The sequence below is a fragment of the Drosophila obscura genome, unplaced genomic scaffold (assembly GCF_018151105.1).
Source record: "Drosophila obscura isolate BZ-5 IFL unplaced genomic scaffold, ASM1815110v1 contig_30, whole genome shotgun sequence".
NCBI lineage: Eukaryota > Metazoa > Arthropoda > Insecta > Diptera > Drosophilidae > Drosophila > Drosophila obscura.
The window spans coordinates 197,878-253,559 of record NW_024542818.1 but is presented as its reverse complement, the minus strand read 5'-3'; the positions used below and the strand labels follow the sequence as shown (position 1 = coordinate 253,559).

At 43.1% G+C, this 55,682-nt stretch overlaps 2 protein-coding genes and 1 long non-coding RNA gene across 6 annotated transcripts; all 3 read left to right on the top strand.

Moving 5' to 3' along the window:
* The first annotated feature begins 301 nt into the window (after nucleotides 1-301).
* LOC121404661 lies at nucleotides 302-24,268 on the top strand. Its single transcript, XR_005968131.1, has 3 exons — nucleotides 302-456; nucleotides 5,559-5,682; nucleotides 24,066-24,268. It is a non-coding gene; the product is annotated as an uncharacterized LOC121404661 (long non-coding RNA).
* A 1,852-nt stretch (nucleotides 24,269-26,120) lies between these two features.
* Nucleotides 26,121-45,795, top strand: LOC111080947. 4 transcript variants are annotated; one of them, XM_022376825.2, is made up of 6 exons: nucleotides 26,121-26,311; nucleotides 40,915-41,474; nucleotides 41,565-41,681; nucleotides 42,066-42,104; nucleotides 42,424-45,202; nucleotides 45,280-45,795. In XM_022376825.2, exons 2-6 carry the CDS (start codon nucleotides 41,037-41,039, stop codon nucleotides 45,780-45,782), a joined length of 3,876 nt encoding a protein of 1,291 aa, XP_022232517.2. In that variant the 5' UTR covers nucleotides 26,121-26,311; nucleotides 40,915-41,036; the 3' UTR covers nucleotides 45,783-45,795. The 4 variants fall into 4 exon arrangements, with proteins under 4 accessions (XP_022232517.2, XP_022232515.2, XP_022232519.2 ...); XM_022376823.2 differs by lacking the exon at nucleotides 26,121-26,311 and adding an exon at nucleotides 31,193-31,947; XM_022376824.2 differs by lacking the exon at nucleotides 26,121-26,311 and adding an exon at nucleotides 40,319-40,417.
* Nucleotides 45,796-52,862: 7,067 nt separating this feature from the next.
* On the top strand, nucleotides 52,863-55,212 carry LOC111080950 (protein lin-28 homolog). The gene is made up of 4 exons (XM_022376835.2): nucleotides 52,863-52,977; nucleotides 54,469-54,587; nucleotides 54,675-54,823; nucleotides 54,912-55,212. The coding sequence occupies exons 1-4, from the start codon at nucleotides 52,863-52,865 to the stop codon at nucleotides 55,210-55,212; spliced, it is 684 nt and encodes a 227-aa protein (XP_022232527.2).
* The last annotated feature ends 470 nt before the right edge of the window (nucleotides 55,213-55,682 follow it).

Here is a 55,682-nt window from a genome sequence, read left to right as displayed (position 1 = left end):
TTGATTATTTTCTATGCACTCCCGCTCTGTGCTGTGTGTGTGTTGTATGTGTGAGAGAGCGAGCGAGCGCGAGCGAGTGCGCAAAAAGTTCAAGTTGAATGTCGCGGCCATCATGGGGGGGCTGGCTGCTGGCTGCTGTCTCTCTTTCTCTCTCTCTCTGTCTCTCTATATCGCAGCACATGTGAGTGGGGCGTCACAATTTGCATTTGCTGTTGTTGCCTTTGTAGCTTTTCTGTGTGGGCTTGCTCGCATGCAGTTTGTTTTTTTTTTTCGTTTCGATTTTGTTCTAGGCAATTTGAAAGCTTTTTGCCATCATCATTGTAGTTGTTCGTGTGCATCGCTCTCGCGTGCATTTTAATATGTGATAAGAAGGGAAGCGGGTGCGGACTGGAGAGACAGGCTATAGGAACTACATATGTACATATTTGTGTGTGGGCTTTAACTAAAATTGTAATTGTAAGTATAATGAAAACATACTACTCATATGCATTGGAATTACATTTCCCCCAGATTTTCTATGGAGTTGAATGCCTTTTGTTCGGTAATCTATTTTAATTTTTTTAACCCATTTGGAGGGCGTGATAGCCTGACAGCGTGTATTGGCTGGTTGTGGGTTAAGGTTTGCACTTGGATTGATATATTGAGGGTAATTATAAATAATTGTTAGCTAGTTGGACTCTATAGTTTTTCAAAGCTTTTGGTTTGCTCTTAATTGATTTGTGTAATAAGAAATAGAGGCAAAATATACGAAATTTGATTCCAAGGCTAATTCTGTTTATATTTTTGAGAGTGCACCAAAACCACTTATGTATGTATTTCTACATACATACATATGTATTACCTCAGTTTCTTCTATGTGCTGAACAATTTCCTTACAACTGCTTCTAATGGCCACTTGAGAATTTCCGTGTACCTTTAGCACCTTTTGAATATTATTACCTTGGTTAACTATTAATTTTTCACGGACCGAACCCTTTTAACTGTTTGCCCAAACAAAAACAAAACAAAAACGCTATTGACCAACATCAACACACAAAAAACTCCCCCAGAAAACCAACAAAAAATAACAAGAGAGGGAGGGAGGGAGATAGAAAGACAGAAATGCAATCAAAGTTAGGTAAGAGAACTGACCTTTAACAATGCTGCACACAGATCGACGATGACGACGATGGCGACGACATCTCTCCAGCCTCTCCATCGAAACTCCTCTTTCACTGCCTCTCTTTTGCTCTGCCTCACTCGCTCTTTCTCACCCAAAAGCAACATTCACCCAAAAACGTCACAAACATTCCTTTTTCAAGAGACAAGACAACAATACAACAAGAAACACACACAGAAAACTTTTTTCCTAAAGCAAACGAAAGCCCAGCTCTGTAAAAAAGAGAAAAGCAAACTGAAAGACAGCAAAAGAATAAAAATAAAACCAAGAGAAGGAGAGCCACAGTCAGAGCCAGACTGATGCGAGAGAGCGAGAAGGAGAGCGGTGGTGGAGGAGGAGGAGAGTGCTGGTGCTGGCAATGGTAGAGGCAGAGTCCAAAGAGGAGGAGGATTGGTAGTGGAAGACCAAATGGAATGGAGTGCACGAGGCGAATGAACTTTTGTGGCGCTTCGTTCATGCTGGCTGCTCGATGGCATGAAAGTTATGCAACTCCATACATACACACACACACACAAACCGACAGACACACAGACGGGGAGAGCTTGCTTGAGCTGGGCTTTCGGCTATCCATACGAAGCTCCACGAGCGACGAAGTCAGTTAACTGTTTTTCTGCCACTTCGTGCTGCGATGTGGATAGAGGGGAAAAACCCCAAGAGGCAACGAGAGACAGGCGGAGACAGATAAAGAGAGAGAGAGAGAGAGAGGAAAGCAGGCGGCGGCGACGAGTCGTTGACTTTGCATAAGTGTGCCAATTTATAAAACAGTTCAAGATTACCGTGGCCTTCAACAGCAGATGGAACGCACGGCAATAACAGCAGTAGCAACAGAAACAACAAAAGCAAAAAGCAACACCCGCTAAAATGGGGCTAAAGAAATATTATATAAAATAAATTCATACAGGAAAAATACTACATGTATGATTATATTACATATGTATATGTAAATCAAAATAAAGGGGCTTATCCTATTATATTAAAATTAAGTTAAAATTCGCTTACAATTTGTTACGTTATTCGTAGTAAAAAACAAGCTTAATTTAATTTATTCTCTGAATTATATTTCATCCAACTAAATCCAACTATCGCTTGCTGAAATGAGACTTCTTAATGTGGGTCAGCTTAACTAAAGCTCAAAGATATGGAAATAATTTCATTGATTGCTGATTTTGCATGCACTGAATTGTACAAGAAATTTGTTTGTTCCCTCTAAGAATTTAATATTTGTAGTATATTCGACTCAATTTAATCTTCAGGAAATTTCCTTCCTTGCTTTTTATAATTTGCTTATAATTTTTAGAGATTCTTTAAAACCGAATATTCTTCATCTATTTTCTATAAAAGCCAGCAAGTGAGTTTCCTGACCCTCCGTAACGAAGAATACTTAATTGATATTTTAATAGCTTAATTCAAGTTATAGTTCTAGTCTTCAGCTGCAAATATGTGGAATTCAAATTTCCCAATGATATTTGACTGCATTTCCTTCAATTACAATAATGCACGTATTTTATTGATTTACTTGCACAAACAGTAAAAAATGCAATTACCTTTTTTGGGTGCCGAGAAATGCCATCAGCTAGAACCCTAAATCATTTCCCCTTGTGCGCCTGGTCTCCCTTTGCATTTTCTTTTGCCCATTTTGGCCCTGACAGAACGTCACGAATTTGCCACGTTTTGTTGTTGTTGTTGTTGTTGTTGCTGCTTTTGTGGCTTGCAGCATTGCATTTGAGCATGCAGCAAACATTACTGTACATTCACCCACTTTTCAAAGTTCAAACACAGATACACACACGCAGACATACCGACAGACACAGACAGACATAGAGAGAAAGAGAAGCGAAACAGAAAATTGCATTCTAACAGAGTTGCGCATGCGCAGCGCACTCTCCGGTCTCTTGGTCTGGTCTCCCGGTCTTGGTATTGGTGTGGCAGTTGCAGTTGCAACTAGAAAAAGAAAGAAGCGAAAAAAAAAACTGCTTTCTCTTGCAGTCCAAAATCAAATTCGCTAAACTTTATGGCAAACTTCTAGCCAAGAGAGCCACGCAAACAAAAATTGCTGCAAGATTTGAGGAAAAGTACGTCAGGGAATTTAAAGAAAATTACACGTAAAATATTATGTATGAAATGTAAGTTTTTTTTTTATGTCTTTGCAGGATTTGTTTCTTTGTTCTGTATTGGCATTTTTCTGCTGCGCAAAAAAAGGTTATCTTAGCCGAAAAGTCCTTTCATTTCATCATCTACCATTGGGTCGAAAGATCTTTATGCCTACTCCCCAAATAACGTAAAATTTCTTTCTTTCTACGATCGTTGCTCTATTTAAATAAGAGGTTTTTCTTCTTCTTCTATTAATATTATTGCTCCCAAATATTACCTTATATCTATTCGGGTATTTAAAGTTACCCAAAAGACTGCCAAAGAACTGCCCCACAAGCCATGTAAATCTCAGCTTCTCAGCTTGGCCCCTTCTCAAGGCAGCAGAATCCGTATTCAAGCCACGTTAAAAGCAAAAAGTGGAAAATTGCATAGCTCTGCAACGAGCAACATGCATCTATGCCTCTGTGTCTGTGTGTGTGTGCTCAAATGTTTGCTAGTGTGTGTGAGTGAGCAAATGTACGGTTATAATGCACTTCAGTGCAGCATTTCACTTAGCGGAGCGAACAGCGAACAATTCTCTGGCTTTTCCAGTCATTCGTTCTGGCCTGTGCTCGTTGTTTTTGCTGCTGCATTTCCCGCTGCTGTGGCTGTGTTGTGGCAGTTGCACACACTCACTGGTTGCAAAAAAAAAATATATATGTATACATATATATCTATAGAGAAAAGCACCGTTAGGCGAGTGTTTATTACGCTCCTGTTACAGCATACAAAGTGGGCACGACACAATGAGAGAGAGAGAGAGGGAGAGAGACACTGAGAAATTTAGAGAGAAAGAGTCTCTCGAAGGGAGTGTGGCAGCCATAGAGGGGATCTAGAAAAGGGAGAGAGAGGAACCTGGGCAATTTTCCATATTTGGCTCTGGGGCAAAGGAAATTCGTCTCAATGGGAAACTCGAACAAAGTTTTCCTTGCCCGAAATCGCCCATGGGCAAAACGTTCTATGAAAATTCAGAGTAATACCCACCACCCCCTCAAAACAGAATCGATACAATCGCTCCGGTTGTACTCTATAATTTGAATGATCTTTTCTGTAGAAGATGAAAAACTAGTGAAAGAGGTGGCCGAAGTGGCAGAAGGTGATGGGGTAGTGGGGTGGCAAGAAGTGCTAGAAGAAGAAGTAGAAGGCTGAGGCATAATTTCAGTTATTTGCAAGCTGCACAGTTCCTCGATCTATCGGTCGCATGAGGCAAAGAACTTCCGGGACAGAGAACCGCACCAGCACCGGGCATCAGCAGCACCAATAACACCAACAATAATGGGAAGCTAACGCTTACAGCAACAACAATTGCCACAAACAACAACAACAACAACTGCATCCAAGTACAAAAATTAGGTCACTGGGAATTCTTTTTTGTGCAACATTTTTTTGCTGCTGCTGCTGCCGCGCCGTGCCGCCGCTGTTGCTGTTGCTGCTGCCATTTCTTTGTGGTTAGAACTCTTTTTCTTTCTTTCTTGGTTTCTGTTTGCTGTTTGGGAAGCAGCGTTCCCAGCTGCATTTTCTATTGAGTATGATTATGGCCAAGAAAGATATTTCTTGGCCTAGCAATTTTCAATTAGTTGCAATTTTTGTACGTTTTTCTTTGTTGTGGTTAACAAAATGCATTTTTGACATCAATTACGCTCGCTGGATGGTTCTACCACGGCGATGAAGATGGCAGATTGCTGGCAAGATAGGAATGATATGTGGCTTGGGATGCAGATAGATTATATCTAGTAGGTGTCTATCTAAATCTGGGTGGGGGTTTGCCATACGATTGGAATGTGTGTAGGGTGAAGGAATTGAGAGGTTCGTGGACTAGACAACTTTTCGGTTCATAAAAGATTTGGTAGTGCGTTTTTCTTTGGTTAAATTTCTAGCTTAAATTTTCAAATTGAAAGCAAACCTTTTTAATGAAAAAATATTCTACAGAACTGTAAAAACTCGTATTGTTTGTAGAATATATTTTCCAACTCAATATTAATGGCATTTAAAAGAAATGAAAACCATTTTATAACCAGAAAATCCAGTCAATCCATAGCAAGAAAAATATAATCCCAGAAACATTAAATATTCGATTTGTTCGGCTATAGAACTTTGAGGGAATGCTTCCTGCTAGAGTAACCCTCCAAGATGCTGCAACTCAGTAACCAAAAAAAAAAAAAGCTTCCTTTCCATTCGAATGCCTTTCCCCACCACACACACACACACACACACACACACACACATTCTGCACACACCTCTAATACGCGTTCACCTCTCTTCTTTTCAGTTGACAAGACTTGACCAGAATGACCCAAACACAGCGCAATAGGCCACCCGTTCGGTGGCCGTTCGAGTACGTTCTTATATTCCCTCCCACATTCACTCAATGGGCCATCAGAAGTGAGCGACGGGTAAGTTAGAAACAGCGTCTTTCGTCTCATAAATAGCCAATTAAATGGAATGTATTTCACAATTGCATTTCCCCAAATTGCCTCCATCAAGATGTGGAGGTGAATGTTTCCCAAAAGCCAAAGAACTTTGGCTCGGGAAAAACTATTTATCTGGTGGTTTTTTTTGTGTGTGTGTGTGTTTTTTTTGCGCCTTTCCCTCGATAATTTTCTTGGAAAATGCTTCTTTGGGGGGACCGGTTTGCATCTTTGGGCAGCAAAAGAATCGCGAAGCTGCCACCGAGTACTGTTATATTCTGCTGCATCTGCACCGCTCTTTTTTCCCGCTCATTCTGTCTTTCTCTTTCGCTGTCTTGTCTTGTCTTTCTCTCTCTCTCTCTCTCTGTCACTCTGTGTGTGTGTGTGCAGCTGTATGCAAGTCTCCTTTCGCTGTGCTTTTTGCACACATTTTTCAAATGTAAGTTACTTGCGGTCATTGGCTTTAACTGCTTCTGGCTCTGGCTCTGCCTCAGCCTCAGCTTCGACTTCAGCTGCTGCTGCTGGTGTCTCTTCCCCTTATTCCTCCTGTTCGACTGCAACTGCATTTGTGCCCCGACTGCAACAACATATTTTTTTGCTCTTCTCTTCTACTGCATTTTCTTCTTCTACTTTTTTTTTGTTGCAGAACTCTTTCTCTTATCTGCTGACTTTTGCCACTGAATTTCTATTGCTTGCAACCAACGAAAATTTTAGCTTACATTTTGTAACAATATTTGGTACAAATATCAAGTATTCTTCGAGATTAAAATATTCAATTCGGAATTAACTGATTAAAATAAAATATTATTCTCTATATTTATATTCTTTTTAGTTTTTGCTGAAATTTTTTCTTCTTGGCTCTTTGTATCTTCAAAATAGAATTCACATTTCTCCTTACGCTATTATTTGTCTGCAGACTTACAAAAAAATTCTATGTTTTAATTCTGTGTATTTTTATATTCCATTTTTTATATTCTTACTTTGTTATGCTTCTGCTGGAACTTTTATTTGTATGTGTTTTGAGTGTTAGATGTTACATTCCCATGAAAATTAGATTAACATTTGTTTTACCATAATCAAAGCTCATTTAATGTGATTTAACCAGCAGAACCAGGAACCCAAAAAAAATGAACCCCAAAAGAAAAGACTTAGGCAACGAACTTGCGAGAAGAACCAGGCGCGGTGGCAGTGGCAGCAACAGAAGAAGAAGAAGAAGCAGCAGCAGAGAGCAGCAGCATAGGAATGAGTGGAAGAACAAGAGGAAGGCACTGAAGACAAACGAAGGCGCGCACGAAGTCGAAGTCCAAGTCGGAGCCGAAGTCGTCGTTCAGTTCAACGAACCTGCGCTCGAATCTAGGCTAAACATTCTCAGCTCTGCTGCGGCTGCCGCTCTTCGGCTGCTGTCGCTGCTCTGCTCACTGTTGCTGCTGCTGCTGCTGCTGACGTGCAATGAAAACGAAAAGTACCGTAAGCTAACCGCTACGCATGAGCCAAGACGAAGACGAAGAGAGAAAGAGAAGACAGAGACGACGACGACGACGAGGAGATTCTTCCAGAACATTGAACGAGGCATTTGATTAGCAAAGGGGGGCAAGTTTTCAGTGTGTGTTTGTGTGTGTGTGGGGGGGGAGACGACCCAAAGAGAGAAAGGGCACGGGATGGTGGGAGGGTGTGACTCTGCAGAGGGGTCTGTCTTGACCAGAACGTGACGTTCTATTTGTCTGCTAATCAAATGAAGCCAGAACCCCGCGCTCTGGCCGGAAGTGGCCTGCGCCTTTATTAGCTTTTAATGGGAAAGTTATTAAAGCCATAACCAAAAATAATATTAGAAAGAAATGAAAAATAAAAAAAAATAAATCTATGTGCATATAGTAATCCATATAGAACTCTTCAGATGGTGCCACAAATACACAGATTGAATGTGGGAGTGGGAGTGGAAGACGCGTTGGCTCATTGACTTTGGGCCCATGTCTGTCAATTGTTTGTCGTCGAAGTCTTTCGTTTTGCCTGTCAGCGTCGTCGTGTCGTTGTCGTCGTCGTCGTCGTATCCAGAACTGCGAAAGCAAAACAAATTGGTGAAAGTTGTTGGCCATCGTCGCTCGCTTTGTTTTGCCTGATATTCGCGTTCTTATTCGCAACAGCAGCAACAGCAGCAGCAGCACTGAAAGCGGCTAAAAGAAGGTTCTCTCTCGCCCCAAGCCCCCAAACCATTCTTTCGTTTCGTTCGTGTTACAAAAACGGTCGTTGAACCTGCCCAAGATTTTTAACTTCAACTCCGTCTTGGAGTCCGGAGTTGGATCCAGAGCTGTAGCTTCGTTTGGTTTGGTTCTGTTCATTTTTGTTCATCTGTAATAATTTGGCGTGTAAACATGCGGCAGAGGGAGGCCTTATGAAGTCAATGACTTCTGTGCGGAACATCATCATCATCATCATCATTATGATGGTGCTGCTTCTGTCTTGTCTGCTCATCATGAACATCATCATCTGGCTTTCTGCGATAACACTGCACTGTTGGACTGACTCATTTAAAGAGTTTCTTTTCATTGGAATTGGCGGGGGAATATTGCGCATAAGGAACTGGGCTAACGGGCTTGACTCAGTCGCAGTCTCAGTCGCCAGCCACTAACCGAAAGTGTAATCGCAAACAACAATGAATGCCCCTTCTTCTTCTTTGCTGGGCATGGAAATTTTTGACCATGAATATGTGGCATCAACATCAATGGCAACAGCAACAGGCAACAAACATGCTAACCAGATCTGTGACTCATTTGTTTTGTTCTGTTTTGATTAGGGCCAAATGTGAGTGAACTGCAGGCGGAGACCAGGTCTACCAACTGGAAGAATAACATGATAAATTTCGTCAACATTCTGGGGAATTCGACTGACCGTCCTCATGGGGGAAGTCTGTCCCGCTGGTAAAGTGGGCCACTAATGCGTTTAGTGGAAGTTTTTTATGTGTTTTATGTATTTGTTTTGTAGTAGGAGCTAAGAATGATAGTTGCTGCTGTAGTAGGTCCCAGAAAGGATTTTAATCCGTTTATCCAAAGAACACATAGACACTATGCTCGGGGGAATAACAAATCCTGAGTCCTAAGCAGCTGATACATTTTCTTTGATACCTAAGCTGTGAACTACACAAGTTGACAAGCTTATGGGGCATTTTTGATACCTCTCCAAGCTCTCCCCTGACCCCTTGATTTCATTGCCCTGTGCCAGCATTCCCTTTACAAATAGATTCAAACTTTTCGCTGGCATTTCTTAGATTATCTCACCATAATTTTCGCTCAGTTTTGTTCTACTTCAAAAACAGACATTCAGAGAATGTGTGCAATTTAAGAATTTTCCAGCTCTTATCCACGGAAAACATCGGGTTCAACCGCAGCCCAAGGAGTGACACAGGGAGATGGTGGGATGGTGGTATGCATTAGAATTCCCAGCGCGTTGCAGCCACCACCATTATATGCAATTGTAATAGCATTTTGATGATCTTCTGGCTCTGGTTCTGGTTCTGGTCTTATCGCTTAACCGAAATCTGTAACGAAACCTGCCGCTGGCGTTGCTGCTTCTTTTCTGCCATTTAATTATTTGTCATCTCTTTTGCTACTCCACTTCTGTCTCTGTCTCGGTCTCGGTCTCTCCCTCTCTATGTACACAGAGAGACCAAGTTCAACGTACTCACTTGAACTGCACAGTAGACAGAGACAGGTAGATGCAAAAAGAAAGAGACAGCAACAGCAACAGCAACACGAACATTTCCGCAAAAATCTAAGTAGAAGAATTCTTTCTTGTGCGGCGCGCACGAGAAGCTGTTGGCCGGGCCAAGAGAGTGTGGCCAAACAGCGCCAGATACTTTCATTGCCAATCTCTCACTCTGTGTATGTGTGTGTGTGTGTGTGTGTCTCTCCTTCTCCATCTCCAGCTACACTACCCACCCCACCCCTACCCCGTCTACTGCAGCATTTGCAACCAGTTTTTTTCCCCAATGCAAAAAGAAAGGCTTTCTTTCTGCGCTTCTTTCTTGCGTTTCGTTTCGTTTCTTCCGACTGCAGTCCGCCGATTGCAGTTTTTTCTTTCGTACCCCTACTCTTCTTTAATGCAATTTGAAAGTATGACCGACTGAGTCTTTACCTCTATACATCTCTCTCTATCTCTCGCTCTTACTATTTCTTCCTCTCTCTCTTCTAGTTGGGTAATTTTTAGGTTCTAGCCAAAGAACTGCCTAGCTTTTGTGTTAAAGTTCATTTACTTAGATTGCCATTTCGGGTCTCTTCTGGCCGGGCTTTGTCTTTGCTCTGGTACGTTCTGCTTTTTTTCTGCTGCCTGCTGGCTGGTCAATGAACTGCCCAAAAAGAACCACAGAACAGAACTTTATATACATAGAGAACCGCAACGCCCCCCCCCCACACCCACCAAAAGAAACCCAAAAGTTCAGACCCACCAAAAGTTTGTTACATTCTCGCTGCTTACATAAAAAGCAAATGGAAAAGACAGCGAAAGAAAAATACAAAAACAACAACAACATTTTGGACGCACTTTTTGATGGGTTCTTCTTTTTTTTGGGGTTTTTTTTTTTTTTTTGGTTTTTCGTTGTGTGTCGGTGGGGGAAAGGCATCTCTCGGGAATGGATGGTAGGGAGAGTGAGCTGAGCAGAGGTTCTTCGGGGGTCTTTGAAAAGTCAGCGGCGTATTAATTTTTCTAATTTGTCTACTCGTGAGGCGAATGAACTTTTGTGTCGGTGTCGGTAAAGTTTTTAGTTAGTTTTTTGTTTTTTTTTTTTTTGGTAGTTTTGCTTTTATGTCATGATGATGTTATTTCGTTTTCGTTTCTTGAGCCCGTGGTTCAGCTCCAGAGCTAAGCTTTCTGAACCAACTATGAAGACATAATCGTTATAGTCGCAACCAAAAGTTCAAAGAACTCTCTGCGCCCGCGCCGAGTGTGCTCTTGGTCTCCGTTCTATGAGAATTCGTGCATAAATTTGAATAACACGCGTTCTCCACACTTGGGTTGAGAGGTCTCCCAGAATGGGGCGGGAGAATCCGGCGGAGATATGGAAATTAATGATTTATGGCTCATTTCAAAAGCATAAAACATACTAGCATAAAAATCAATGGAAATTACCAAGGCTGCAAATCATTAATCACAAATATTTTTTTTACTTGCGCTGAATTTAATTTGCATTTATTTAACATTTATTTCCAGCATTTGCGCTCAAAGTAATTTCAATTTTCGTTTTACTTTTGTAAGTCTTAAATATTTGTCGCATTAAATTGAGTTATCACCAGATCGTATTTTATTACATGGAATTTGTTGACCTATTTTGCATAGATTTATTTCCACTTTTGTTAACATTTAAGTTTTAGATATGTTTTATTCATTAACAGGGTCCATAAGTTGTGGAAGATTTTGTGTGAGAATCGTTAACAATTTTGTTAGATTTAGGTTAAGGATAGTTTCAGCTATTAAAAGTGTCTGTGGGGGGTGACTATACCAGTATTTTAATTCAGATTTGATGAGTATGGATGGGGAGCTGAGTGCCTGATTGATTAGTTTTTGCAGATTAAAAGAGTTCTATCTGTTGACAGCTAAAATAGAATGAAGAATGATTAAATCTGTGCAAAAGTTGTCTGAAGTTCTACAATTTTAAGAACTTAACAGGTAAATAAAAAGGAGCAGGCACAGCAATAAAAAATTCCGCATAAATAAGTTTATTTATTGCTTTACGGTATTAAAAAAATATAAATTTAATTTAAATAATTGAATTGCATTAATTAATTAATCCAATTTAAATAATTAAATTACATTAATTACTTAATTTAATTTAAATAATTAAATTACATTAATTAATTAATTTGCATTTGTTTAACATTTATTAACAGCATCAACATTAATTAATTAATTTAATATAAATAATTAAATTACATTAATTAATTAATTTCATTTAAATAATTAAATTATATTAACTAATTAATTTAATTTAAATATTAAATACAAAATTCTTAAGGAACTCCCTTTGCGCTTTCATGTACTTAGAAATCTAGTAGAATTAAAGATTCTATAAAAAATCTTGCAACTTTTGTAGCTTTTAAAATTTAAATCAATTTCTATGTATGTCCCAATGCAGATATACATATGTATTTAACAAGTAAAACTCCTATATTTTCATATATTTCTTGCCCTTCCAAAGGGTTTCCCATGAAACAGATGTCCTTTACATTAACATAGGCCCCAAAGAAAATAACAAATTGTGCTTCCTATTCTGACATGCCATTACCATCACTTCCCGTGAGTACCCCAACAAAATAAAATGAATCTAAGCCAGGACCTGACCTAACGGTGCTGCTCCGATGGAATCCTTTGCAGCGTCAGCTGCTCTGTGCAGGCCCCAGCCCCTACGCCGAATTTCCATTCAACATGTTGTCATAATTGATATCCGTTCGGATCATTCCCTGCCGTTGCTCAACTTGATATCCTCTGGAGCTGTTGCTGCTGTTACTGCCTCTCATCTGCTGCTGGCCTCATGCCTGCTGCTTCATAGACAACTGCTAACCCACTCACAGACACAGACACAGTCACAGATACAGACACACATTTGCATGAACAGTTATGCTTTGCATTTACTGTTATGCAATGCCACCGACAATGCATCCTTTTTTTTTTCTTTTGACATAATGCTGAGGCACACAGAGAGGCAGCGGCAGCGGCAGAGACACGCGAAACGAATCGAAACGAGTTTCCTGTTTGCCAAGAAATAAAATTTAAATAATGAAAGAGGTACAACAACAACAAATGTACGACCAAGAAATAAAGTTTAGCTAAGCGAGTCGACTGTTGGAATACCCTAGAATCTGGATGGTTCCTTTTATGAAGGATATTGCCATCACCAGCGATGTGTCATTGTCGTTTGGGTTTGATACATTTTTGGATATTAATATATTTATTTAACAGTATTAGAAAGTTCAATATATATTTTTTAATTTAACATTTTTTTTTTATATTAAGTTACTTTCAACATAATACCAAAGAAATAATTTTTTTTTAATTGTATTTCGAATGCATTATATCTATGGGAAACATATGATTTTTTTGTTTATCAATTTTAAAACTATTAAAATTTAAAGCTTGTTTGAATTATCTGAAGAGTCAAAAGAGTTGCTTAGCGACCAATCAGTTCATACATATGAACATACATATATTATTATATATGTACATATGTATTATTTATATTATCGGTATATGTACATTAATATGAAATATGAACTTGTCTTGCTATCGCGATGGTTCCTTCAACACTGAATATCAAGCTGACATAGAAAAGGATTTTTAATGTTGATTTAAAATATAGTCGAGCAGCCCACGTATTACGTATGTTTGCATACACTTTATATTATCGTTAAAACATTTTATCATAGTCATAACACCCACATTCTGCAGGGTAGTACAACAACCGCTATGTGGCCTCTGCCTCTTGCCTTGCCTCTTCCTGTGGCTGCTTCTGCCGCTGCTGCTGCTGCTGCTGCTCCTTTCCATTTCTCGCAATTCTCACTTGGCTGGAAAGCAAATGAAATGAAGCAATATCCAACGTTCCGACGTTCAGTTCCGCCTCTGACGCCTACAAACTACACGTACTCTTCGGTGTTTGCATCCCGCTCCTGCTCCTGCTCCTACACCCACTTCCACTGACGCTGACGCTGATGCTACTCTGCGCTCGGCAGACAGCAGGCAAACAAACAGTGGGAACAATAGAACAATAAACACGGGCAAGAGAATGGTTAGAAAACAACATTTTTACCGTAATCCTTTCGTTTTGATCAGCTTGAGAAACACTCACAGGAGTAGAAGCAGCCATCAGTAGACAGACATACACATACATATATTTTCATTCGGCTGAAAATGAGATTGAGGGTAGGGAAGGATTAAGGAATGTTGCGCGCTACCTGAACTGATGAAGGTCCTCTGTTATCTGCAGCCAGGACATGAGATTGCTTTATTTGAATATCATCATCAAGTAGCAGGTACCGCTAGAACATTGCCAGCGAAAAACAAGAAAGGGTCTGTCGGCGTCAGGTGCTGCTGCTGTAAGGGTTGGGGGGATGGGGAAATGCGTGTGGATCCTCAATCAATTTGATTGCGTGAAATGGAGAAAAATGATATTCCAACCCTACGAAGAAACACGCAGAGTGGTTTGGAATTGGAATGTTTACACAATGCCCGAACAATCGATTTTAACGCATATGTTGCTCACAGGATGTGAAAGGATCACCACACTCAACTCTCCCTAACTCTCTCTCTTTGTCTCTCTCTAATTTTCCCATAGCGGAAATGGCAGCAGTCGTCCTCTAGCTACCGTCTAAACAATTCGTTAATTATGGCCAAGGACACGGTCATAAAGCCATAAAATCAACCGTCAAAGGGTTCGCTCTACGCACTCCTACTCCTTTTCTGGCCCATTAGTTGTCGCCTTTCTCTTTTCAATGGAATCCTTTGGAACCCCTTCTTATGCCGCTTGTCCTTGCACGGTAGGCAAATCTTGGCCAGCTACAGACACACAGATTCAGCGGAAAAATTGAGGCCAGGCGCGCCCACTTTTTGGGCCAGGTTTGTTGCTTAAGTCTTTCGCTTGTGTGGAACATGATGAGACGAGCCACACAAAGGAAAACCAACACACACAAAGAAAGGAAGGAATGAAAAGAAAAACGAAACAAAATAAAATAAAATTAAATTAAAACGATTGCTCAACTGCCGAAAAAAAAAAAAAAAAAAAAAAAACAAAACGTCGGAGTTCAACGAACGCACAAAAAATATAATGGAAAAAAAAACACCAGCAACAATGCGTGCGCTCTGTTACCAGCAGCAGTCACTCAGTCAGTGGTCAGAACCCTACCCCTAACCCCCCTCTCTCCATCGCCTCTCCCCAGTAACGTGGCTCTCTGGGTTTGTTGACCTTCTCATTTTTTTGATTCGTTCGTTAATACATTTTCGGGCCAGAAAGAACCCAAAATGAAATGGAAAAGAGCGCGCACGGACAGAGCGGTCGGTCGGTCGGTCGGTTGGTTGGTTGGTTGGTCGGACCGAAACACTCTCGCCGGCCCATGCACGCGCTTTTTTATGAGTATTTCCCCCCTACCCATTCATTGTCAAGATTTTTTAGCCGCTTCTCTCGGTCACTCTCTCCCTCTCGCTCTCTGTTTCTGTTACTGCTTCTACTTAGCTCTCATCTCTCTCTGTCTCTGTCTCTGTCTCTTCTTGACTTGGTTTTTTGTGTTACTGTTGAAAAGTGAAGTGATTCACTTTGAGTCCCCACCCCCCACAGTTTCCTTCTGTTCACACCAGCTCATACGCATACAGTAGCATTTGATGGAAGGAGGAACGATCCTCCTTTGGGCTCATTTTTGGGTAAGCTGCAACTTTGGGAACAGCCAAAAAGACAGGGAAAAGCTGGGGAAACAGAATGGTCAAGGATCAATGAAGGAGGCAAGTAAAACGATACGAGGCAAGATCAAACAGATCTGGCATAAAGGTAGCGAAAAGGTGGAAGTGATGTTCAGTGATCTGCATAACAGCGATTCAATTATCAAACTTGAGCATACATACGCTGAAAGAGTGGGGAGAATGCAGGGTATTTTTCAGGAAGCAAGGAGTGAGACATTTAAATAAAAGAATCATGTTCAATTAAAAATCAGGGATAACAAATAAGACTTATGAGTTAAGAAGTTGAAAAAAAATGCCAAGTTTTATGAACAAAAAACAGCTTCGTTATCCCTTAACGAGATAATCTTTTAATAGAAATGTTTATATTCAAAACTAAAAACAAGACTTAGTGATTTTATTTAAAAAAAATCAAAAATAAAAATAATTTTTTAATTTTATAATAAAAATATAGCTACGTTATAACTTTTAATAGTTATTTTTATATTAAAAATCAAAAACAAGACTTATTTGTGATTTTATTTAAAAAAAATCAAAAATAAAAAAATTTTTTTTGATTTTTATTATACAAATCATAATTAAGTCTAGAAATTGATTGCAAATAATATTTGACTGGGGAGGTGTCTTTTGACAAGATATACTACTTCAATGCCTTTCGTTTGCTATACGATAGGTTGATATTGAAAACTCTGGTCTGATGTCAAAAATGGTTGAAACTGTGGGGTAAGAAAAGATTTACAGCAAAGAAAAAGATGAAAAAGCATTTTCTAATCAGTACAATGAATCTGTGGTGCAATAGACAAAAACAGGGAAGAGAATCGAGATATAAAGCATAGGACATGGGATGTTTAAAATAATTAAATAGATTGTAAATCAATTTAATTACAAAATGGCGCGAAAAGAGTTCGGGAAGCGACACGAAACCAGACCCCAAAAGAGGCGTACATCAATGGCGCGAGGTGGGGAGTGCGAAAAATCCGAGGCGAACAGAAACGTCAAACGAATGAACGGTGAATGAAGCTCGAACGATCGCCGGCGCGACGTCAGCGTTCGGTGCGATGGAGAGGCAATGAGGCTACAAATTACTTATTTTCGCATTTGTTAAATTACTCGTACGTCAAATGAGTTGAGCAAACAGAAATGGCGGACCACAGAGACCCGTAGTCGCTGTTCTCCCCCCCACCAATTCGGTAGCACCCAGCCGCCCACCTGCTGATTTTGATTGAGAAGGTGTGTCGGCTATATGAATATACATATATTTATACATATGTATGAATATATACATATATTCACTTTGAGGGTGTTGTTTTCTTTTGTCTGGAGCTGCTCACGGTGTTGCTTTCTTTTGTGTTTCTCCTATACGGAATCAAATGCGGATTATCATTGCGCATGCGGAACTCGGATAAGAGAGTCGGGAGAGTGGGATTGGCTCTGTTTTTTTTCTTCTTTTGACAACTTATTTGAGCTGAAACCACACTTAAAATTTTGAATGAGTAATCTTAATCGTTGAACGTCAGTGGATGGATGGACGGATGATGAATAAGGTTGTACATCATTTGTGCAAATACCTGATGAAACATCGAGGATAAATGCAGACACAAATTAGCAATTATAATCTTGTTTATCTTTGAGGATTATATTGGAATATTTCAAGTAAATTTGACAGTAACAGTTTCCACACACAAACAGAACAGTGAAAACCCTCAAAAGCAGTCCCTGGCAAACATTATCTACCTGAGGTTTTTGGGCAAAAATTATGACCGCAAGACCGCCTTTAAAAAAGGCAACACCAGCCAGCTAGAGGGAGAAAGTTATAGCCAGTCAAAGTCCTTGAACTGTTCTTTATGCCAAAAATAAAACCCTGCCAAATATGCGCGTGTCTTTCTCGCTTCGTTCGGTCTCGAAATGGACAATGGAACGGACTCTGGGTCAGGGTTAGGGTCCAGCAGGGTCGTACCTGGGCCCTATGACAAGATGTTGCATCATTTTCATGGCAATCTGTGATCCGTGTAAAATGCGCCTTCCCTGTAAAGACCCAAAGAACCATCCATCATCTTTATGAGTCCTGGCATAAACAAGCATAAAAAATCGCATATTTTTATTTTTGGGAAATTCATTTTTTTTTGTTTTGTTTGACACGACCATAAACAGATTTTCCACACTTAAGGAAATGAGCAAAGGAAATGCCATAAAGCTGAAGAGATTTCTTATTTTTTTTTAAATTTGGGTTGGTGTTCTCATTTGGCATATAAAAGTGGATCAGTAGTTCCGTTCCGTTCCGTTCTGTTCCATTTGTTGGCTAAGTGGGTCAGTGTACATCCTTTTCCGTGTCCTGCGCGCTTTTCCAGGTCATCGTTTCCGTTCAAATGGCAATCGAAGTGATCTTCTATCAATGAAAAAAAAGAGCACCAGGACTTACTCACAGAAAAGACTCCTCGATGAACCCACAACACTGACACTTCCCTTTCCCTGGCCCGTTCCCTTTCCCGTTCCCTTTCCCTTGGTTTTCCTTTCGGTATTTTCTCTATTATCCCAAATATAAAATTACATAATTATTGGGTAGAGCAGCCATAAAGGAAACCCTTAAAAAACGTACGAACGAACGAACACATAAAAAACTCGAGAATTTTCGCGCGGAATGGGAAAATGCATTGTTCCAACCCCCATCGAAATGGAAAACCTCGACAGATGCGAGGGGATTGATTCACTGATTATCATCATCATCATCCTCATCCTTGGGGGATCCTTGTACGAGTATCTCATCCTTATGCGAGTAACTGTGAACGCTTTTGATTTCGTCAGGTGTGAGCCTGAGAGAGACAGGACAGGACGGGAGGCTCCTTGTTGCTGCTGTTGCTGCTGCTGCTGCTAGGGGTAGGAAATCCTTTTGTTGCGTGTTTACTGTTACTCCATGCGGCAGCCTGTGGCAATTACGACTTGGATCCGTGAATCCGTGGATCGTGGGAGCGCTCCTCTTACAGGATACACCAGATATACCCCCAAGAAGTGCTTACGATCCCGCTCTAACGGTTCATAATTATGCAAGTGGCGTGTCACTCTCACAGATACAGATACAGATACACACAGAAACATATGCACACAGATACGGAATCGTATTTCGCATATGTTTCGATCATCAATCAGCATTAGGTCCACAAACTGAAGAAAACAAGAGCGACAACAGCTTAAGAGTTCATTGTTACAATTTTTAAAAGTTTTTCGATGCCAGAGGCGGTCTCGGTAGCAGCAGCAGAACGGAATTGGTCAGTAAACAACTTTGAAGAGATACAAAACAGAGATACAAAGATACATAGACACAGAGATATGTACTGGGGTACAATGGCCAGACAATGCAGAGCAAATTATATCCCATAACAATGACCCATAACAATGAGATCTCTAAACAGATGAAGATCTTAAGTCAAGTGGGATATATGCATAATTTGTAATTGTTTTGCGGGATACGAGTATCCCACATAGAGCAGCAAAGGCAAGAAAGGAACAAGGGAGTGGTGCGTGAAATGAAGAAAGGAACTGGAAAGTGATCTAAGAAATAAGAAAAGGAACTGGAAAGTGATCCAAGAAATAAGAAAAGGAACTGGAAAGTGATCATACATACATGTCTCTTGTCTCACTTTTTGATTGGATTAAATGAGAAGATTGTGTCGATAATATGTAAATGCAGTTGCAGGTAGCCGCCGCCTACTCCTATGAGTGGAAACTATCAATAATCTTTGTATAGCCCTGTAACCTCTGGCTCTGCCCCAACTTCACACTCCAAACTTCGTTGTCCACTCCCATTGTTTGCCGTTGGTATGTGGCATGACAGAAATAAACTCCGCGTACCATATTTAATTGGTATTAAGTAAAATGTAGAACATTTCAAGAATTGTTGTCTATTGTCTGCTTTTTGCTTTGCTTTGGTTTGCTGCTGGAGTTCTGGGTTTTGCTTTGCTTTGCTGCTGGAGTGTCGTTCGGTGGAGTGGTGGTGGAGTAATCATAATCATGCCTCCTCCCCCTCCAAATACCGCCTCAAACTACGGAGCAGAGACAGCGCAGCAGCAAAGCAAAGCAAAGATCTGGCGTAGGCTGCAGGAAGAAGCTTAAAGGCAGAGGGGGAATAGTGTGTGGGGGAGGGGAGATTGACACAAACACTTGAAGTCAGTGAGAGAGAGATAGGTAGCTGGTGCTCGATTCACGATTCTTTCCACTTCCATCCCACTTCTTTCTTCAGCTTGTTCTTCCCTCTTCCCCCCTTTCGTTGCCCCTTTCTTCAGCTTGTTCTTCCCCCCTTTCTTCTGCCGCCTTCCTCTTTCTTAACTTGTTCGCGATTTGCGAATATGCCCCACGTACACACGTATTTATGTTAACAGTTAGCTTTGCCTTTGTGTGCGCTGCTGCTGCTGCTGCCGCCGCGATCGCTGTCGACGTTGCTGTTGCTGCTGCTGCTGCTGCCGCTGCTGCTTCTGTCGGTCGGTCATTGGCTTAGCACACATTTTTCATTTCGTTGCGGAAAAAGAGTGAATTCCTTCAGCAATCGCTGGCTCCAAGACCAAGACCTGGCCAAGAGCCGCAGTTGGCAGAGTCTCGGAGTCGCGGGGAGTTTCTTATTGATTCTCACAGTCTTCGATGTCGCTTCGGCGGGTGGTTTTTGTTGGCAGATACTTTTTGGAAGGAAAGGCTTAAGATTGAGATGAGAATTTTAATTTTAATTAATAATTAATTATTTTAAGGGAATTTTGTATATTTTGGGAGGCAGTTATAGCTGGCAGATCATTTGTGATCCTTTTGAATATGGATTTCCCTTTAAGATAAATATGGATAAAAATTGATTGGATTGAAAATAAATCTATTCGTTTTGATAGGCTCTGAAACTCTTCAAAATTTCCCCTTAAGGAGTTTTATTCATGCAAATATGCTCTAATAATAATCTTTGTCATACCCTATCCCCTGAATTATCCCTTAAAATTATAGCCAGTAAGATATACCTGTACCTATAATCCTCTAGTTTTTAATTATTTTTTATATCCCCTTTTTTTCCTTTAATTTGCTAATCTTTAATAAATAAATAAAAAAAAATAAATAATGTTTTATTCAGAAATGAGAACTGTTTCGCTTCGTTTCACCACCGAAATAGAATCCTCTTTAGATTCCCATCGGCTAAACGCTTTTGCTTCCTTTTGCTGGGGATGGGCGAACATTCACCGACCAAACGAGCAACAGGCATCCAATCAAAGTCCATTCCGGCCACAGTGCAATGATTCTGGAGAGACAGCCGACGTACAGGTGTCTATTGCTACGACAAACAGACAGACAGACGGGACACGGGACAGGGGACAGCAGACTGACGGGTAAACAGAGAAAAGCATTCACTTTGTCGCCGTCTCCGATTCTCCAGTGGCGTCTCCCGTTGGCCGGTTGCCATTCCAGCCTCTGACGAATGGCAAGTTCATTGCTCCTAACCTAATTTTTCAAACATAATCATGAAGTAAATCAGGTTTGGCACATAGATAACAACAGCAGCAACAGTCAACAGTCAGAGTCAGCCAGAGAGACGGAAACGGAGACGCAGACTGAAGCTGTAGCTGTGGCTGAAGCTGAGACTGACAGACCAGACTCTGGAGCCAAGTGGCAGAGTCTATCAATGAGTATCTGTGTCTGTCTGCATCTATGTGTGTGTGAGTGTGTGTGTGTGTGTTGTGCGGTGAGAGCTTTTACCGCAAAATTCGCGCGTGTGTTTAACACCTTTCGCGGCCGCCCCCTTACTCTGTGGAGCAGCCGCCTCTCGACGAACAGTTAAATAGTTGAAGCCGCCACACGGTTCGGTTCTGTGCTCTGCTGTTCTGTTCTGTTCTGTTCTGGCGTGGGCCCAGAGTCAAGTTCTCACCGAGGCAAAGGCAGAGATCGGTGGCAGAGTGGCAGCTGCAACACATAATCAACAGCAACTGCTGAACTACTTACCCACTGGGGAGGCCAAAAAAGCGGCGGTAATTGATGGCCAGATCTGAGATTGTTGTGGCGGCTGCTGCAGCTGACAACAAGTGGCAATGCCACAATCCGAGTACTCTGGCAAGCTGCTTAATTTGTTGAGTGACCAGCCGTACAAACAAACAAACAGATTCCTTGCCAAGATTTGGGTTAAGATTGATTTCGGTTGGCTCCTTGACGCAAGTCAAGATCAGGGATCAATCCTTTCCTCAGACATTCAGAAAGAACGTTGCTTTTAAAACCTTTTCATTGAAGATGCATTGAAGAGATTTGCTACAGTCTAATCAGCAGTTGGAGCAGCACTCAAAGGCTTTAATTTTTTTAATCTTTTAACATTGAAAGCATATCTGATCTGTGTCTGTCTCTCGCTCTCTGAAGAGAGTTCTTTTCATATCTGACATTTATTCTATTCTTAGTCAAAACAGTCACTAGTTGGCAGCTAAATTTAGTCAACCCAACCCCTTCCTTCAGTGAAAAATAATTACCAACAATTAAAGCGAAATAATTACTTACCATTCTGACAGTCTGCCGAAATGCAAATCAAATTGAAGTTACGCCACCCTCAGCTCAGCTCAGCTCAGACCAGTGTCCAATTATTCGTAGCTACTTTGATCAGACAATTTCCCCCAAAATTTTGATGGCGTGCAAATGAAGCATATACTCAGTAAATTAACTAGTCATTTTAATGTGGTGTCATGCAAAATAATTTACGAATTATGATTGCCTAATCAATCACGCCGCCACTCCACTCCACACACACACAAGACACAAAAGACAAAAGACTCAGGCGACAAACTTGATATGAAACCCAGAGAAAACAAACAAAAAAACCCAACGAAACAGAAAATCCATAAATAAAATCGTAAAAAATCATTCTTGAGGGGCAGAATTTCTTTTTGGTTAAAAAATGAAATAAAGAACATGTTAAAATGTAATAAATAAAATATATTTAAAGAAGTTTGGTGGGGAGGACTGCCTTTTCATTTCAGCCATCATTTTTGTATTTATTGGAAGTGTATGGCCAGCCAGCAGCTTCTTTGGCTCTTTTGCTGCTGGTGCTGCTGCTGGTGCTGCTGCTGGTGGTTCTGGCCTGGCCAATGAACTCCAGCAATGAAAACGAAATGTATAAAAAACGAAAACAACAAGAACTCAAAAGCAGCCACGAAGAAGAACCAACAAAAAAAGAACCGCGCAGCGGCGCGGCAGAGCCCAAAAAAGAGATACAACCGAAATGTTGGTTCTTTTTCCCTTTTTCTTTTTGTTTTTTCATTTTTTTTTATTTTGGTAAGAAGTCAATGAACTTGTTCGGCCGGTGCGTGTGTGTGCGTGAGCTTGAAATAAACTTGGTTAACCGAAAAAAAAAAAACGAAATGAAATGTAAAGAAAAGAAATGATTGTAGCGCCCAAAAGAAGAAAAATGTTGTGAGAGAGCCAGCAGAAAGAGCCATCAAAAGCGGACAAAACGCGGGCTCTGGCACTGGCTGTGGCTCTGGCTCTGACTGTGGCTCTGGATGGATGATGAGTTGGCCAAGACAACATTAAGCCGGGTCCGGGGGACAGCTGTGTGTGGATGCCGGCTTTTGGGCCGCTCCAATCTCAATCTCCCCGATTGTGTATCAGTATCTGTATCTGTGCCTGTGTTTGGGTGTTAAATAATACAGCGGCCCCCAAAAACGAATTTGTGTTTTTGGCCAGGCCTAAAACGCACTTGTTGTTGACTGTCTCTGCTTCTGCTTACGGCCTAAACGACTCTATATTTATTTAAAAATTATGCCTACCTTCCCCACATTTACTTTCCATTATGGTCGAACTTGTTGGGAGAAGGAGAGATTGTGATATGGAACTTGTTATGGATTTGGGGAATTTCGAGACGCAAAAACACTTTTATTTATTCTGAAAGTTCTTTCCTTTCGTGATTATCAATGATGATATAACAACATGGCATAACTATATTCGTATGTCAGTTCTATTTGGAGATCCCTGAAACTCTAGAAGTATTTATCTGTAGTCAAGTTATTTCCCCTTCTTAGACAGCCCATGGATGATGATTACAGCAACTATGCTCATACAACACTTTTATTGATTCTTTCATCTTGAAAGCTCCTTACCATCTTTGGATAGTTCCAAATGAATGATGATATAATAGATACTTACAAAAATCCATTTCCATAAAACACTTTTATTTATACTTTCAAGTCACAACGCTCCTTTTGTGGACAGCGCTGATGATATAATGATGATATATTAAATATTAAAATTATACTTATGCTCGTGTGGTATTTAAGAATTTATTGACCCCATCGCTCACAGCACGCAAGAACCAACCAACCAAAAAAAAAACACAAAAAAATATAGGGTTCTAATGACCGAAAACAAAAAGTTCCTAATCCCAGTTGCTACAACGTTTCTTTCGTTTTTATTTCTGTTTCTGCTTTTTTTCTGTTTGTAAGAGAACTCTGTTGAATGCTTCAATTGTTATTTATAGCGAATGATGGCAGTGCCAAACGGAGTGTGGCCAAAGCTAATGAGCATCCCTGTCTGTCCGTCTTTAGGCCTTTTTCTTCAGCCCCCAAAACGGATGCGGATTCGCACAGAGGAGAGGCCTCTCCACTCCACTCCACTCCACTCCATTCTATCTTTATCGTTTGTCTTTAAGCCTCTAGCTCTTTGGCCACCCTTTGTCTTTGCCTCTCAAGCGTAAAGTTCAAGGTTGAAACGGAGTCGTGTCTTATTATTGATCGCCTGCCCTCGCCCCCTGCTGCCACCACACTCTGTGTCCATGTTAATTACATTTTAGTTATGTAAATGCTCGTTTTTCAATTAGTTTTCGTTAATGTCTTTTGTGCTGCGCGTATTATCATGATTTGGCATTTATTATCCAACCAATAGATTGTATTTCTATTTGTATTTCTATTTGTTTTTACGAATATATTTGTGTGTGTGTTTCCTTGCAGGTTTTATGACTACTGGTTGATGGGGAAGCAGTGGAACGTTGGGTAAGTGCTTTACACATTATTTATAGCGCAATTTTATTGATTTCGATTAGATCATGAATCGGCTGTGTGAGTCACTGCATGACTAGCATGTCTCGTTTATTTGGCGATTTGTTTGAAGTTAAGCTTTTACTTTTACTACAGACACATGAACTTTGGTGTTGGGTTAATAATTAAGATCATTTTTTAAGTCAGAAATTAATTTTAAAGCAAAAAGGTTTATACAACATAAAAGTAGCTCCAGAAACGACGAAAAGTTTTAGTCATTTAAAATAAATAATAAAATAATAATAATAATTATAATACTAATATAATAATAATAAAAATAATAATAATATATAAATAATAAAATAAACTATCTAATAAATAAAAAAATAATATAAATATAATAATATAATATATCTAATAATATAAATATGAATATATCCCATACACATAATTAACAGATATATATTTAACTGCCAGTTAGCTTTTTGAGACTTGAGGCAATAAAAAAAGGCGAACCAAATATCATCATTTAAAACAGCTTGTAAATCTCGTGTTGTCGCCTTGTCACTTCCCCTTTTTAAGCGGCCAATTGTTCGGATGCAATTATATAGCCTAATGAAATTTGATATGCCAAAAAGAAATAAATAAAAAAAAAAAACAAACCAATTACATGCAACAGCCGCACTGCCACTGACCACCACTGGCCACTGCTGACTTCTGGCCAAGAGAGTGAAAGAGTGAGAGAGCGGTCAGAGCGGGAGAGTGCTTTTGGAAACGGGTTAAGAGAATCGAGAACAAGTGGTCGGATCGGATGGGATCGGATGGGATCGTATCGGTGTGTGCGGGTCCGTTCGGTTGCGTTTCGCTTCGCTTGCGCAGAATTCTAAACTTGCGACGCCAGGCTCTGGCTCTGGCTCTGGCCGTGCTCTGCTCTGGCGCTGCCTTGTTGTAATTTTACGCTCCCATGCTCAATTTACTGCTACCCCTTCCCCTCCCCCACCACCCATCCCCACCACTACCCTCGTGTGTTAGAGGCGTTTAGAACTATTTTGTGCGAAAAAAAGAAAAAGAGCAGCAGGCAGCAGAGCTGTGGCTGTGGCTGTAGTGGTGCTGCTTTGCTTCTGCTGCTGCTGCTGCTTCCAATGCCAAAGAGATACCTGCGCGCGCGCGCTCACCTTGAATGAAAGTTCTGGCCTGTTGCGCGCTCACACACAAAGAAAGAGAGGAGATAGAGTGACAGACAGACAGACACACACACACAGAGAGAGAGATAGGGAGAGAGAGAGAGCCAGTCCAAGAGAGATCTCTTCGCTCTGGCAATTGTATGGGTGATCAAGAACCTGAGACACCTGAGCCACTGCTGGTTACCTCTCTCTCTCTCTTGCTCGCTCGCTCTCGCTATCTCTCTCCCTACCACCTTAATGTGTGCGTGTTTTTTTTGTTTGTTTGAGAAGAGAAAGAAGAAAGAGAGTGTATGTGTGTATCGTGTAATGAAATGTCTGAAAAGTCTATCTGTCTGCTCGACCGCTGTCGCTGCTGTCGGTGCTGCTGCTGCCTCAGTCGCAGCCACTGCCACTGCCACTCAGAAGCCTCTAACGACATCGACATTGAAGTCGCACCGCGACTCATCCGTAGTTTCAGTTTCCCGTAAGCAACAAAACGATCGAGACATGATTTCGTAAGACCCGCACGCGTTACGTTTTCCAAGACAGCAGATACAATTCCAGAAACGTTCTAAAACTTTCGGCAGATACAAGTGAAACAAACAAAAGTGCAAACCACCACCTCCCCCCCAAAAAAAAACCTCATTTCTCCCAGGTGCAATCAGAGGGAAGAAAAAAAAGAGTTAAGAACAAGTGACAACCAAACCATAAGACTGCCCCCCAAATATCCATCTAAATCTTTAAGTTAGTTCAATTCCCGCCCACAATAAAAATTACAAAAAAAAAAAAATAAAGAGTGCATTTGTGTAAATATATAGATGTATCTATATCTATAACCATATGTATATATATATATATAACGCAAGCATGAGGATTACAAAGTGTTGATCTTAATTGAAACATGAACCGCTTTTTGGATTGGATTGGATTTATTGCGTAATGGATTTACATTTAGCCGCCACACCAACAGCAACCACAGCAACAGCAACTGCAACACCATCCACAAGCAGCTTCAGCTTCATCACGGAACGGATATGCAATTAAACAATGAAAATGGTGAGTACTAATACTTTGACTTCGACTTTTAATTGATTTATTGCCAGGGCTTTTTATTTTTACACATTTTGCCATATCCATAAGTCAGTTATATGGTTGACAAGGTAACGATTGGGTTCTGTACAGCACAGAGAGAGAGAGGTTTTTATGGAACATAGATATTTGGTGGGGGGTTGCTGGTTCCTAGAACGACTATCAGGAAAGATTCGTTTGGGTATGGTTCCTATGGCAGGTGATAACTTTATGAAACATTTCCCCTGGGTTCTGAAAAAGAAACCATATTTATGGTCTAGTAAATTTTTAGTTTATGTACCTAAAGTTTCTATAAACGTTACAAGATTGTATAAGATATATATCTTTGGTATGTTTGATAATTGAGAGCTCCATTAAATGGCTTCCCGACTGTTCTGGAAAGGAAAACTTTCTCATGGGTTAACTGGACAGGTTGTCAAAGCGTTAAGGCATTTTCTTGTTTATGAGGTATTTTTATTGATTTTTTTTGTTAAAGTTTTATACTCTCTGAAAATGACATAATGTGATGTGCTTGCTTATTCAGGCAGATGTACATATATTTAATTTATGCATTTCCAAAGTTCCTATTCTATAGAAATTAATCTCATAATCTATTCCCAAAGTTGATTCTTAGGTAATTTCTAATTTCCAGTTGGAACTTTTTTCTCTCTCAAAAAACTTCTCTTTTAATTTATGCTTTGATAATTTTTCGTTATTCATCATTTTTTGTTTTATGGACATCTTAATCACTTTATTTACGGATTTGTATTCCTGATTTTCTGCTGCAACCCCTTTTCACCTCTACCTCCCCCCTTGATAGAACTATCATAATTTATGACTTGTGTTTTTAATTTTAACCATGATGTTCGTCAAAGAAAGTCTTCGGTACCTGCGATTTATGTTAATCATCAAAATTTCGATAGAAATGTTATATAATAATCCACCACACACCACAATTGGGGAAGGGGGTGGGGGCGCAAACACGTTTCCTAACAAAAAGCCCAAAAACCCAAAAGGCCAAGGCGAAGGCGAAGGCGAAGAATAGTAGTGATTAATTACAGACAGGCTAGAAAAATGGCATAAGCAGCAGACAGACGGCTAGCTCTTGGGTTCTTGGGTTCGCCGACGAAGAGAATGCTCGAAATGGGATGATGATGATGATGGGAGCTGGCATTTCATTAGAAAACTTAAATACACATACGAGTATCCCCCCCCCTCCTGTCTTTCGATGCGAGAGTATAGTTGTATATATATATAAAGTTTTTTTAATAATCACATCAGCAAAAACAAAAATAATTAGACAAAACCTGTTTGGGCTTAAACAAACAACAACATCCAAATGGGGTGGGGGGTAAAGAGGCAGTGGAGACATATATATGAGTAGTAGAAAGAAATACATATATGTACAAACAAACATATATGAGTAGAGAGAGCGATCGAGAGAGAGAGAGAGAGAGAGGAAGGTTTATATATGGGAGAGACAGAGAGATAATTGGCGACGTAAGGCAGAAAAACCTTGACTTTGACTTTAAATGACTCTCGACAGCCGACGATCGGCACGCTAACACGCTCCAACAGAAGCAGCAGCAGCAGCAGCAACAACAACAACACTAAAAAGCTATAAAATATTGTATAAACAAATAAATTGAAAATGAAATCGAAACGAAACGAAACGAGATGAATGAACAGATCCCCCGCCCCAACCATTAACCCCCCCCATCATTTCGTTTAGAATTTGTAATTCAAAGATACTTTCAATATCAAGGTCATTAGCTGCTGCTGCTGCTGCTGTTGTTGCAGCTGTTAAGGGGCCCACCACCTGCTCGGGGGCCGAGTAACCGTCAATCTGTTGAATGCGATTCCGATTGGCATACCAAATGAGTTATATACGTATGTATATATACGAGTATCTTCAATAGCTCTCGGATCAGATGGGTTTTTGCAATTTAAATGAGCTTTTGGTTTGCTTGTTGGGGCGTATGCTCTAACATTGTACGAGCTTGTGACACGAGGGTGGGCGTGGGGCTGGGGCTGGGGCTGGGTCTGGGTCTGGGTCTGGCTATTCTTCATCTTTCTTCCGCTGTAGTTCTTTTTGTTGTTGATCTTTTTGTTGTATTATTTGGCACGCATGCCGAGGGTTCATTGACTGTCACATCTCTTTTGGCCCATCCACTTCGCACTCCCACACACACACACACACACACGAAAACACAAACAAAAGACTTAGGCAACAAACTTGCGCCTTCCTTTGGGTTTTCGTTTTCATTTCAGAGCAGGAGTTGCCTGGGCCAGCGAAAGAGAGAGAAAGAGAGAGAGAGAGAGGGAGGCCAAGGACCTAGGCTAAGAATTAGAGAATTCCCCCTCTGGAGGTGCAGCTCCAACAAAAAAAAAAGTGAATCTGCCGCTGCGCCAGCGAAAGAGACATCCCATTCCATGGCAGCAAAAGCGCCAAAGACCAACGACCAGGAGAGAGGGAAACCAGTTCAGTTTCCACATATTCTGTTCTGCGGGCATCATCCTTGGGCAAGGGGCTGGGTTTGGGGCAGGTTGAAGTTGCAACAACACAGGCCCCCCCCCATCTCCATCTCTCTCTCTCTCTCTCTGTCTCTCTCTCACTCTCTATGGGGGTACAGGCATCGCGAATCGGGAATCATTTGCCGTGAAAAGGGCGTTCAACTGGCAAATTCTCATGGATGGGCACATGGCGTGCCTCCAGCCGCAGCCGCAGCCCCAGCCCCAGCCCCATCCCCAGCCCCATTCCCATCTACAACTTCAGCTCCAGCTCCAGAGGTTCTTGCTCTCAACGTGTTCTGCTGTCTCCCCCTCGCACTCTACTGCTGCCTCTTGTGGTTCTGTTGCCACTGGTTGCTCTTCTTCCTCCTCTCAGAGGTAGCCGATGAAAAGGGAATCAAATCACTCTTACTCTTGGCCAGCTCAGGGTTATTGACTTTGGTCTTACCTTGGGCCCCAACCCCGGTTCCAACTCTTTGCCTTTTGCTTTCTGCCAGTTGCCTGCAATTAGAATTGTTGCTGCTGCTGCTGCCACGCACAGGCACAAGACCTGCCAAGTCATCCGAGCAGCCAGCAGCCAGCAGCAGCCAGCCAGCCAGCCTCCCAAGAAACCAGCTTAAGAGAGCGTGCAAGAGAGGGACCGGACCGGACCGACCGCAGCCTCAAAAGAGTTCGCGCTCGAACGCCAACGCACGCACAGGTGGCAAAGCAGCAGCAAAGAGAGCAGAGCGCACGAAACCAGGAAGAAAGTGTGGCCAGTCCAAAAGAATGAAAGAAGTCGAAGCGGCAGCAGCAGCAGCAACGACGGCACAGACGCAGATGAAAAGAAAACAAGTTCAATGACCGACCTACTCAAGCGCGTTATAACCAAAGCGCACACATACATACGCATACACCTGAGAAGAGAGTGAGAGAGAGAGAGAGAGAGCAAGCGAGCGAGCGAACGAGCTAGCGCAACATGCAAGACACGAACTACAACACGAAGAGCACAAGCGCATGCGCCCGAGTTCGTGTTCGTGTTCGAGCTCGAGCTCGTTTGAGTTGGAAGCCGAAGTCAAAGCCGTGTTTTGAAGTGTTGCGTCCCCTTGACGTTGAACTTTGTTGCTGCAGGCGACAGGTTCTGTGTCATCATTGTTGCTGCTGTTGCTGCTGCTGTTGTTGTTTTTGTTGGTTTGACACTATCGCATTTAGCTGTAAATTCTTACATTTTTGTTTTGTTTTTTCTGTGCATTGACTGTGACATTGTGGGCTCGATAAAAGCGCCCGTCCGCCGTCCGATCATTGATGCCCATTGCATGTGGTGTTTGGAGCGCAGAGGTTACCTCTCTCTGTCTCTATCTCTCCCTCTTTATCTCCCTCTGTCTTTTGATTGCTGGAAATCAAATTATGCTCATTTACGCGCCTTGCATACGTAATAGTGCTACACCCGGGCTCCATACCCAGAGGTTGGGGGCCCCCAGTCGTAATTTGACTATGACAAAATGGCTTTTTATTAACTAACGGTATATGCTCGGGCTGTACTATTACTTTTTTGGTTTAACAGTTCTTTTTGTCGCTTGGCCATTAAAAACGTGCCTAGAAAACTTTATTAATTTTCTGCCTGCTTCTCTGTTGTCGGTTAGTTCTAAGCGAATATTTTTTTGTAAACTGGTCAAGGGGTTCTCAAGACTTGGCTTTGGCATACGCCTAGTGTCCATGGCCCAGACATTTCCGGCTTTTGCTCTAGTTCATTGTCAATGGTCAATTTTGTAAGCGAGAAATGCAAGAAATGCCCCTTAGCTCAACGGGGAGAGAGAGACTGGACAGGAAGGAGCATGCGTTGTGGGAGAGAGTGCAAGTGGATGGGAGAGCTTTTTGTTAGTCTGCAATGCACTGAAAGAAATTTCCTTTTTGAAATTTGAAATTTCCTAAAAATAATAAAGGGCTTTTAGAGGTGTACCAAATACTTATCGGATTAGTTTTTATTTCATATTAAAAATACAGATTACTCCTTTTTCTGACCTATCGCAATATTTTATGCTGCTTCGCCGCCCAGACATGCCTGAACATGCACAGAGCCAGCCAGCCAGCCAGCCACCCACCACTGCAAGCCTGCACTTCCACCCGAACCGAATGGAGCCAAAGCTTCGACACGAACACGAAGCAGCACGAAGCCCGAGTGCCGCCCTTGCTGTGTGGTTCTGTGTGGCTCTGTGGCAGTTGTTGCTATTGTTTTCGTATGCGCGAGTTCAGGCCGTGCCAAGTGCAAGTGCCAATACCTCGACCCTTTTCCCCACACACACACACACACACACACACACACATCCCCCTCCCCACCCGTTCCGCTTTGCCCATTGCTTACTGTCTCTGCACTCTGCAGGCGTCACAGTCGCTGCTGACGTTGACTGCAACAGCGACTGGGCTGCTGCTGCTGCTGGTGCTGCTGTTGCCTCGACCATCGCACGGAGCTCGTTTCAGTCCTGACTCGGGATGTTAACGCGTTGGGCAGGTCATGTCTGGCACAGCCGTGGCGCAGTTCCGTGGACCAAACGACTGAAACAACAACAACAACATCCACTGTGCATATAGAAGTAGAAGTAGCAGGAAAAATTCAAAACCACAATATGTGTTCAGCAACAACCCAAATAAGAAAATAAAAGAAAAATTAAGAAAAAAAAAAAAAAAATGTTATATGTTAGCAGGAGAGAGTGCTTAAGTGTGTAGTTAAGAGAATAAGCTCCTAGGATAAGCTCCAGCACATGTCTATGCATATGTATATGTATCCATATACTCGTAGTTCAGGGCCGCAGTGCCGCAGTGCGATGCCACCAATGCAGTTTTGTGCAATGTGTTCATACGTCCATTGGCGTAGACCTCTATACTTTAACCGCATCTATTTTCGGGATAACTTTTCGATCGTCAGTTTCTTCAAGTCGCGCTTAAAATACAGCAGCAGCCCCATGGGAGCCGATACCTAAGACTGAGACTGAGAGACACCACAAAAAATCCACAACTGAGACTGAGAAAAGGCAAAAGGCAACGGAAACGGAAAAGGAAAAGGAAATACGAATATTCTATTTTTTTGCACGCACTCTGATTGTGATTGTGCAATAAACAAGGAACAAAGAACAAAGGTAAAGTGCATTAGAAATCCTTTTGCATAAAATGTACTTTTGCTTTTGACCAATGGCCCGACACGACCCAACCCGACACCAAGACCATGTCCTAGGCCACCACGAACCCAACGGACGAGTCCTGCTGCTGCTGCTGCTGTTGCTGCAACATTGTGAAAGTTTGCAACGTCGCTGCTGACGCAGTTCAATAACCTTCTCTCCACACACACACACACACACACACACACACATAGTTCAGTAATGCACTCCACCCTTGGAACAGTACCGCCTGCCTGTTGGCACCCCCTTCCCTGTCCCCAAAAATACGTTGTCCTGGGCCCCAGACACAAACACCAGACCGTCGTCTCGCTCACTCGCATGGCCTTGTCTGGCGCTTTTGGGCTTTTGCTGAATGCTGAATGGGTGGAAAAAATTAAAAGTGAAACTTGCGCTGCGCCTGGGCAGACGACAGCGATGACGTCGGCGCACAAGAGTCTCGACTGCAGTCGACTGGCCAGGTCCTTGCCCTCGGTGGCAGCGCAGTTGTTGCGACTTTTCCGACGTTGCTGCTACGGCTGCTGCCACTGCCACTCTGTACACTGTCAAGACCAACCCAGAACCCAGCCCGAAGTTGGGCAGGACCTTCGCTTGGGTCTGTCTGCTGCCTGATGTCTGCCTGGTGTTGGCGTCGCTGTTGCTGCTGTTGCTGCTGCAGAGCTTTTGCTGTCGTTGTCCTGTGTGTGTTTCGCTTTCCGTATTGGGTGTGTATACGCCCGGATTTCTCCTTTTGTTGCTGCTGTTGTTGTTGTAGGGAAAAGCCGACGACCGTACGTGCCCGGCAGAGTGGAGTTCATTGAACGCCAGTGCCAGCAGCAGCAGCAGCAGCAGCAGTCATCGCTAGTGCGATTTATGTATGAAAAGCGAAAAGGATAATGAGTTGAAAGGAGCTGAAGCAGAGCAGAGCAGCGCCAGTGGCAGTGGCAGTGCCGGTGCCGGTGCTGGTGCCAGGGCCCTGCCCCAACATAGCAGCGCCACAGCCACAGCTCCCATCGATGGCGTCGTCTGGCGTCTGAAAAATGCCTGAAAAGGGTCGTTCGCCTTTTCTGTTGTCTGGCCCTTATTTTTTCTGTCTCTTTCCATCTCTCGCTCTCTCTCTCGGAAAGTCTTTTTTTTTTCTTCTTTTTTTTTTTTTGTAACTGTAACTTTGACTTTTTTGTTGTCATGGTCTGGCAGGCAGGCAATCTGTATATGCCCCTCTGCAAGCCATACGCCTGCTACTTCCACCCACTTCCACTCCCACTGCCACTGCCACTGATACTCCTGGCGAGCAGACACGACACGGTCTGGTCCTTTGTCGAATTTATGCGCATTTTCAATCGCTTTGTCGTAGGTCGGGTTTGTTGTTGCTGTTGCGTCGTCGTCGTCGTGGTCGTCGTCAAGGTAATGTGTCGCCCACAGGATTATGCCTTTAAGCCGCTTGCAACAAACAGCCACCAAAAAAGGAGAATGCAGTCCCGGAGATCTGATCACCTATGGGTACAACATATCTCTCTTTCATTTCTTTATGGTTTTTAATTGCTTTTGCTGCTTTTTGGCTGGAGTTTCGCTGGATTTCGGGTGGGGTGACATCCGACATCCTGCCGCAAGATAAATGTATTTTTTGTTCGACCATTTGTTGCCATGACATCATCATCATCATCGCGGAGGAACATTTCATACATTTTTGCCATTTCTGGCTGCAGTTGAATTTGCATTGCCATTGCCTCATCGTACTCTGTCACTGCCATCGTGTCTGCCTCTCTGCCCCGCTCTCCACCGTCTCTGTCAGCGTCGACTGCGACTGAGTCTGGGTAAAAAGCATTTGACCTTTGGGTTCGTTAACCTAACCCTGCGGTGCAGATGATGCAATCTATGGCAGAATCTCTCAAAGGGTTGAACTCTGGCCTTTCTCCCAGTGGTGGTGGGGCTTGAGCCCCTATTTTCGATCTAGTTGGGGAGTTTTATGAATAAAACCTAAGCAGAATATTTCTAGAATATTACCAAAAGGAAAACAACTGAATAAATGCTTCAAAGTGTGTCTTGTAACCATCAGAACTCTGCTGGCAGTACCGATTATAGATTGGGTGAAAGGTAGTAGTGGTAGCCACAAAGCAGGCAATCTTATTCTTATACAATTCCCACCCTGCATTCACACACTGCATTCCCTGCCCATTCAGGTTCCATTCGCGATTATATTTATATCAGTTTTTAATCATTTCCAATTAAACAGCAAAGCAAACAAAAAAATGTTTACAATCAACAAAAAAACCATAAAAAACAAACTAAAACCAATACAAACAAAAATTACTAATAATAGCAGCAAAAGCAACAAGAACAGGGAAACAAAAAACAAAGAATGCAAATGGAAAACTTTCACTGCGCAATAAGACAGCAGAGAACTGATAACGAAGCAAAGTGCAATGCGAAATGCGAAATAAAAGTGCATTGATAAGAGAATGCTGAGACGGGCAGAGCGATGTGGGGGGGAGAGACAGGGTGATAGCAGTGGAGGGCTATTCCAAGGTCTAGAAACTAGGCACTTAATTTATGGTTTATGATTATTTAGACCTACGTCAAAGCCCATTGCCCAGTTCTACGACTAAATCAAGGGCAAAACCAAAACCAAAAAACAGATATAGGGGAATTATAGTACATATGTATATATGTATATTTTAGCGTACAAAAAGCACAGAAATACCCATTGATTTATAAGCACACACAAAAAGCAAGATACTGAAACCAAGGCAGAAATTAAAGGTTCTAATTTGTATACCCTTCCATAAGGGAATGTTTTTTTTTTTTAATAAAAAGTCTTCTAAATTATACCAAAATAACAAGAAATATAAACAATTATATTGCTTGCATTACAAACTTGTGCTTAAAGCTATGATACCCGCGCAAAGGGCATAAAAAGATATTTAATCAAAGGCAGATTACATTCAAAAATCAACCACACAAAATTCATGGAAATTTTACTTTTATTTTCAGTTGAAACAACAACAAAAATAAATGCATATTTAAACATATTATTTGAATTATTTTTGATTGCGGTTTTATTGTTGTCAGAAGTTTAATATACTTTCGCTTTTATTTTTGTTTTTTTTTTTGTTCGCTTTTTAATTGAGTTGAATTTTGTGTTTATTGACTGTACAGTACAGTACCGTGCACAGTGAGGCATCGATACCATGGAAAGGCATACAATGAAATGGGATAATTGAGGGAGCGATTGGTAGACTGTCCCATACCCTAGACACTAGACATACTAGACTCCTACCTACAGTCTATACTTCCACTCCCAAACTCTCCCCTGCATTCTCTCTCTATCACTCTCTCTCTCTCTCTCTCTCGCTCTCCAGTGCTCTGTATGGGAGAGTGCATTCGGCATGCACATGCGCAAATTGAAGTAACAAAGATTTTCAAGGTTAAAGTGCAACGAAACCGCAACACAATACTTTTACAGCTTTTACAGACGAAGGGTTGACGTCTGGCAGTGTGGGTGGTGTGTGGGGATGGTGGTGGGTGGGTGGGTGGTGTTTGTTTGTAATGGTTACAGATACATTTGTCTCGGTTTTGATTTTGAGCATAAAAACATGTCTGTCCCGCCCTGCCCTGCCCTGTCCCGTGGCATACCTTTTGTCCATTGTCCTTGAAATGTGGATATTAATTTCAATGCACATTTGGTGTGATTAGATAATCAGTTGGATAGACCCACTGTAGCTGTAGCTGTAGCTGTACCAGTGCCCAGTGCCCAGTGCTATTGCCTCTTCCCCACTTTCATTCCCCTCTGCTACGTTACATTTGCTATGCGGATGAGTGCGGTGTAACACAGTGAGTGTTTTTGTTGGGTTTTTGCATTCAATTCGCATGCACATTCTCGTCTTGTGACTCAAGGTTATGATGATGATCATCATGACGATGATGCTCTGCTCTGACTGCCGACTGCCGCTCTTCGCTCTCGCCCTCTCCCTCGTTCTGTTCCCGTTTCGTTCCCTTTGAGCAAACAAAAAAAAAAAAAAGCTCGCACAAATTATTATTACAGCAGGCAGCGACAGTGAGACGGGGGCGGAGGGGAAAGGGAGAAGCAGAAGAACTGCAAGCGTGCGAGCGGGCAGGAGAGGGACAGAGGCACACACAAACAAATAGCACACAATTTTATTTTATCAGCTGCCCCCCTCCCGTCGTCGCCCTGCCCGCACTCACCCGCTCACCCACTGCGTTGGCAATTTTCGTTTTTCGTTTTTCGCTTTTGCATGCACATAAAACTAAATGCGAATTCTTCCCCCTTTCCCTCAGCCCCCTTTTGCACCTACCTCCTCCTCCTCCTCCTCCTTGTGCGCTGCTCCTCTCTCCCCCTACTTGTGCGCTGCTCCTCCCTCCACCTACTTGTGCGCTGCTGCTCCTCCCTCCCCCACGTATTTGACTTGTTCTACGTTTACACTTTACATTTCCGGGTTCTTTTCTCTCTCTCTTGCTCTCGCTCTCACTCTATAACCGAGAGTGATTGATTGAGTGAGTGAATGAATGAATGAATGTACCTGAAAAGTCATCTTCTAATAGAGATTCACTTGTACATATCACGAATGTATTATCGTAAGTATAACGAATCTGGGAATGAGAGTTACATACATGTACATATGTATGTAGATATGACAGATCTTTGAAAGTGTAGCGAAATGTTGCTTGTTTTGTTTCACAATAAAAATACTCGTAGCAAGGCATTGCGAATCTTTCAGAAATCTTCTGGTTCCGCCTGAATTATATTTATGAGTATATGCCTTGGAACATGCCTGGAAAACTATCCAATTTTGATAGCCAGCGAAACTGTGCACCTACGACTGTACGACTATAAGCCAACAAAAAAATGTAATATAAACCAAGAATGTTTCCTCTCTTGATAAACTGAAGCGATCATCATAGATAAGAACAAAACTAATTACAAGTAAAACATCACCTGGAAACTCTACTTATTAATAGAGACGCCCGCACACACCTTATAAACACTATTTGTGAGCAGCCCACCCATAATCCATAATAAATATTTACATTACACTTGAAGAAAAAACATCGTTAAATTTGTTTATTCATTGAAACTACTTAGCAGCCGTCCATTTAAGTATTTCCTAGTTGGTCAGAAAGAGAGGGCCACATGAGCTCGCACATTTAATTTATGACGGCAGTTATCAGTTACATATGTGCGAGTATGTATGGTATTTAGTGCGGTTAGTGCAGTGTTCAGTTTGTCCTTGAATGCGATTCCAATCGGAGCTCATTTGGGGCTCGGTTCTGTTCGCTTTCCTCATTGCAATTTGATAAAGATCGTGCCTTTGCGATGCATTAGACAGAGCATAGAAACGGCAGGGCGGAAGTTTTTTCCACTGCTAGAATTATTAGCAGTAGAGCATCAGGCAGGGGCAGAAGCAGTGGCAGTGACAGTGGCAGAGAGAGGGAAGAGGAGCGCACACGTCGACGAGCGGACGGTCATTCAGGGCGTATGCGCAATGTGGAGAATCGCTTATCACGGCGCGGAGCGGGACAGAGGAGGCGCTAGGGCGGTGCATGGGTCGTCGGCGTTCAAGTTGAATGTTGACAAATGCTCTCTCTCCCTCTCCCTCTCCCTCTCTCTGTGTCTCTGTCTCGCTTACATTTTTATGTTATTTATTTTTAATTTGACGCGAGACTAGTGCCCTCTCACTCGCCTCGTTACACCCTGTCGCTGGCTGTCTCACTCTATCTTGTAACGTAACGTATCTCTGGCCCGCGTGTGTGTCCTTCAAATGCAATTGTGCGATGATTAGAAACGCAAAGCGCATTGCAATTTTTACTTTTTGTTTCTAATGCAGCGCCATACACGTATGCATCAGTGTGTCTGTGTTTATCTGTGTGTGTGTGTGTATGTGCAGCTGTTTATTTTCATTTTCACAGCGATAGCGAAAAGCTTTTTGGCGCGCTATCTACCCACACACACACACACACACACACCCGAGACACCATGCAATTGTTGATTCTAGTGAGAATTTTTTGTTGATTTTTGTCGACTTCCTAGTGGGGGCTAAAACGCATCTGTATCTGCAGCTGCACCCCGCCCAGTGCAAAAACCCTTTGCCAGCAAGATCTCTGGTCTAAAATCGAAAGTATCTCGAGACCATCGCTCGAAGAGTCTTCTTCCTCATCTTGTCTGCATATTTCATTCGATTTGACGGCGCCAACTGGCAACTGGCAGCGAACAAAACCCCAACCCACACACAAAAGGTGCCACAGAAAGAAAAACACTTTCCGAATATCGTTTTCGCACATTTCCGCACTCGCCAGCCATTCGCAAGTGCAAGTGCAAGTCTATAAACAAGACACAGCAGCACAGACACAGACACAGAGATGCACACAGATACAGCTGCACCACCCCATGAGATTCCTCCCGTAGTTCTGTGGCAAAAATTCTGTTTTGCATCCGTGTCGCCCAACGCTGAGCAGCGTTTGGCCAATCGCCTGGGGCTCGGCTATGTTGCAGCGCATTCTACGTGCGTACAGTTCTACGAGCGGACGGGACACAGATACTGGGCTCCTCGATTACTCGCATGATCTTAACGGGGGTAGTCGAAACATATATATACGGCAATCCACATATATATTTACGGGAATATTTCTGGGTGAGTTTTACAACAATTACAAGCACTCTGCCCCCACACACACACACACACACACACACATATACTCGTATGTTTAAGTGACCATCAAATGGCACTTCCTGGTTATGTGATTACTTACACCCCTACTTAATGGCAGCAAGAGCGATAACAGAGTTCTCTGATTAGATTCGCTGGAATTTCCTGGTAAATAGACGTGGCCTTAGTGCACTCAAGGACCAATAGGGGAGCAAAAAGCCCTTCCCTTCTATAGTTTATTTCTTTGCATATATAGTTGTTGATTCTATGATTCAGTCGTGGGACATTTCAAGGTTTTATTAATGTAAGATGTTGAATTTCCTGGTCTCTAAACGCAGGCGGAGATCATTCCACGAAAGTCCATCTCTACTATTTTAGTTGTCTTACCAAAGATCTCTCCCTCTCTATTTTTTTTACATTATATAATTTGTGAGATTCTATTTTCTGGATTTTTCTGTCGCTTATCAAATGCTGCTCTGGTCCAATCCTACCATACTCGTAGCCCATCTTCAGCTTAGCGCCCTGCAACAGTCTTAATATCTTGCAATATTTTTTTTCGGCCAGAAATAGCTCTTGGTGAAGTGTCAGGGGCAGGGACAGGGCAATAGCCTTGCACAATAAGTTCCTGATTGCGCAGCTGAAATTTTATAGAAAGAAATAAAAGAGACATAACATTTTTGAATTATCGACGAGGCAGCAACCACCCAACCACCGAATGTCGAACTACCCGACGACGAGCAACCACTACTCGTAGCAGCAGCAGCAGCAGCAACAGCAGCAACAGCAACAGCAGCGGTGGCACAGCCAACAGCTAAGGGAGGAGCAGAGCAAAGCAAAGCAAAGCAGAGCAGAGCGAAAAAGCTTTTCCTCGGCGCACAAAAAACAACAAAAAAAAACTTTCCGAGCGAGAGAATCTTTGAGATGCGTTCGCTCGCTGTGCATTGCAGTTCGAGTGAGTGCAATATGCCGGCGTGGTTCTTGTCGCAGTGTGAGTGCCGTTCAGCTGCACGAGTGTGTGTGTGCAGTTTGTGCCTGCCCGCTAATAGGAGCTTTTTTGGGGTCTATGCCGGTTGTATGTGGGTCAGTAGTAGGAACAACTCTCGGTTGGCGGCGTCAACGTTTCCCATAGTTCTCTTCTTAACAAAAATAATAAAAAAAAAAACTAAAAAAATAGGCAGGAAAAATAGAAGAAGAAAAAAATCCAAACTATACATTTGCCTGCAATTTTTGTTTGTATTTTTGCGTTGTTCTGGTTGTTGTTGTTCGTTTGGCATTAATTTCCGTATTGCTGCTGCATTTTCCGTGAACGTTTGCATTTATTTTGTTGGCAAAAAAGGAATTGAATGTCGCGTGGCAAATGAGAAATGCTTTGGAAAACGCAGGACAATAGCCATAGATTATACCCGCCCCCCTCCCCCCTTAAGGAGCGGGCCACCGTTTTGGGAAAGGGAAACAGTAGCAGTAGCTGCGGCAGCGGCAGCGACAGCGGTGGCGTCCACACGGCGTATGCGTAACGGGAGAGAGAAAACCGAAAGTGACGCGTAATTTGCGGGTCCAACGCAAAAAAAACAAAATTAAAACCGAAATGCGAGAATGCAGTAATAAAAAAAATACAAAACAAAACACTTTTCAATTAGCAGAAAAATAATCATAAAAAAAAAAAAACAAATCAAACAAACAAAATGGCTGAAAAATAATTCAAAAAATATTTAAATAGCAACAAAAAAAAAAAACGAGAGTACAAAGCAAAAGCGACAACAACAATGGCAGCCAAATGAGGAAAATCACATTAAGTGAGTGTCGTTCCAAGGAATTTTCCATATTCATTTTGCATTTTCATAGAACTTGCTAAAGAATTTGCTCAGCCCGAGAGAAGGGCAGCGTCAGGTAGCAGGGGTGGCGGGGCGTAAGAATTGCCCCTGAACGTGAACGTGTAACCTCCATTAAGGCCGTAATCTTGAACTGTGCAAACAGTTCCCAACCCATTCGCAACCCCCTCTTTCACATGCCCATACCCCCATTTCCCTGCCATTCGCCACTCGCTGAACGCGCTTTAGCTTTTCCGTTTCTACCGATAACACGACCCGAATGCAACACTGCAAAAATGAGTGAGAGAATTTTTGGAGTGTAAAGAGCTTTTAGTGGCGGGGGAGGGGAGGGTAGGGCTATGGATGCCGGTGTCGGTGCCTCTCTCGAAAGGTAGCACAAACTATTTATAGCGGGAAATCAAATATCATTCCACTGCGAGTCCAACTAACTGGCTTTTCCTTTGATTTTCTCTCCTTTGCAGATCAAGTAAAACTATCAGGATAAGCAGCCACACCACACCACACACACACACACACGGAACCACTAGACCATCTACTATTAATCCTTGCAAAAAGGAGAGCAACAATTTTAGCTGTAGTCAAAATGCATGGACATCATCACAATCATCAGCAGCAGCAGCAGCAACAGCAGCAGCAACAGCAGCAGCAGGGACAGCAGCAGCAGCAGCACCAACAGACAGCAGCTGGAACTGCCAACAATATGAAGGCAGCGTCACATCATCATCATCATCATCATCCTCATGTCCAAACACATCCACATCCACATCCGCATCCGCATCACAAGCTGTCGACGAGAAGAACTGCGCGCAGTCGCAGTCGCAGTCGTAGTCGCAGTCCAACGCCCGATGGCAACCAGGACTACGATGTGACGCGTATGCGGGAGGAGGACTTTGAGCGTCTGGCCGTCTACCTAGTGCCGGATGTGCAGGCAGAGCGAGGACTATCCAATCGGGCGGACAAGACGCTGCCGCGCAGTCTGACACTCAAGTCATCGATGGTCTACTCAACGCCAAATGTTAAGGTAAGAATGCGGCATTCAGTGAGTCCTGGAGCAGCTTGAAAACTAACTTGCCTTTGGCATCTGTTTCGTTTCGTTTCGTTTCGTTGACAGACTGAAGGAGTTTGGAGCAGTGGGGTCATACCGCGCGGCACACGCTTTGGCCCCTTCGAAGGCATTCCAACCTCCAACTATCCCAATGATAAGAATAAGGCGCGATATTTTTGGAGGGTAAGCATTCAGCAAAATCTTTTTCGGGCTCATATTGGATCTTTGGTTTTTGAGTTGCATTTTCTGCGATGGGTTTCATCCCGCTAACATACATACATACATATGCTTTGCCCCGCCACCCACACACCCACACACCCCTCAACCACCAATCACCAATCAACCAAAAGAAAATCCACCGAATTAAATATGCGACTAACCACAACATTTTGTTTCTCTTTAATTTACTTTTATTTCATATATGCAAAAATTACCAACCATACCCCCCCACCAACAAACACACACAAAAAAAACCAAACAACTAAAAAATTAAATCAAAATTAATTTTTTTGGCAATTTTTTTTGGACAAAAATTTGATTTGTGTTTCGATAAAAAAACAAAATCAGGTGCAGGGAACACGCCACATATCCTATGGGATTATTAAGGTACCACCATGATCATGATTTATGCTTTTCTTTTTTCTTTCTTGCCCCCTCTTAACAACCAACCCCCCATGCCCCCATCCAACGAGCACTTTCTCTTTCTATCTAACACGAACGAAGAACGAAGAACGATTTACGCTTTACTCTATCCTCTGCCTGCACTCTCTCTTTGCCTCTCTCTGTGTCTCTCTCTCTCTCTCTCTCTATCTGTGCATTCCTCTTTTTGTGTGTCTCCTTTTGTAGTTTATTCTCTGTGTGTTGTGCGTGTCATGAAGCCTTCATTGCTAATTCCACCCCACCCCTAATCTTTATGCTTGTGCAGATCTTCAAGGACGACGACTATTACTATCTGGATGGCTCGGATCGTTCGCAGTCCAACTGGATGCGCTATGTGGCCTCTGCGTACAGCTTGTCGGTGATGAATCTGGTCGCGTGCCAGCATCTGGAGAACATCTACTTCTACACAACCCGCGACATCCTGCCCAATGAGGAGCTGATGGTCTGGTACTGCAAGGATTTCGCCAGCCGCCTCGGCTACGATGTGGATCCGGAGCGGACCATTTTCGGTGCCTGCAAGCAGGCCAGCGGCGAGGAGGATCTCGAGGAGGAGGCCGAGGAGGCGGAGGAGGAGCTCGAGGACCAGAATCAGGATCAGGATCACGATGGAATGCCGCCGCACAAGAAACCGCACTACTCCATGCCCGCACCCGAAATACCCGCCGAGGTGGCCGTCAGCCACATCACCTATGTGATGGGCCTCCATCTGCCGGCGACGCCAGGCGGAGCACCGACCCAGGGAGCCGGCAGCACGCAGGAAGCCCTGCCGCCTGCCCCACCGCCAACTGGTTCTGGTGCCGGTGCCGGTGCCGGTTCCGGTTCCTGCTGTCGTCGCGCCAGTCCACCCGCCCACGTGTCCACCACCTCCTGTGGCGGCGCCCATCATCCGCACATCATCCAGCACGGACGGCATGCGTCCGTGATCATTGGCCAGGATCGCTCACCGCTGGCCAGCAGCAGCGACAAGGACACCGCCGGCTCGCCGCTGTCCGGGCTGGACCACCAGCTGACGCCCCAGGATGGCAGCGTGCGTTCGGTGCGCTCGGATGAGGGCTACCACAGCAACGAGTGCCACGAGGATGGCCTCACGCCGCCCGAGGACTCCAGCGACAGCGAGAGCGAGCACAACTACGTCCTCGACTGCTCCAAGAAGGCCATTGCCCCCAAGGAGACGGTGATTGCCCAGGCCCAGAAGCCGCAGAGCAGCAGCTCACCGCCCACAGTGGGCGTCGCTGCCAGCAGCATCATCCACAGTCCCCAGTCGATGGGTGCGATGGGTGCGATGGCTGCCATGGCTGCCACGCCCATGTCCTGCGAGTCGGACAAGAACGAGTACAGGAAGTTCAAGGTGAAGATGCCGCTGAAGTACGAGTTCAAGAACAAGAGCTGCGTCAAGCAGGAGCCCATCCACAAGGACGTGGACGAGCAGATGTCGCATACGCTGCCCCATGGCGTCGACGAGGAGGAGGAGCTGCACCACCACGCCCATCTGCACCTGCACGCGAATGTGGCACACTCGGAGGACTCGGCCTGCCCGCCCAGCACCACCACCCATCTGGGGGATGAGCATTTGATGCACTTGGAGAGGGAGAGGGAGAGGGAAAGGGAGCGCGAGAGGGAACGGGATCGGGAGCGGGAGCGGAACGACAGAGAACAATCAGCAACCAACCAGCAGCCCGCCTCCTCAACGGTGATTGTCCTGGAGCACAACTCGGACGGCCAGACCCGCACCATTGTGCCCCTGAGCAAGCCCTACTACGAGGCAGATCCACCAGGCGAGCGGTATGTGCGCTTCGGACAGCCCTCCTCCAGCATTCTGGAGACGATCCTGACCAGCCAGCACCGCCTGGAGGCGGCTGCCGCAGCGGCCAATGCCTGCCGGCAGGCGAACGCTGCCACCCCGCCACCCACGTCGCCCACTGAGATGGCCTACAGCTACAAGAAGTCGCAGCGATACGGCAACGCGGTGAGTCCGGACTCCAGCTCGAATCTGGGACAGCCGCAGGAGCAGCTGTCGGCCGCCGGAGTGGGCGCGGGCATGGGCGTGGGCGTGGCGGAGCAGGAGCTCGTCACGAGGGGCACCCTCATCAAGGGGGAGTGCTCGCCGCCGCCGCCGTCGCACCATCACCACAACGTGATCTTCTCGCCCTCGCGACACGTCTCGTACATGGGTCAGGGCGAGGCGGGCGGCGGTCACGGCGGCCACTCGCCGAGTCCCAGCTATCCGGGGTATCCGCACCATTACGGGAGTGCGGCCACCTCCACCTTCCACTCGCCGCCACACAGCTCCCACTCGCCGTTCGACCGGCAGTCGAACGCGTCGAGCGGCGGCGGATCCGCCTCGAATCTGCATCTGCTGCAGAGCAGCACCCAGATGCTGAACCACCCGCTGATGCAGCCACTGACACCGCTGCAGCGTCTCTCGCCGCTGCGCATCTCCCCGCCCAGCAGCCTCAGTCCGGACGGCAACTCGTGTCCGCGCAGCGGCTCCCCCCTGAGTCCCAATTCGCTGGCCTCGCGCGGCTACCGCTCGCTGCCGTATCCGCTGAAGAAGAAGGACGGCAAGATGCACTACGAGTGCAACGTGTGCTGCAAGACCTTCGGCCAGCTGAGCAACCTGAAGGTGCATCTGCGCACCCACTCGGGCGAGCGGCCGTTCAAGTGCAACGTCTGCACGAAGAGCTTCACCCAGCTGGCGCACCTGCAGAAGCATCATCTGGTGCACACGGGCGAGAAGCCGCACCAGTGCGACATCTGCAAGAAGCGCTTCTCGAGCACGTCCAACCTGAAGACACATCTGCGGCTGCACAGCGGCCAGAAGCCCTACGCCTGCGATCTCTGTCCGCAGAAGTTCACGCAATTTGTGCATTTGAAGCTGCACAAGCGGCTGCACACCAACGATCGGCCGTACGTGTGCCAGGGCTGTGACAAGAAGTACATCAGTGCCTCGGGGCTGCGCACCCACTGGAAGACGACCAGCTGCAAGCCCAACAATCTGGAGGAGGAGCTGGCCATGGCAGCGGCGGCCACATCCGAGTGCTTAGGTGAGTTCTGCCGTGGAGAGTCCTGCTTGAGTGTCCTCTCTAATATCAGTTTTTGCTCTCTCTCTCTCTCTGTGCAGACAAGGATCATCCCGAGCCGGATAGCCGTGAGGCCTACGAGCAGCTGCAGCAGCATATGGTGCATCCCAGTCTGAGGCACTCGCCGCCGCGTCTTATTCCGTTGGGCAGTCACATGCAGGCAGCCGGACAGCATCAGCAGCAGCAGCCACCACCGCCGCCGCACATGATGCTGGGTCCAGCCCCAATGCTGTTGACCACAGCCAGCCAGCTGCCACCACCGCCGCCCCATCATCTGCAGCAGCAGCAGCAGGGATCCCCCAACCAACGTCCCACGCCCCCACACCTGCATCAGCATCCGCATCCGCACTCGCATCCACATCCGCATCAGCAGCAGCAGCAGCAGCAGCAACACTCGCCGCAGGGCGGCAGCCTGAAAGTATTGAAGCCGCTGCCCGACAACGGAGGAGGAGCCTACATGCATGCGCCCCATGTGCAGGCCCAGGAGAACCGCCCCTCGGTCATAGAGTCCTCCAATCAGCCCATGATCATTGAGTGCACGTAAGATGGGAAGGGGAAGGAGTCTCACCCACAGGGGGTGGAGAGTGGAGAGGAGAAGTGATGGAATCCAAGTGCAATAAAATCAAATAGAGTTAAGAGCATCCCCATACCCACATTAAGCGACAGAGCAGCACAATGTAAACGTAATGGTATTATTATATAAGTTGTATATAGATAGATGATTCCCCTGCCCGACACCCCCCTCCCGCCCTATTGAAATTGGAAATTGAAAACTCATTTCGCGCTATGAAGAATCAGATCTCACCAATTGGCAAACAAAAAAGAAAAAAAAACATCCCCATGAATTCTTCTCCTCTCAGAGAGCTAAAGGCATATTATTTTTGATAAATATTTTATATACATAAAAAACACACACAAACACACAATACATATATACATACATATATACATACATACAATTGGATTGTTAATCGAGAGAATAAATTGAAATGGAGCTAAAGAAAGATCGGGTCCCAAAACAGAAACAGAAACAAAAACAAAAAGAAGAAGTAGAAGTAGAAGAAGAAGAGAAGAGAAAATACTTTGAATGAGAAATGCATTTACAGAATTTTTTTTATAAATTTTTGATTTGATTTCCCATTGTTTTATCATTCTCTCTCTCTCTCTGTTTTGATTGTTTTGTTGAGGCGCGCACCTTAAACACTATATAGGATATATATATTCTATATATACTATATAGATCATTAAACGTACATATACCAGTTAGAGATATGTAGCAGCATAACCGTACATACATGCATACACATAAAATACATACACACATACATAGATTCAAGTTGCCTTATTTGAATTTCGTTAGCACTGAAAAAGAAAAGAACAACCATTCAGAACAGATCTGAAAAAAGCTTAAAAATAAATATATATACATATACGTATTTTATATATGAATATATCATTATTAAATATATATTTAAATATATATATTTATATGTATTTTATTAAATATACAACAAACAGCAACAAAAACTGTACATATACATATAGAAGGTAATGATACCTTATTTCGGAGATCTGTTAAATAAGTAGAGCCTATTATTACATAGACCGCTAGGGGATTTAACCATTTATCCATTATCATTATCATTATTATGATTATAGAAAGAAACAACAAAACTAAACACAAAAAAAAAAAACAAAACAAAAGAAAAAAAATATGAAAACTTAGCTGAAAAATCGGTGCTTTTGACTGTTTCCATTTGTCCACACTTACATTTACATTTACTGTATTGTATTTGTATTTTGAAACACACACACACACACACATGAATTATATTGTAGACCACATTAAACACATACATATATACCAACATATATATATATATATATATATATATATATATACATTATAGACATTATTAGTATACAACAAAAATCTAGAGATATTTCCCTTTCCCCCACCCTCGTAATTTGCGCCAGTAAACATTCTCCACTTTCTTCCAAAATCTCCCCTTAAATGGAAAGTGAAAAACAAATTCCAAAAATTTTGCTCGTATTACACTCTCAATTAGTCTTCGTTTTTTGTATGTCTGAATGAAATCTTTAGCTAATCTAATCTAAGCTTATAATATTAATGAGGCTGACTAGCATTAAGTACATATGTATACTAGACTTACTATATCATAACATAGTGGCTAAGAAACTGTACATAAACGAGCTGAACCCAAGCTACGATCTGTAAGGAAAGACACCAATTCGTAGCACATAAGTATTTCTAGTTTCTAGTGTAAAGTAGTACTATGTACGTACGTGGTACGTTTTGGGGCTACATTTATTCGGGGGGGGGGCTATGGGGAGATGTTTGCGGATTCATTCGCGAATTTGAGACAAAGACTATGCAACAGTTTTTTGTATTTTTGTATTTAATGCAGAAGGCAGAAGAGCGTTTTGGCAGTGAGAGAGACAGAGAGAGTGCGAGAGGATTTAGATTAAGATTTAGCCAATAAGTCGTATCAATAAGATTTCTAAGCATATACCATATACGCATATACATATATTTCTAATGAAAACTGAAAAGAACACGGAAAATATGAGAAGAGCCTACATACATGGAAAATATAAAAGAAGATAATCAAAATTATACAAACAAAAAAAAAAAAAAAAAAAAAAACACAAAATTGATTTTTTATTTCTACTTTGGTTTTATTTTGTATTCTAACATTCTTGTTGTTGGTTGTGCAATAATTTAATATTCATATTTTGTGCAATATTCAGCTTGAAATTTTTACCATTTTTTACAGAAAGAATTTTTTAGAATTATTTTTATTATTTTTTATTTTTGCAGAAACAAGTTCTTAACGTAATAAGCGACGATGCATAATACTTTCCTATTTGTGAGACTGAATGAATTACTACGTATATATACATATATATACAAGAAATACTCCTTACACATATAAACGACAGGACCCCCCAGGACATTTCGATAGGAATATACTTTACCGAACCATTTTGTTTGTTCAAGCATTGTAATATATATAACTATAACGAACGACATACATATATATTTATATACGAGGCACACACATATACATATACTTAACGTAGTGTAGACATACGTAATATGACGTATATATATTATATAGAGAACCTATGGCCTATGGTTTAAGCGCCCAAACTTTGTACAGTAATTGAAATCTGTTTCAGGATTCAAGAAAAACAAAAAAAACGTGACGACACAACGTAAATTTAAATGGAGAATAAATGACTGCTTCTTAGTGTTATAAGTGACTCTGATTTAGGTCGAATACACACTCATACACCCACACCCACTAACACACACCCATACACACTCACACACACACACACACACACAAATGATTCAATGATTAAATTCTAGAAATCGAAATCCAAATATATATTCCATTATATATTCAATAAGTCTATCGTATACCTTTATTGCAAATCAATATTTCAATATTGTATCTATATAATTAAAAATTATCTATAATTCAACGCCCTCCCCCCCATCTCTCTCTATATAGATCGTGTAGATCCTTTGTTATGCATATGTTCTACGAGTATATTAAATATTCTCCTCTCTCTTATCCCTTACCCCTCGATAACATCCACACACAAAAATGTACAAAATTGGTTCTCATACAACAATTAAAAAGTAAAAGATGGAATTTCTAAAAACTTAAAGAAGAAACCCCTAGAAGAAATTGAAAATTAATTTAATATTCGAGATGAAGATTGAACGATTAGTTTCCTGTTACAAAGCCCTCGGATTGGGAAATGTTGATTTAAAAAAGCCTCAAGATATACATATGTATGTACAGATGTATACACACATATGTATGTATCTATCTTTCTGTATATCAATCACCTCTAATACCACAATAAACGAAATAATTGACTATATGCATAATTAAACGCCGATTATAATGCTACGCATCATCTAAAAGGAAAACGCAAATGCAAAAAAAAAGCGAATGAATTATCTGAATTATTTGAATGCAACTTAAATTCCTATTAATTATATAAAAATATCTCTATAAAATATCGCTAAAGAATCATAATTAATAAACAAACAAAAAACGTACGAAAAGAATGAATAAATAATAATACAAAAAAACAAAAATTTTCATACTAAAAAAAAAAAACAATTAATTCGAATTTATTCTATCATAAAAGATACGAGATATGTCTGGGGATGGGCAACCCAATAAAAGAGTGGCATACTTTTAGGGGTAACTTTTTCTCTAGACAAAATATCTACAAACGTTTTCTTTTCTTTGTTTTTGTTTCAGCCACGATCAGAATGCAACTATATGAGAGATAAAAAAAATCTAGTGAGAGAAATGTAAAGGTAAGTTCACTTAATTAAAAGACTGTTAAATATTTATTTTTATTTGTAAAATCTTTGAGGTTTTTTTTTGATAAGTAGCCTCAACTAAATATATTTAGGAGTAAGATTTAACATATATTTTATTTTACTCTCAGAGTTGCATACTTCTTAGCTACTCGCTTGCCTTGCAACAAAAAGAATTGTAAATGTCTCTTAGGGTATAAACTCGCATTTGTTGCCACTAAAACTTTGTCCTTTTGCCTGATATAATCTGTGAGCATGAATTAAAGTTGGCAAAATATTATGCATTATGCAGCTGAAATGGGGACTCACATCTACCCGTAGATTCCATATCTCTCTCTCTCTCTCTCTCTTTTCGAACAGAGCTTATCCTGGCTAAAGGACCTCTCTTTGACGCTGTCGCTGTCGCTGTCGCTGTCACTGCAAATAGAAACATCAATCACATGTCAATCAATGACGAAAGTAGGGCACTTGAATGGTTATGCCTACATGTCAAACCCCCTCTACACCCCCCTCCGCGGGAAAATGCAAATTGTGTTCGTTTATGCATAAAAAAAAGAAAAGTATTTGCAACAAAAAAAAAACTGTGCCCTGATTATCGCGGGGAATGAGATGTGAGGGGTTGGAGGGGAGATGAGGTGCCAGGTTAGGTCAAACGCGTGCTGTGCGCGGACCTGCAACATGGATATGCACCCACCCTGCACTTCCCATGCTGTGGCTCCCCTCCGCCCTCTCATTATGCTGATTTTGCATAGAATTTGGGTACGAATTTTTCACATTTTCCACATTTTACTTGCCCGAAAACCTTTTGATTACTGTTTGGCAACGTTTTCTATTTAAAGCGGATTATTTTCATGGCCATTGTGTGCTGCTTGCCGACTGCCTGCCTGACTGCGGTGCCCGCTGCCCGTCCGGAAATGCCTCGAGCCCGATCCTCGGACCCTCCTCGGACAATGGAATGGCCGTCTGTCTGGCTTGCCGCACTTCCCCAACTTCTGATGCATTCATTCTGAGGCCCTGGCCTTGTTAATCCTGTTCCAATTATGCGCATGTGAGTGGCTTTGCTTCGGCTCTGCTGCCATCCCTAATGGGCACTTTCGCTCTCGTTTGGCGAGCCTTTGTCCGAGCCGTCATTGAAGACCACTGGCCGGCCACTGGACCACAGCACGGCACGGGATACGATATGGCAGTGGCAGTGGCAAAATATTGATTACAGACTGTGCAACGGCTTGTTCGGCTCTTTGTTTGGGTTCTTTTTTCCATGTATTTATCGTTGATAAAAAATTGAACTGACCCTCAGTGACCCCTCGCTGAGCATTCGCATTCGCATTGTTTTTGGTCCAGTTTGAATATGTATTGGGTCTCAATATGTTTCATTATTCGGGAGAAGGCATCACATATAGAATGCGGAAAATTCTCATAGCTGAAGGTTAATATTTTCCTTATAAATGAAACTCTAGGAGTGCAAAGTAGAAGCTGAAGCTTGAGCTTTAGCTATAATTTTTCTTGATCTTATTCCTGTTATTATTTGCTGAAATAAAATTACTTTAAAAGTTGTGCGTAACTAGCAAACAAATTCTGGATTTACATTTTTATATTATAAGAATCTAGAGTTGACTTAATCTACATTTTGTTCCCATCAGTTCCATGACGGTAGCTGTAAAAAAATCGGTACAGATTTGCCATTAAAAATTATGAGCTAACAAAAAAAATTAAATTTGTGGATTCTTTTACAAATTTAAATCATTATAAATCATAACTAACAATTGTTTCACTATCATAACTTACATTAAGGTTGAAAACTGACCCTGGCTGCTGCTTAGGAGTCATAAATTTGATTCCAGAATGATTTCCAAAGCGCATTCTTAATTCAGAAACCGAAATTTTACTGAAATTTCAGTTAAATTGTTGTTAAAATATCTACATAAGTCGATGGATGGATGGGTTTGGCGCTGGCGACGGTTTGGATGGGGTGTTGCAGGCGGCACCTCCCTTAAGCGTGCGAGATTTGTGTGTATGTTTCGGATTCACAATACAGTTTCCGCCCTCTCGGCGGGTCTCGGCTGTCATCAATGGCATTGGTCCTCGATTCGAGTCAGCATGCCAGAGGCACGAGGCACGTGTCGCAATAAATTGCGTGCATAACACACAGTTGCCGGAAAAGGGAGAGCAAAAGCAGGGCTGGGCAGGAGCAGGCTCAGGCTCAGAGTTCGCAAATATGTTGCATATTGCAAGGACCCTTTTGGGGGTGAGCCTGGTGGTGGTGGAAATGCAACCGTATCCCTTACGGCTGGCTCGCTGGCTGGCTGACTGACTGACTGACTGGCACGCGCCAGCTACAACACGAGGGTTGTGCAGTTTTTTAATGCAATTTTTCACCAATCAGGAGCTGTTTTTTATGAATATCCGTCAGGGGAGTGGGGTGCCCGGAACCCATCGTGTGAGCCTATCAAATGCCTGCGAAATGATCCTGAAGTCAGCGCTTGATCTACGCACTTATACGCGTGTTTGAGTCATAGATACAAATACATCTATCAGGGGGCGCCGCATAGATACATTTTACACGCTCTCTCACACGCATTATCTCTTATACGCGCACTCGCAGTCCCTCTCTCTCCGTCTCTCTATCTCGTTCTCTGGCTTGCCCCGCTTCCCCTCTGTGGGATCGGTCTGTGTAGAGTAAAAGTATCTGTCAGATACATTTGCTTACGTTTGCTCGTACGCTCAACCCGAGGCAACTCTCGACTCGACTCGATGTTTTTCCTCGCTCACAGTCACACACACAGACACACATATGAATACGCGTATTTTGAAGATACAGCCTAAACATTTTTCGGGTCTGCGGCGGCAGCGGCAGAGACAGCGACAGCGACAGCGACGTTAACGTCAACGTCGACGCGACCTTCCTAGAAATAGTCGAAAGGCAACGCGGAGTCAGTGTGACGAAGTGCGTCGTGCGCAGCGGCAGCGTTTGTGCCCCCCCTTGGAAAATATTTACACAGCATTAACGACATAGAAAACTCGTGTAACTCGTGCAAGTGTGTGTGTGTGTGCGTGCGCGCTCGGTAAAAGATACAGATACATCTACAGCTACAGCTACAGCTACAGTTAGCTCGTACAACTGTATCTACACACATGCAGGGCGAAACATGCATTTAAAGTGAAAATTTCAAGAGTCTAATTAACAAGGGGAAAACGACAAAAGTAAAGTAAGGACCCAAGTGAAACCGCAAGGAATTAATAAGGAAACTGAAAATGGAAAACATACAAGTGCCAGAGCAGCAGAGAACCGATGCAGGAGGAGACACCAGCAGCAGCAGCAGCAGCAGCAGCAGCAACAGCTCCACAACATCATCCCAGCAGCCGCCAGGTCTGTGCCCCCGATTTTTAGAGAATACCCATGCCCACACCGCACACCGCACACCCCACCCCCACCCCTAACAAACTAGTTTTATGCTAGTGTGTGTGTGTGTGTGTGTGTGTGTGTGTGTGTGTGTCTGGTTTCGTTGTTTTTAGATTTTTCTATGTGTTTCCAAAATAAAACCAAAGCCAAAATTCAATACGAAATCTTATCAAACGCCTCGCTGATTGGCTACGATCGCACGCTCTCCCTCTCTCCCACTCTGTCTGTAGTAGTCTCTCTCCCCTCCCCACCCCTCCCCACCACTCCACGTTGTTTTTTGTTTTTTTTTATGTACTGCGCAGTTTCTTTATTCGTCGATTCGTGTTTTTACGTTTTTGTTGTGTTTTTGCCATTCGCGGATTTCGATTTTTTTTATTGGCAAATGCGGAAATTCTATGTACGGCAGGGGGATGGGTGGGGGAGGGGTAGGGGAGGATATGTGTCATTCAACCCCTCCTGGGCAGAGATCGAACGCTGACCGACTTCTGCCGCAGCGACACCCCTGCGCAGCCCACTGCAATCAAGGACGAATACCCCACCCTTGCTGCTGGCCTAGCCCATACGCTTGACTGAACTGGAAGGATCAATTAGATCAGATCTATTCTGAAGATAGATGTGTGCCCCTCTCAGCATGAGCATAGATTTCTTGAGATTTATTCGCCTAAAAACCAGTTTGTGGGATCTTTGCCTATAAGAAATGAGGAATGGAAAAAAGAGGAATCCATAAAAATGGGAACAAACCGAAGGATAATCACCATCGTGGCGGTGATGGTGGTGGTTTCCAAAGATCCCTCTCTCTCTCTCTCTCTACGATTTCTTATCAGAGGCTAAAGAATTTCCATTAACCAAAGAATTCCATTCAAAATGCGAGTGGAAAATCTGTCAAGAAAAGCCAACAACAACCCCAGAAATGCAGACACACAGAGTGAGTGAGAGAGAGAGAGGGAGAGAGCGAGGGAGCAGCCATGAGAATGTGCAGTAGAATGCGTATCTGTATCTATAGTGGGCTCCCCTTCCCTCCCCCCCTATGCCTATCCAGCAGATAAGCAACACAACACACGAAATGGGAACAGAGCAAAGTAAATACCATTTATGAATGAATGAATGAACGCAAATGAATGAGAGAGTGAGTGTGTGGGGCGAGGGGGGGGGGGCATGTCTTAGATAATGAAATGAAACTGACGCTTCCAAATAATTCAAACGAAACCTGTTTTTGTGTGTGAGAGGCAGAGAGACGGCTCTAAGCTGAACTTGCCTCGCGGCAAATGGGGCAAGGACACACACACACATACACGGAACATTCAGCTGCCTTTGGCTCGGTGGCTCATTTGAATAACAAAACCCCTTGGCCAAAGGATTCCCAGACAGGATATCGACTGTGTGTGCGAGGCAGAGGAAACTCAAGTTACATTTTTTCAACGTTCCGCTCGGTTCCATACTCTATATTTATATTTTTAGCGAATCCTGGCGAGGAATGCGGCTGTGTGCGTTTGGGCAAATGCAAGTGGTTCAATGTGGCCAAGGGCTGGGGCTTCCTCACGCCCAACGATGGCGGCCAGGAGGTCTTTGTGCATCAGGTGGGTGAATCAGTCAATCAAACAAACAAAAATACCCACACAAAGCCATGTCTAACTCGCCCTTTTTTTTTGTTCTCCTGTTTGCAGAGTGTCATAAAGATGTCGGGATTTCGTTCGCTGGGCGAGCAGGAGGAGGTGGAGTTCGAGTGCCATCGCACGGCCCGCGGATTGGAGGCCACCAGGGTGTCGGGTCGTTCGGGGGACGAGTGCCACGGCAGCACCTATAGACCACGCATGTAAGGGCAGGACGCCAGGACGGCAGGACTCTCTTGTTTATTAGCCATAAATGCCTACCATAATCATACCACATTTTGTTCCCCCCAGCAATCGTCGGACTCGCCGCATGCGCTGCTATAATTGCGGCGAATTCGCCAATCATATTGCCTCCGAGTGCGCTCTGGGGCCGCAGCCGAAGCGCTGCCATCGGTGTCGCGGCGAGGACCATCTGCATGCCGATTGCCCCCATCGGAGTGTGGTGAGTCCAGCACCAAAAGTGAGTCCTGCCCCGCTCGAAGCTCACGACACAGCCACAGCCACAGCCGCATCCACATCCACATCCACATCTCTCTTGTCGCAGACACAAACCAGCAGCAAAAGCCTGGAGGAAGCAGCCCCCCAAGGGTGAGACAGAGCTGGAGGCTCTGGTTGGGTGGTGGCTGGGTGGGCAAGTTACAGGAAGTTACAAACTTCTTTTGAAGAGTACAAACAAACAACAAATGAGCGAGCGAAACGGAAAGGAGCAAATGAAAAAAACGCATAAAATCAAAGAAAAAACCAACGTACAACACACCAAGGAAAGAAAGAGATAAAGAGAGAAAGGGATCTACACGTTTAAGTGCAGTAATTTTGTTTTCGTATGCGAATTTAGATATTATCATGGAAACGGGCTTGGGAATCCTTGCCCCTAATCCTAAAACCAACAACCTAAAACCTACAACCTAAAACCTAAAACCTAATCCTAAACGTAACTGTATCTACCTCTAATTATCCTTTAAGCTGTTAGTTCTATAAGGTTTTCAATTAAACGAATTTTAGTGCTTACAGCGAGGGTATTTCCCTAGTCTACTTCGCTGCTTTGCTCTGCCATTCCTCTGC

Excerpts from the sequence above, each read along its gene's own strand:
- LOC111080947 (XM_022376825.2), top strand. The coding sequence starts at position 41,037 with ATGCATGGACATCATCACAATCATCAGCAGCAGCAGCAGCAACAGCAG. Across the intron at positions 41,682-42,065 it reads AGGCGCGATATTTTTGGAGG|GTGCAGGGAACACGCCACAT; the intron begins GTAAGCATTCAG and ends AAACAAAATCAG. Across the intron at positions 42,105-42,423 it reads TATCCTATGGGATTATTAAG|ATCTTCAAGGACGACGACTA; the intron begins GTACCACCATGA and ends ATGCTTGTGCAG.
- LOC111080950 (XM_022376835.2), top strand. The coding sequence starts at position 52,863 with ATGGAAAACATACAAGTGCCAGAGCAGCAGAGAACCGATGCAGGAGGA. Across the intron at positions 52,978-54,468 it reads ATCATCCCAGCAGCCGCCAG|CGAATCCTGGCGAGGAATGC; the intron begins GTCTGTGCCCCC and ends TTATATTTTTAG. Across the intron at positions 54,824-54,911 it reads AGCACCTATAGACCACGCAT|CAATCGTCGGACTCGCCGCA; the intron begins GTAAGGGCAGGA and ends TGTTCCCCCCAG.